The following is a 70,888-nucleotide window of genomic DNA, read 5'->3' as shown; positions in this document are numbered from 1 at the left end:
ATGGTGGGTTGGGAAGGTGCTGGTGGATCTGGTGGGTTGGGAAGGTGATGGTAGAGATGGTGGGTCGGGAAGGTGCTGGTGGGGATGGTGGTTTGGGAAGGTGCTGGTGGGGATTGTGGGTTGAAAAGGTGCTGGTGGAGATGGTGGATTGGGAATGTGCTGGTAGAAGTGGTGGGTTGGGAAGGTGCTGCTGGAGATGGTGGTTGGGATGGTGCTGGTAGAGGTGGTATGTCGGGAAGATGTTGGTGGATATGGTGGGTCGGGAAGGTGCTGGTAGAGTCGATCTGTTGGGAAGGTGATGGTAGAGGTGGTGGGTCGGGAAGGTGCTGGTGGAGATAGTGGGTCGGGAGGTGCTCGTGGAGTTGTTGGGTTGGGAAAGTGCTTGTAGAGATGGTGGGTTGGGAAGGTGCTGGTAGAAATGGTGGGTTGAGAAGCTGCTGTTGGAGGTGGTGGGTTGGAAGGTGCTGGTGGAGTTGTTGGGTGGGGAAGATGTTGGTAGAGATGGTGGGTTGTGAAGGTGCTGGTGGAAGTGGTGGGTCGTGAAGGTGCTGGTGGAGGTGGTGGGTCGGGAAGGTGCTGGTAGAGATCGTGGATTGGGAAGTTGCAGGCGGAGATGTTGGGTTGGGAAGGTGCTGGTGGGGATTGCGGGTTGAAAATGTGCTGGTGGAGATGGTGGATTGGGAATGTGCTGGTAGAAGTGGTGGGTTGGGAAGGTGCTGCTGGAGATGGTGGTTGGGATGGTGCTGGTAGAGGTGATGTGTCGGGAAGGTGTTGGTGGATATGGTGGGTCGGGAAGGTGCTGGTAGAGTTGATCTGTTGGGAAGGTGCTGGTACAGGTGGTGGGTCGGGAAGGTGCTCGTGGAGATAGTGGGTCCGGGGGTGCTTGTAGAGTTGTTGGGTTGGGAAAGTGCTTGTAGAGATGGTGGGTTGGGAATGTGCTGGTAGAAATGGTGGGTTGTGAAGGTGCTGTTGGAGGTGGTGGGTTGGGAAGGTGCTGGTAGAGGCGGCGGGTTGGGAAGATGTTGTTAGAGATGGTGGGTTGGGAAGGTGCTGGTGGAACTATTGGGTGGGGAAGATGCTGGTAGAGATGGTGGGTTGTGAAGGTGCTGGTCGATGTGGTGGGTCGTGAAGATGCTGGTAGAGGTGGTGGGTTGGGAAGGTACTGGTAGGGGTGGTGGGTTGAAAAGGTGCTGGTGGAGATATTGGGTTGGGAAGGTGCTGGTGGAGATGGTGGGTTGGGAAGGTGCTGGTGGGGATGGTGGTTTGGGAAGGTGCTGGTGGGGATTGTGGGTTGAAAAGGTGCTGGTGGAGATGGTGGATTGGGAATGTGCTGGTAGAAGTGGTGGGTTGGGAAGGTGCTGCTGGAGATGGTGGTTGGGATGGTGCTGGTAGAGGTGGTATGTCGGGAAGATGTTGGTGGATATGGTGGGTCGGGAAGGTGCTGGTAGAGTCGATCTGTTGGGAAGGTGATGGTAGAGGTGGTGGGTCGGGAAGGTGCTGGTAGACATAGTGGGTCAGGAGGTGCTCGTAGAGTTGTTGGGTTGGGAAAGTGCTTGTAGAGATGGTGGGTTGGGAAGGTGCTGGTAGAAATGGTGGGTTGTGAAGCTGCTGTTGGAGGTGGTGGGTTGGAAGGTGCTGGTGGAGGCGGCGGGTTGGGAAGATGTTGGTAGAGATGGTGGGTTGGGAAGGTGCTGGTGGAGTTGTTGGGTGGGGAAGATGCTGGTAGAGATGGTGGGTTGTGAAGGTGCTGGTGGAAGTGGTGGGTCGTGAAGGTGCTGGTGGAGGTGGTGGGTCGGGAAGGTGCTGGTAGAGATCGTGGGTTGGGAAGTTGCAGGCGGAGATGTTGGGTTGGGAAGGTGCTGGTGGGGATTGCGGGTTGAAAATGTGCTGGTGGAGATGGTGGATTGGGAATGTGCTGGTAGTAGTGGTGGGTTGGGAAGGTGCTGCTGGAGATGGTGGTTGGGATGGTGCTGGTAGAGGTGATGTGTCGGGAAGGTGTTGGTGGATATGGTGGGTCGGGAAGGTGCTGGTAGAGTTGATCTGTTGGGAAGGTGCTGGTACAGGTGGTGGGTCGGGAAGGTGCTCGTGGAGATAGTGGGTCCGGGGGTGCTTGTAGAGTTGTTGGGTTGGGAAAGTGCTTGTAGAGATGGTGGGTTGGGAATGTGCTGGTAGAAATGGTGGGTTGTGAAGGTGCTGTTGGAGGTGGTGGGTTGGGAATGTGCTGGTAGAGGCGGCGGGTTGGGAAGATGTTGGTAGAGATGGTGGGTTGGGAAGGTGCTGGTGGAACTATTGGGTGGGGAAGATGCTGGTAGAGATGGTGGGTTGTGAAGGTGCTGGTCGATGTGGTGGGTCGTGAAGGTGCTGGTAGAGGTGGTGGGTTGGGAAGGTACTGGTAGGGGTGGTGGGTTGAAAAGGTGCTGGTGGAGATATTGGGTTGGGAAGGTGCTGGTGGAGATGGTGGGTTGGGAAGGTGCTGGTGGGGATGGTGGTTTGGGAAGCTGCTGTTGGAGGTGGTGGGTTGGAAGGTGCTGGTGGAGGTGGCGGGTAGGGAAGGAGCTGGTAGGGATCGGGGGTTGGGAAGGTGCTGGTAGAGGTGGTGGTTCGGGAAGGTGCTGGTAGAGGTGGTGGGTCGGGAAGGTGCTGGTAGAGGTGCTGGGTTGGGAAGGTGCTGGTGGAGATGGTGGGTTGTGAAGGTGCTGTTGGAGAGGGTTTGTCGGGAAAGTGCTTGTGGAAATGGTGGGTCGGGAAGGTGCTGGTAGAGGTTGTAGGTTGGGAATTTGCTGGTGGAGATGGTGGGTTGGGAAGGTGCTGGTCGAGATGGTGTGTTGGGAAGGTGCTGGTGGGGATGGTAGGTCGGGAAGGTGCTGGTGGGGATGGTGGGTCGGGAAGGTGATGGTGGGGATGGTGGGTTGGGAAGGTGCTGCTAGAGATGGTGGGTTGGGTAGGTGCTGGTAGAGATGGTGGGTTGTGAAGGTGCTGGTAGAGGCGGAGGGTTGGAAAGCTGCTGGTACAGATGGTGGGTGAGGAAGGTGTTGGTAGAGGTGGTGGGTTGGGAAGGTGCTGCTGGAGATGGTGGGTCGGGATCGTGCTGGTGGGGATTGTAGGTTGGGAAGTTGCTGGTAGAGATGGTCGGTCGTGAAGGTTCTGGTGAGGATGGTGTGTTGGGAAGATGCTGGTGGAGATGGTGGGTTGGGAAGGTGCTGGTACGGATAGTGGTTTGGGAAGGTGCTGGTGGAAGTTGTGTGTTGGGAAGGTGCTGGTAGATATAATGGGTTGGGATGGTGCTGGTGGAGATGGTGGTTTAGGAAGGTACTGGTAGGGATAGTGGGTTGGGAAGGTGGTGGTGGAGGTGGTGGTTTGGGAAGGTGCTGGTAGAGTTGGTGGGGTTGGAAGGTGCTGTTAGAGATGGTGGGTTGTGAAGGTGCTGGTAGAGGCGTTGGGTTGGGAAGATGCTGGTACAGATGTTGGGTTGGGAATGTGCTGGTACAGATGTTGGGTTGGGAATGTGCTGGTAGGGATTGTGGGTTGGGAAGGTGCCGGTAGAGATGGTGGGTCGGGAAGGTGCTGGTGGGGATGGTGGGTCGGGAAGGTGCTGGTGGGGATGGTGGGTTGGGAAGGTGCTGCTAGAGATGGGGGGTTGGGTAGGTGCTGGTAGAGATGGTGGGTCGTGAAGGTGCTGGTGGAGGTGGTGGGTCGGGAAGGTGCTGGTAGAGATCGTGGGTTGGGAAGCTGCTGGTAGAAGTGGTGGGTTGGCAAGGTGTTGGTAGAGGCGGTGGGTTGGGAAGGTGCTGGTGGAGGTGTTGGGAGGGGAAGGTGCTGGTAGAGGTGGTAGGTTGGGAAGGTGCTGGTGGATGTGGTGGGTCGTGAAGGTGCTGGTGGAGGTGGTGGGTCGTGAAGGTGCTGGTGGAGGTGGTGGGTCGGGAAGGTGCTGGTAGAGATCGTGGGTTGGGAAGCTGCTGGTAGAAGTGGTGGGTTGGCAAGGTGTTGGTAGAGGCGGTGGGTTGGGAAAGTGCTGGTGGAGGTGTTGGGAGGGGAAGGTGCTGGTAGAGGTGGTGGGTTGGGAAGGTGCTGGTAGATATGGTGGGTCGGGAATGTGCTGGTGGGGATGGTGGGTTGGGAAGGTGCTGGTGGATCTGGTGGGTTGCGAAGGTGCTGGTAGAGATGATGCGTTGGGAAGTTGCTGGTGGATCTGGTGGGTTGGGAAGGTGCTGGTAGGGATTGTGAGTTGAGAAAGTGCCGGTGGATCTGGTGGGTTGGGAAGGTGCTGGTAGGTATTGTGGGTTGAAAAGGTGCTGATGGAGATGGTGGATTGGGAATGTGCTGGCAGAAGTGGTGGGTTGGGAAGGTGCTGCTGGAGATGGTGGTTGGGATGGTGCTGATAGAGGTGGTGTGTCGGGAAGGTGTTGGTGGATATGATGGGTCGGGAAGGTGCTGGTAGAGTTGATCTGTTGGGAAGGTGTTGGTAGAGGCGGTGGGTCGGGAAGGTGCTCGTGGCGATAATGGGTCGGGAAGGTGTTTGTAGAGTTGTTGGGTTGGGAAAGTGCTTGTAGAGATGGTGGGTTGGGAAGGTGGTGGTAGAAATGGTGGGTTGTGAAGGTGCTGGTGGAGGTGGTGGGTTGGGAAGGTGCTGGTAGAGATGGTGGGTTGGGAAGCTGCTGGTGGAGCTGTTGGGTGGGGAAGATGCTGGTAGAGATGGTGGGTTGGGAAAATGCTGGTAGAGGTGGTGGGTTGGGAAGGTACTGGTAGGGGTGATGGGTTGGGAAGGTGCTGGTGGAGATATTGGGTTGGGAAGGTGCTGGTAGGGATGGTGGGTTGGTAAGGTGCTGGTAGAGGTGGTGGTTCGGGAAGGTGCTGGTAGAGGTGGTGGGTCGGGAAGGTGCTGGTAGAGGTGCTGGGTTGGGAAGGTGCTGGTGGAGATGGTGGGTTGGGAAGGTGCTGTTAGAGAGGGTTTGTCGGGAAAGTGCTGGTGGAGATGGTGGGTCGGGAAGGTGCTGGTAGAGGTTGTTGGTTGGGAATTTGCTGGTGGAGATGGTGCGTTGGGAAGGTGCTGGTCGAGATGGTGTGTCGGGAAGGTGCTGGTAGAGATGGTGGGTCGGGAAGGTGGTGGTGGAGGTGCAGGGTTGGGAAGGTGAAGGTAGAGATGCTGGGCCGGGAAGGTGCTGGTGGGGATGGTGGGTTGGGAAGGTGCTGGTAGAGATGATGGGTTGGGATGGTGCTGGTGGAGATGGTGGGTTGGGAAGGTACTGGTAGGGATAGTGGGTTGCGAAGGTGCTGGTGGAGGTTCTGGGGTTGGAGGGTGCTGGTGGAGGTTGTGTGTTGGGAAGGTGCTGGTAGAGTTGGTGCGTTGTGAAGGTGCTGGTGGAGGTGGTGAGTCGTGAAGGTGCTGTTGAAGAGGGTTTGTTGGGAACGTGCTGGTGGAGATGGTGTGTCGGGAAGGTGCTGGTAGAGGCTGTGGGTTGGGAATTTGCTGGTGGAGATGTGGTTTGGGAAGGTGTTGGTGAGATGGTGTGTCGGGAAGGTGCTGGTGGGGATGGTGGGTCGAGAAGGTGCTGGTAGAGGTTGTTGGTTGGGAATTTGCTGGTGGAGATGGTGCGTTGGGAAGGTGCTGGTCGAGATGGTGCGTTGGGAAGGTGCTGGTCGAGATGGTGGGTCGGGAAGGTGGTGGTGGAGGTGCAGGGTTGGGAAGGTGAAGGTAGAGATGCTGGGCCGGGAAGGTGCTGGTGGGGATAGTGGTTTGGGAAGGTGTTGGTGAGATGGTGTGTCGGGAAGGTGCTGGTGGGGATGGTGGGTCGGGAAGGTGGTGGTGGAGGTAGTGGTTTGGGAAGGTGCTGGTAGAGTTGGTGGGTCAGGAAGGTGCTGGTGGGAATGGTGGGTTGGGAAGGTGTTGGTAGGGATGGTGGGTTGGGAAGGTGCTGGAGGAGGTGGTGGGTTGGGAATGTACTGGTAGGGGTGGTGGGTCGGAAAAGTGCTGGTGGATATATTGGGTTGGGAAGGTGCTGGTGGAGATGGTGGGTTGGGAAGGTGCTGGTAGGGATGGTGGGTTGGGAAGGTGCTGGTAGAGGTGGTGGTTCGGGAAGGTGCTGGTAGAGGTGCTGGGGTGGGAAGGTGCTGGTGGAGATGGTGGGTTGGGAAGGTGCTGTTGGAGAGGTTTTGCCGGGAAAGTGCTGGTGGAGATGGTGGGTTGGAAAGGTGCTGGTAGAGGTTGTGGGTTGGGAATTTGCTGGTGGAGATGGTGGGTTGGGAAGGTGCTGGTCGAGATGGTGTGTCGGGAAGGTGCTTGTGGGGATGGTGGGTTGTGAAGGTGCTGGTAGAGGCGGAGGGTTGGGAAGATGCTGGTAGAGATGGTGGGTTGGGAAGGTGCTGGTGGAGGTGCTGAGTGGGGAAGGTGCTGGTAGAAGATGTGGGTTGGGAATGTGCTGGTGGATATCGTGGGTCGGGAATGTGCTGGTGGGGATGGTGGGTTGGGAAGGTGCTGGTGGATCTGGTGGGTTGCGAAGATGCTGGTAGAGATAATGCGTTGGGAAGTTGCTGGTGGATCTGGTGGGTTGGGAAGATGCTGGTAGGGATTTAGGGTTGGAAAGGTGCTGGTGGATCTGGTGGGTTGGGAAGGTGCTGGTAGGGATTGTGGGTTGAAAAGTTGCTGGTGGAGATGGTGGATTGGGAATAGGCTGGTAGAAGTGGTGGGTTGGGCACGTGCTGCTGGAGATGGTGGTTGGGATGGTGCTGGTAGAGGTGGTGTGTCGGGAAGGTGTTGGTGGATATGATGTTTCGGGAAGGTGCTGGTAAAGTTGATGGGTTGGGAAGGTGCTGGTAGAGATGGTGGGTCGGGAAGGTTCTGGTGAGGATGGTGGGTTGGAAAGATGCTGGTGGAGATGGTGGGTTGGGAAGGTGCTGGTGGGGATGGTGGGTTGGGAAGGTGCTGCTAGAGATGGTGGTTTGGGTAGGTGCTGGTAGAGGTGGTGGGTTGGTAAGATGCTGGTAGAGATGGTGGGTTGGGAAGGTGCTGGTGGAGGTGCTGGGTGGGGAAGGTGCTGGTAGAGGTGGTGGGTTGGGAAGGTGCTGGTAGATATGGTGGGTCGGGAATATGCTGGTAGGGATAGTGGGTTGGGAAGGTGCTAGTGGATCTGGTGGGTTGCGAAGGGGCTGGTAGAGATAATGCGTTGGGAAGTTGCTGGTGGATCTGGTGGGTTGGGAAGGTGCTGGTAGGGATTGCGGGTTGGGAAGGTGCTGGTAGATCTGGTGGGTTGGGAAGGTGCTGGTAGGGATTGTGGGTTGAAAAGGTGCTGGTGGAGATGGTGGATTGGGAATGTGCTTGTAGAAGTGGTGGTTTGGGAAGGTGCTGCTGGAGATGGTGGTTGGGATGGTGCTGGTCGAGAAGGTGTGTCGGGAAGGTGTTGGTGGATATGATGGGTCGGGTAGGTGCTGGTAGAGTTGATCTTTTGGGAAGGTGCTGGTAGAGGTGGTGGGTCGGGAAGGTGCTCGTGGAGATAATGGGTCGGGAAGGTGCTTGCAGAGTTGTTGGGTTGGGAAAGTGCTTGTAGAGATGGTGGGTTGGGAAGGTGCTGGTAGAAATGGTGGGTTGTGAAGGTGCTGGTGCAGGTGGTGGGTTGGGAAGGTGCTGGTAGAGGCGGCGTGTTGGGAAGATGCTGGTAGAGATGGTGGGTTGGGAAGGTGCTGGTGGAGCTGTTGGGTGGGTAAGATGCTGGTAGAGGTGGTGGGTTGGGAAAATGCTGGTAGAGGTGGTGGGTTGGGAAGGTGTTGGTCGAGATGGAGTGTCGGGAAGGTGCTGGTGGGGATGGTGGGTCGGGAAGGTGCTGGTGGGGATGGTGGGTTGGGAAGGTGCTGGTAGAGATGATGGGTTGTAAAGGTGCTGGTAGAGGTGGTGGGTTGGGAAGGTGCTGGTGGAGATGGTGGGTTGTGAAGGTGCTGGTAGAGGCGGAGGGTTGGGAAGATGCTGGTAGAGATGGTGGGCTGGGAAGGTGCTGGTGGAGGTGCTGGGTGAGGAAGGTTCTGGTAGAGGTGGTGGGTGGGAAGGTGCTGCTGGAGATGGCGGGTCGGGATGGTGCTGGTGGAGATGGTGGGTTGGGAAGGTGCTGGTGGGGATGGTCGGTCGGGAATGTGCTGCTGGAAGTGCTGGGTTGGGAAGGTGCTGGTAGAGATGGTGGGTCGGGAAGTTTCTGGTGAGGATGGTGGGTTGGGAAAGTGCTGGTGGAGATGGTGGGTTGTGAAGGTGCTGGTAGGGATTGTGGGTTAGGAAGGTGCTGGTAGAGATCGTGGGTCGGGAACGTGCTGGTGAGGATGGTCGGTCGGGAAGGTGCTGCTTGTGGTACTGGGTTGGGAAGGTGCTGGTAGAGATGGTGGGTCGGGAAGGTTCTGGTGAGGATGGTGGGTTGGGAAGATGCTGGTGGAGATGGTGGGTTGGGAAGGTGATGGTGGGGATGGTCGGTCGGTAAAGTGTTGCTGGAAGTGCTGGGTTGGGAAGGTGCTGGTAGAGATGGTGGGTCGGGAAGTTTCTGGTGAGGATGGTGGGTTGGGATGGTGCTGGTGGGGATGGAGGGTTGGGAAGGCGCTGGTAGATATGGAGGGGCGGGAGGGTGCTGGTGGGGATGGTGGGTTGGGAAGGTGCTGGTAGAGATGGTGGTTTGGGTAGGTACTGGTAGGGTTGGTGGGTTGGGAACGTGCTGGTGGAGGTGATGGGGTGGGAATGTGCTGGTAGAGGTGGTGGGTTGGGAAGCTGCTGGTGGAGATGGTGGATCGGGAAGGTGCTGGTAGAGATGGTGGGTCCGGATGGTGCTGATAGAGATGGTGGGTCGGGAATGTGCTGGTGGGGATGGTGGGTTGGGAAGGTGCTGGTGGATCTGGTGGGTTGGGAAGGTGATGGTAGAGATGGTGGGTCGGGAAGGTGCTGGTGGGGATGGTGGTTTGGGAAGGTGCTGGTGGGGATTGTGGGTTGAAAAGGTGCTGGTGGAGATGGTGGATTGGGAATGTGCTGGTAGAAGTGGTGGGTTGGGAAGGTGCTGCTGGAGATGGTGGTTGGGATGGTGCTGGTAGAGGTGGTATGTCGGGAAGATGTTGGTGGATATGGTGGGTCGGGAAGGTGCTGGTAGAGTCGATCTGTTGGGAAGGTGATGGTAGAGGTGGTGGGTCGGGAAGGTGCTGGTGGAGATAGTGGGTCGGGAGGTGCTCGTGGAGTTGTTGGGTTGGGAAAGTGCTTGTAGAGATGGTGGGTTGGGAAGGTGCTGGTAGAAATGGTGGGTTGAGAAGCTGCTGTTGGAGGTGGTGGGTTGGAAGGTGCTGGTGGAGTTGTTGGGTGGGGAAGATGTTGGTAGAGATGGTGGGTTGTGAAGGTGCTGGTGGAAGTGGTGGGTCGTGAAGGTGCTGGTGGAGGTGGTGGGTCGGGAAGGTGCTGGTAGAGATCGTGGATTGGGAAGTTGCAGGCGGAGATGTTGGGTTGGGAAGGTGCTGGTGGGGATTGCGGGTTGAAAATGTGCTGGTGGAGATGGTGGATTGGGAATGTGCTGGTAGAAGTGGTGGGTTGGGAAGGTGCTGGTGGGGATGGTGGTTTGGGAAGGTGCTGGTGGGGATTGTGGGTTGAAAAGGTGCTGGTGGAGATGGTGGATTGGGAATGTGCTGGTAGAAGTGGTGGGTTGGGAAGGTGCTGCTGGAGATGGTGGTTGGGATGGTGCTGGTAGAGGTGGTATGTCGGGAAGATGTTGGTGGATATGGTGGGTCGGGAAGGTGCTGGTAGAGTCGATCTGTTGGGAAGGTGATGGTAGAGGTGGTGGGTCGGGAAGGTGCTGGTAGACATAGTGGGTCGGGAGGTGCTCGTAGAGTTGTTGGGTTGGGAAAGTGCTTGTAGAGATGGTGGGTTGGGAAGGTGCTGGTAGAAATGGTGGGTTGTGAAGCTGCTGTTGGAGGTGGTGGGTTGGAAGGTGCTGGTGGAGGCGGCGGGTTGGGAAGATGTTGGTAGAGATGGTGGGTTGGGAAGGTGCTGGTGGAGTTGTTGGGTGGGGAAGATGCTGGTAGAGATGGTGGGTTGTGAAGGTGCTGGTGGAAGTGGTGGGTCGTGAAGGTGCTGGTGGAGTTGGTGGGTCGGGAAGGTGCTGGTAGAGATCGTGGGTTGGGAAGTTGCAGGCGGAGATGTTGGGTTGGGAAGGTGCTGGTGGGGATTGCGGGTTGAAAATGTGCTGGTGGAGATGGTGGATTGGGAATGTGCTGGTAGTAGTGGTGGGTTGGGAAGGTGCTGCTGGAGATGGTGGTTGGGATGGTGCTGGTAGAGGTGATGTGTCGGGAAGGTGTTGGTGGATATGGTGGGTCGGGAAGGTGCTGGTAGAGTTGATCTGTTGGGAAGGTGCTGGTACAGGTGGTGGGTCGGGAAGGTGCTCGTGGAGATAGTGGGTCCGGGGGTGCTTGTAGAGTTGTTGGGTTGGGAAAGTGCTTGTAGAGATGGTGGGTTGGGAATGTGCTGGTAGAAATGGTGGGTTGTGAAGGTGCTGTTGGAGGTGGTGGGTTGGGAATGTGCTGGTAGAGGCGGCGGGTTGGGAAGATGTTGGTAGAGATGGTGGGTTGGGAAGGTGCTGGTGGAACTATTGGGTGGGGAAGATGCTGGTAGAGATGGTGGGTTGTGAAGGTGCTGGTCGATGTGGTGGGTCGTGAAGGTGCTGGTAGAGGTGGTGGGTTGGGAAGGTACTGGTAGGGGTGGTGGGTTGAAAAGGTGCTGGTGGAGATATTGGGTTGGGAAGGTGCTGGTGGAGATGGTGGGTTGGGAAGGTGCTGGTGGGGATGGTGGTTTGGGAAGCTGCTGTTGGAGGTGGTGGGTTGGAAGGTGCTGGTGGAGGTGGCGGGTTGGGAAGATGTTGGTAGAGATGGTGGGTTGGGAAGGTGCTGGTGGAGTTGTTGGGTGGGGAAAATGCTGGTAGAGATGGTGGGTTGTGAAGGTGCTGGTGGAAGTGGTGGGTCGTGAAGGTGCTGGTGGAGGTGGTGGGTCGGGAAGGTGCTGGTAGAGATCGTGGGTTGGGAAGTTGCAGGCGGAGATGTTGGGTTGGGAAGGTGCTGGTGGGGATTGCGGGTTGAAAATGTGCTGGTGGAGATGGTGGATTGGGAATGTGCTGGTAGAAGTGGTGGGTTGGGAAGGTGCTGCTGGAGATGGTGGTTGGGATGGTGCTGGTAGAGGTGATGTGTCGGGAAGGTGTTGGTGGATATGGTGGGTCGGGAAGGTGCTGGTAGAGTTGATCTGTTGGGAAGGTGCTGGTACAGGTGGTGGGTCGGGAAGGTGCTCGTGGAGATAGTGGGTCCGGGGGTGCTTGTAGAGTTGTTGGGTTGGGAAAGTGCTTGTAGAGATGGTGGGTTGGGAATGTGCTGGTAGAAATGGTGGGTTGTGAAGGTGCTGTTGGAGGTGGTGGGTTGGGAAGGTGCTGGTAGAGGCGGCGGGTTGGGAAGATGTTGGTAGAGATGGTGGGTTGGGAAGGTGCTGGTAGAGGCGGCGGGTTGGGAAGATGCTGGTAGAGATGGTGGGTTGGGAAGGTGCTGGTGGAGCTGTTGCGTGGGTAAGATGCTGGTAGAGATGGTGGGTTGGGAAAATGCTGGTAGAGGTGGTGGGTTGGGAAGGTACTGGTAGGGGTGGTGGGTTGAAAAGGTGCTGGTGGAGATATTGGGTTGGGAAGGTGCTGGTGGAGATGGTGGGTTGGGAAGGTGCTGGTAGGGATGGTGGGTTGGGAAGGTGCTGGTAGAGGTGGTGGGTTGGGAAGGTGCTGGTGGAGCTGTTGGGTGGGGAAGATGCTGGTAGAGATGGTGGGTTGTGAAGGTGCTGGTGGAAGTGGTGGGTCATGAAGGTGCTGGTGGAGGTGGTGGGTCGGGAAGTTGCTGGTAGAGATCGTGGGTTGGGAAGTTGCAGGCGGAGATGTTGGGTTGGGAAGGTGCTGGTGGGGATTGTGGGTTGAAAAGGTGCTGGTGGAGATGGTGGATTGGGAATGTGCTGGTAGAAGTGGTGGGTTGGGAAGGTGCTGCTGGAGATGGTGGTTGGGATGGTGCTGGTAGAGGTTGTGTGTCGGGAAGGTGTTGGTGGATATGGTGGGTAGGGAAGGTGCTGGTAGAGTTGATCTGTTGGGAAGGTGCTGGTACAGGTGGTGGGTCGGGAAGGTGCTCGTGGAGATAGTGGGTCCGGAGGTGCTTGTAGAGTTGTTGGGTTGGGAAAGTGCTTGTAGAGATGGTGGGTTGGGAATGTGCTGGTAGAAATGGTGGGTTGTGAAGGTGATGTTGGAGGTGGTGGGTTGGGAAGGTGCTGGTAGAGGCGGCGGGTTGGGAAGATGTTGGTAGAGATGGTGGGTTGGGAAGGTGCTGGTGGAACTATTGGGTGGGGAAGATGCTGGTAGAGATGGTCGGTTGTGAAGGTGCTGGTCGATGTTGTGGGTCGTGAAGGTGCTGGTGGAGGTGGTGGGTCGGGAAGGTGCTGGTACAGATCGTGGGTTAGGAAGATGCCGGTAGAGATGGTGGGTTGGGAAGGTGTTGGTGGAGTTGCTGGGTGGGGAAGTTGCTGGTAGAAGTGGTGGGTTGGGAAGGTGCTGGTGGAGATGGTGGTTTGGGAAGGTGCTGGTAGAGGTGGTGGGTCGGGAAGATGTTGGTGGAGATGGTGGATCGGGAAGGTGCTGATAGAGGTTGTGTGTTGGGAAGGTGCTGGTGGATGTGGTGGGTCGGGAAGGTGCTGGTGGAGGTGGTGGGTTGTGAAGGTGCTGGTAGAGGTCGTGGGTCGGGAAGGTGCTGGTGGAGATGGTGGGTCGGGAAGGTGCTGGTGGAGATTCGTTGGGAAGGTGTTGTTGGAGATGTTTTGTCAGAAAGGTGCTGGTGGAGATCGTGGGTTGGGAAGGTGCTGGTGGAGATGATGGGTTTGGAAGGGGCTGGTGGATATGGTGGGTGGGGTAGGTTCTGCTGGAGCTGATTGGAAAGGTGCTGGTGGAGATGGTGGGTCGGGTAGGTGCTGGTGGAGATGGTTGGTCGGGAAGGTGCTGGTGGAGTTGGTGGGTCAGGAAGGTGCTGGTAGAGGTGGTGGGTCGGGAAGGTGCTGGTAGAGATGGTGGGTTGGGAAGGTGCTGGTAGAGATGGTGGGTTGGGAAGGTGCTGGTGGAGGTGGTGGGTTGGGAAGGTGCTGGTAGAGGTGGTGTCTTTGGATGATGCTGGTGGAGATGGTGGGTTGGGAAGTTGCTGGTAGAGGTGGTGGTTTGGGAAGGTGCTGGTAGAGGTGAAGGGTTGTGAAGGTGCTGGTGGAGTTAGTGGGTCGGGAAGCTGCTGGTAGAGATGGTGGGTCGCGAAGGTGCTGGTGGGGATGGTGGGTTGGGAATGTGCTGGTAGAGATAATGGGTTGGGAAGATGCTGGTGGATGTGACGGGTTGGGAAGGTGCTGGTGGAGCTGGTGGGTTGGGAAGTTGTTGGTGGAGATGGTGGGTTGGGAAGGTGCTGGTAGAGATGGTGGTTTGGAGGGTGCTAGTGGAGGTGGTGGGTTGGGAAGGTGCTGTCTGAGGAGTCTTGGTTACTGCGGCTTGTCCTCTGGATGGTACAAACTGCTGTGACTGTGTGTCATCGTAAAGTGTGTGAATGGTTGCAATGAGGTGTCTACCAGGTGGGCTGCTATGTCTTTCAAGCTTAAGTGTTAGAGTCATACAGCTCTACAGCACAGAAACTGGCCCTTCAGCCCACCTAGTCCTTGCCAAACTGTTGTTCTGCCTAATCCTATTGATCTGCACTTGGACCATATGCATCCATGTACTTATCCAAATTCGTCTTAAATACCGAAATCAGCCCCATATCCACCATTTCTGCTGGCAGTTCGCTCCACACTCTCACCACCCTCTGAGTGAAAAAATTCTCCCTCTTGTTCCTCTAAACTTTCCACCTTTCACTCTTAACGTATGACCTCATCCTAGTCTCACTCAACCCCAGTGGAAAATGCCTGCTTGCATTTACCCCATCTATACCCCTCATAATTTTGTATACCCCTATCAAATCTGCCCTCATTCTCCTATGCTCTAAAGAATAAAGTCCAAACCAATTCAACCTTTCCTTATATCTCAGGTCCTCGAATTCCAGCAACATCCTTGTAAACTTTCTCTGTACCCTTTCAACCTTGTTTACGTCTTTCCTGTTGGTAGGTGACCAAAACTGCACAAAATACTCTAAATAAAGCTTCACCAGTGTCTGATACGACTTCAACATAACTTCGCACCTCCTGCACGTAATACTTCGATTTATATAGACAGGTGGAGAATGTTCCAAAGCACTCCGGAACTTTTCCAATGATTGCAAAACATTTGCTTTGTGTGAACAAGGGTGAAGTCCACTTTCCCTAAGGATTGCTCCCCACCCCCCCACACCCCCGTGATTCCTTTGTTCATTCCTCCCTTCTGGCACTTAACCCGGCAAGTGGAAGAACTGCTACACCCAGCCATTCACCCCACCCCTCATCTGCATCCAGGGCCTTCCAGGTGAGGCAACACTTTGCCCGTGAATCTGCTGGGGTCATCTACTGTATCCGGTGCTCCTGATGCGGCCTCCTCTACGTTGGTGAGGCCTGATGTAGATTGGGGGACCGCTTTGTCGAGCACCTTTACTCCATCTGCGACAAGCGGGATTTCCTGGTGGCCAACCATTTTAATTCCAATCCCCAAATCCCATTTTGAGATGCCAGCCATGGCCTCCTCCTGCCGCAGTGAGGCCACTTACAGTCTGGTGGGGCTACACAACATATTCTGCCTCAAACCTGATGGCATCAACATTGATTTCTTTTAACTTCTGGTAATTTTCCCTCTCCTCCCCCCCCCCTCCCCTGCTTCTTATGTTCCCCACTCTGGTTCGCCTCTTAACTCTTCTCACTTACCTATCACCTCCCCTGGTTCTCCCCCCCCCCCACTTCCCTTTCTCACACAGTCCACTCTCCTCTAAGTTTCCTCCTCCTCCAGCCCTTTACCTTTTCCACTGAACACCTCCCAACTTAATTCCCCCTTCCCCACCCACCATCTCCCTCATCTGATCTCACCGATTCACCCGCCAATTTGTACTCCTCCTCTTTCCCAGTCTTCTTATTCTGGCATCTCCCTCCTTCCATTCCAACCCTGATGATGAGTCTTGACCTAAAACATCGACTTTATTCATTTCCATAGATTCTGCCCAATCTATATATATTATCTACACATATATATTATGTATCTATCTATAGTGGCTCAAGCTGTTACAAGATTCATATATATTTAAATAAAATTAAATTAAATGAATATAATTCCTATCAAAGCTTGAGCCAGTCTGGCTATTCTCCTCAGACCTCTCATTAACAAGGCATTTTTGTGTACAGAACTGCCATTAACTGGATTTTTTTTTTAAAAAATTGTTTCTCGCACCATTCTTTATAAACTCTAGAGATTGTTGGGCATGAAAATCCTTGGAGGTCACCAGTTTCTGAGATACACCTGGCACCAACAATCATTCCATGATCAAAGTCACTTAGATCACATTTCTTCCCCATTCTGATGTTTGAACTGAACCTCTTGACCACGTCTGCATGCTTTTACTGTATGCATGGAGGTGCTGCCACATGATTGGCTGATCAGATAATTGTATTAACGATCAGGTGTACTGAGTACGTGTGCCAGTGATGTTAAAGCTGATTCTGATAGCATTGGAAACCAAGCCCCCTGTCCCTGTGTGTGTGTGTGTGTGTGTGTGTGTGTGTGTGTGTGTGTGTGTGAGAGGTGATGTACAGGGTGCCCCTTTTCAACAGCAAGGGAGCAAACTGATTCATAACTCATTGGACTTTCACACAAATAATCTTCCAGAAATAGTAGGGGACAGAGGGTCCAGTGAGATGGAGGAACTGAGCGAAATACATGTTAGTAGGGAAGTGGTGTTAGGTAAATTGAAGGGATTAAAGGCAGATAAATCCCCAGGGTCAGATGGTCTGCATCCTAGAGTGCTTAAGGAAGTAGCCCAAGAAATAGTGGATGCATTAGTGATAATTTTTCAAAACTCATTAGATTCTGGACTAGTTCCTGAGGATTGGAGGGTGGCTAATGTAACTCCACTTTTTAAAAAAGGAGGGAGAGAGAAACCGGGGAATTATAGACCGGTTAGCCTAACGTCGGTGGTGGGGAAACTGCTGGAGTCAGTTATCAAGGATGTGATAACAGCGCATTTGGAAAGCGGTGAAATGATCGGACAAAGTCAGCATGGATTTGTGAAAGGAAAATCATGTCTGACGAATCTCATAGAATTTTTTGAGGATGTAACTAGTAGGGTGGATAGGGGAGAACCAGTGGATGTGGTATATTTGGATGTTCAAAAGGCTTTTGACAAGGTCCCACACAGGAGATTAGTGTGCAAACTTAAAGCACACGGTATTGGGGGTAAGGTATTGGTGTGGGTGGAGAATTAGTTAGCAGACAGGAAGCAAAGAGTGGGAATAAACGGGACCTTTTCAGAATGGCAGGCAGTGACTAGTGGGGTACCGCAAGGCTCAGTGCTGGGACCCCAGTTGTTTACAATATATATTAACGACTTGGATGAGGGAATTAAATGCAGCATCTCCAAGTTTGCGGATGACACGAAGCTAGGTGGCAGCGTTAGCTGTGAGGAGGATGCTAAGAGGATGCAGAGTGACTTGGATAGGTTGGGTGAGTGGGCAAATTCATGGCAGAAGCAATTTAATGTGGATAAATGTGAAGTTATCCACTTTGGTGGCAAAAATAGGAAAACAGATTATTATCTGAATGGTGGCCGATTAGGAAAAGGGGAGGTGCAACGTGACCTGGGTGTCATTATACACCAGTCATTGAAAGTGGGCATGCAGGTACAGCAGGCGGTGAAAAAGGCGAATGGTATGCTGGCACTTATAGCGAGAGGATTCGAGTACAGGAGCAGGGAGGTACTACTGCAGTTGTACAAGGCCTTGGTGAGACCACACTTGGAGTATTGTGTGCAGTTTTGGTCCCCTAATCTGAGGAAAGACATCCTTGCCATAGAGGGAGTACAAAGAAGGTTTACCAGATTGATTCCTGGGATGGCAGGACTTTCATATGAAGAAAGACTGGATAAACTGGGCTTGTACTCGTTGGAATTTAGAAGATTGAGGGGGGATCTGATTGAAACGTATAAGATCCTAAAGGGATTGGACAGGCTAGATGCAGGAAGATTGTTCCCGATGTTGGGGAAGTCCAGAACGAGGGGTCACAGTTTGAGGATAGAGGGGAAGCCTTTTAGGACCGAGATAAGGAAAAACTTCTTCACACAGAGAGTGGTGAATCTGTGGAATTCTCTGCCACAGGAAACAGTTGAGGCCAGTTCATTGGCTATATTTAAGAGGGAGTTAGATATGGCCCTTGTGGCTACAGGGGTCAGGGGGTATGGAGGGAAGGCTGGGGCGGGGTCTGAGTTGGAGGATCAGACATGATCATAATAAATGGTGGTGCAGGCTCGAAGGGCCGAATAGCCTACTCCTGCACCTATTTTCTATGTTTCTATGTTTCTATAAATCCTGTGCTAATAGTACACCGGTGATGGTAAGTGAGGGGTGACACTGGGTTAAAAACCTTCTGGTAGAGCAGAGACTGACCACTATCTCTGACAATGCAGACCAATGCATTGACTTTGAAAAATTACTGAGAAACAAATTAGCGATTGTGGACTCGAGGTGCCCCTTCTAGGACAAGAGGGAGGTCCTATCAAGGGATTTTACATTGATCTTGGAGTAATTTAAAAGGGGTGCAACATCGAGGGCTGAAGGGCCTGTATTCTATGTATTCCTTTGAGTTCAGAAGGAGGAGGGTGAAGCTGCACCCTCTCTAACATGCTGGTAGAGAGAGTTTTATTTGGCTTTTCTTTAGCGCTGGAAATGGTTACATCTGGACACGCGGGACAGAAGCAAGGTCGCATTGTGTATTCCACGGACCAGCAAATACCGGTCGGCTTAGCGAGCAGACCGGCGGACACCCCTGCTGAAATCCAGAGGAAAACACGCAGAGGGGGATCACAAAGCCGAGGAAAGAGGACCGGGTCGAGACAACAGAGACTTTTGGAGAAGAGGAGTTCGGTGGGTAATACCGTTCCGGCTGACCAGAAGTGCACTGAGAGCGGTAAGCGTAATGGAGTTGGGTGCTTACTGATCTGGTGAACAACAGATGGTGCAATCCGGGTCATATTATGATCGAGGAACGTGTTTGCAGACTGGATATTGAACTTTTTACTGTTGGACTTCAGCCACATTCCACCGTGATACACTTGGCGGCACGGGAGGTCGTTCCTGCCTGTGGCCATCGAACGTGCAGCTCCTCCTGTGGAGGGTCAGACACCCTGAGCCAATAGACTGGTCCTGGACTTATTTTCGATCTGGCATAGTTTGCATTTTGTTGTTTGATTGTTGGGGTTTTTTGTATTGCTATATTTACGCTCAATTGTTGGTTGGTGCGGCTGTAACAAAACCAAATTTCCCTCGGGATTAATAAAGTATATCTATCTATCTATCTATCTATAAGATGGGGAAGATGCTCATTGGGGAAAGTCAGCAGCAACCAAGATCATGGCGCCGTCAAAGGCTCTGCTGCTCAGGAGAGAAGGAGAAAGAGTGGCGGATTTATTGTGGTAGAGAATCCCATGGTAAGGGGAATAGACAGGAGCTTCTGTGGACGCAGACGAGACCCCCTGCTGGTCTGTTGTCTCCCAGATGCAAGAGTCAGGAATGTCTCAGAGCGGCTGCAGGCCATTCTGAAAGGGGAGGGTAAACTGCCAGTTGTCTTGGTGCATGTAGATTCCAAAGAAAAGGAGGAAAAAGTGGGAAGATGTCCTCCAACACCGGGAGCTCAGAGATAAAATAAATAGGAGCTCAAAGGTAAAATCTCAATAACCCGTACCCAAGCCACATGCTGGTCAAAGTAGGAACAGCAGCGTAGTGCGGTCACACAAGAGGAATGCTGCAGATGCTGGAAATTCAAGCAACGCACATCAAAGTTGCTGGTGAACGCAGCAGGCCAGGCAGCATCTCTAGGAAGAGGTACAGTCGACGTTTCAGGCCGAGACCCTTCGTCAGGACTAACTGAAGGAAGAGTGAGTAAGAGATTTGAAAGTGGGAGGGGGAGGGGGAGATCCAAAATGATAGGAGAAGACAGGAGGGGGAGGGATGGAGCCAAGAGCTGGACAGGTGATTGGCAAAAGGGATATGAGAGGATCATGGGACAGGAGGCCTGGGGAGAAAGAAAAGGCGGGGGGGACCCAGAGGATGGGCAAGAGGTATAGTCAGAGGGACAGAGGGAGTAAAAGGAGAGAGAGAGAAAGAATGTGTGTATATAAATAAATAACGGATGGGGTACGAGGGGGAGGTGGGGCATTAGCGGAAGTTAGAGAAGTCAATGTTCATGCCATCAGGTTGGAGGCTACCCAGACGGAATATAAGGTGTTGTTCCTCCAACCTGAGTGTGGCTTCATCTTTACAGTAGAGGAGGCCGTGGATAGACATGTCAGAATGGGAATGGGATGTGGAATTAAAATGTGTGGCCACTAGGAGATCCTACTTTCTCTGGCAGACAGAGTGTAGGTGTTCAGCGAAACGGTCTCCCAGTCTGCATCGGGTCTCGCCAATATATAGAAGGCCACATCAGGAGCACCGGACGCAGTATATCACCCCAGCCGATTCACAGGTGAAGTGTCGCCTCACCTGGAAGGACTGTCTGGGGCCCTGAATGGTGGTAAGGGAGGAAATGTAAGGGCATGTGCAGCACTTGTTCCGCTTACACGGATAAGTGCCAGGAGGGAGATCAGTGGGGAGGGATGGGGGGGACGAATGGTCAAGGGAGTCGCGTAGGAAGCGATCCCTGCGGAATGCAGAGAGAGGGGAGGAAGGAAAGATGCGCTTAGTGGTGGGATCCCGTTGGAGGTGGCGGAAGTTACGGAGAATAATATGTTGGACATGGTGCATAGAGCAGTATTGACCCTTTGTGCCAAACTTTTAACCTCCTCTAACATCAATAACACTTCAATCACACAGACAGCTCTCCATTGTTTTGGATGAATGTGAGGCTTCAGCAGTGGGGCGGACAGGAGGGGTTTCAGATTTCTGGAGGATTGGAACTGGTTGTGGGGGAGATGGGACCAGTACAAGCTGGACAGTCTACACCTGGACAGGATGGCGATCAGTGTCGGGCTGGGGGGTGTTTGTGAGTGCTGTCAGGGATGGTTTACACTAATATGGCGGGGTGGGACTCCAGGCAGAAACCGAAGCCCAAGTCAGGAAAGGTCAGAGAGGAATACAGTAAAGTCTCATGTACAGGTTACTAAGTTCTAAAAGGACACCGAGTGTTAGGGCGCTTATCTGAGTGTCTGTAGTACTGTATTCGAAACAAGCTGAGTACTATTCCGTGGTTATTACAGAAACGTGGCCACAGGGTGGAGATGGCTGACAATTAAATATCAGGTTACAGAGGAGGGAGGAGCTGAGGTAGCACTTTTAATTCAGGGCGGCAGTGAGAGGTGATGCAAGATCTAAAGAACAGAACGCTGAGTCTACCTGTGTGGAGATTAGGAACAGTAAAGGGGGAAGTCACCGCTGGGATTAGTACAGGCCACCAAATAATAAATTGGCAGTGACATGGGCAATAAACCAAGAAATATCTGATGCATGTGCGAATAGATTGGCATTTGTCAAGGGAAATTTAAGACCAGAAGAGACAGGTAGTGAATCAGGCCATCTGGCCCATCAAGTCTGCTCCACCATTCCATCAAGGCTGATTTATCATTCCTTTCAACGCTATTTCCTGCCTTCTCTCCATAACTTTTGATGCCTTGACTAATCAAGAACCTGTCAGCCTCGGCTTTAAATATACCCAATGACTTGGCCTCCCTCTGCAGCCGCCCGTGGAGATGAATTCCACAGATTCACCATCTGGCTAAATAAATTATGAACTCATCTCTGTTCAAATTGGATGCCCCTCAATTCTGAGGCTGTGCCCTCTGGTCCTAGACTCACCCACTCTATCTAGGCGTTTCAATATTTGATAGGTTTCAATGAGATCCTCCCTTCCACGCGCCTCTTCTGAACTCCAGTGAGTCCAGGACCAGAGCCATCAAACGCGCCGCATACGTTAACCCTTTCATTGCTGGGATAATTCTCGCGCACCTCCTCTGCACAAAGCACAACTTGCACATAGATTTGTTGAATCAAGTTGGTCGAGACAGTCTTTGGGAGGACTTTTTGGAATGTATCTACAATAGCTTCCTTGAATAGTTCGTGAGCCTACGAGGGAAAATGGCACCTTCGAGCTGGGGTCCTGTGCAGTGAGACAGGTTAACGATCAGGATACTCTTGGAAAGACTGGTCACAGTATGGTTGAATTTCACGTCTATCTATCCAAATATTCCCTCTTTATTTTCACAGCTGCGCAGAACAACCATTGTTCCGAGCAGGAAATTTTACGCAGCCCATAAAATGTGCGGCTCTTTTTTTTTGTAATATGCATACTATGAGTATTTAGAATGGATTAAAATTGGAAAAAAAAACATAATTTTGATTTTATTTATTAATTGAAGGATATAACTAGATACAGTACAACAAAGAAAATATTTCACGTTGTGAACATTTTCTAGCTGTGTCCAATGCCAGCTGCGCGGTAACAAAGGCTATGTGTGTGGGAGTATTTCAGTTGGTGTGCGGCCGCACAGCCACGCAGTTGACCGGGAATGGAGTGAATGGAGGGTGCAGCAGTTCAATCATGCTGCAACTGTACAGGCACCGACGACGCCGCACCTGGAGTACAGTAGTATGTGCAGTTCCCGTCTCCTTACTCGAGGAAAGGTATACTGGCTTCGGAGGGGGTTCATTAGGTTGATTCCGAATATGAGGGGGTTAATTTATGACTAAAATTCATTAGAATAATACAATATCCTGTGGAAACATAAAGGTATCATATATATATATATATTAGTGTGGGTCTACGTACAAGAGCCCGGATAGCTCAGTCGGTAGAGCATCAGACTTTTAATCTGAGGGTCCAGGGTTCAAGTCCCTGTTCGGGCGCTGCATTTTTGGGCGCAGTAAATGCACAGTACTTTAGTAGTTTAATTGCAGCTCGGTGGGGTGAGCTTGGAGTTCAATCCGCTGCATTCCCGTCCTGTCCTCCACGTAGAATGAGTGAGGTTTCCCCGGGAGTTTAAAGCAGCAGACGAATTAGCCGTTGTAAATGTTCATGTGATTAGATTCGGAGTTTCTGGGGCGGTATCGCTAAACAAACATGTTTATTTATCTCATTGATTAAAATTAAGAAAGGAGTAGATAAGATAGAGGCAGGAAAACTGTTTCTTCTTTCCGGCGAAAGCTGCGACTAGAACGAGAGGACAGAGCCTCAAGATTCAGGGAGTAGATTTAGGATGGAGATGAGGGGAAAGTGCTTTCCCCAGTGAGTGGCGAATCTGTGGAATTCTCTGCCCAGGGAAGGAGTAGAGGGTGCCTCATTAAATATATTTAAGATGTTTTTGTATAGCAGGGGAAATAAGGTGTTACGGGGGGAAACGCGGGGCCAGATCAGCCGTGATCTTATCGAACGGCGGAACCGGCTCATCGGGCTGATTGGCCGGCCCCGTTTCTATTCCGTATGGCCTTTTTCTGACCTAGCAGACTTGACTGGGTAGTTGTAGAGATGTTTCCACCCGCGGGAGAGTCGCGGACTAGGAGCAAAGTAAAGAGCGCTTCATCCGAAACTGGCGTGTGTAGAAATGTCTCTGTATGTGCTGAATCTCTTTTCCCCAGTGTGGGGGCGTGGGGGGAGAGAGGCCGGGTTATTAGAGATATTTAAGGTGGAGACAGACAAAAATATTTGAAAGATCGAGTGATCCGAGGGGTGAGGGGAAAGTGGCGAAGAAGCGGAGGTGAGGCTACCGCAGACCCGTCCCGATTGTATTGAATGGCGGGGCAGGCTCGATGGGCCAACTGGCTTTCTGCCGCTGCTGCTGGGTTCTGTTTCGGATTGCTGTTCGACGTAGCTGGTCTAATTCGGTAGGATGTTAGATTTCTGTTACTTAATGGTAACGAGACAGACAAAACCGAGCGGTGGAACATTGGACAAAGTGGTGGTGGGGGGTAGGGGGTCGCGGAATAGGCTTCCTTACGCAGCCCCGTCCACAGAATGGCAGAGCACAGGATCAGCTTGACCTTCTGCCCGACCGAGGAAACCCGGAATTCATTGTTCGGGCGGACTGGGCTGGTGAGGTCTACAGGGAGATGCCACTGCCAAGAAGGGTTTCTGCAACGCTCCGTGAACAGTGAAGGGCAGGACCACGCACAGAGGAAGAGTCGCGGTCACCCACTGTAATCAAGGAAGTCCCCAGTCTGTGGCGACTACTTGTACCACTGGACCCGGACTTCCGAGGCCGAGAGAGTGGAACCGCCCCCGTATAATAGTCCACTTGGGGGAAAAACACTCTCCTGCACAGGATTCTTGGTGCAGTTTCCATAATCTCCCGGACGGTTTCTATATTTTATTGTGGACGTTCATGTCGCTCTCAATTCGGACTCAATAGCCACCTTCGAAAGCACCACAGCAGACCATAAGGTACAGGAGCAAATCGTGCCATTCGGCCCATCGAGTCTGCTCCGCCATTCCATCATGGCTGATTTAATATCCCTCTCAAACCCACTCTCCTGCCTTTTCCCTGTAACCTTGGCAGCACTTACTTATCAACCTTCGCTTTAAATACACCGAATGACTTTGTCTCCACAGCCATCTGTGGGCCTGTTCCTGTGCTGTGGTGGATCAGACGGGACGTTCTCCTGGGTGGCCGAGGCAGCTCTCCGCTCCCCGTGATTCTGAGCTGTTTCCAGAGGCCGTGAGCACACAGGGGAACTTGCTTCCGTATCTAAGCCCATCTCACGGGCCGCCGACCGCAGCTCGCCAGAGTCCTCTGCCCCGGGTTAGTTTACATATCACACAGGAGCAGAATTAGGCCATTCAGCCCATCGAGTCCGCTCTGCCATTCCGCAATGGCTGATTTACTATCCCCTCAACCTCATTCTGCTGTCTTCTCCCTGTAATCTTTAACGCCCTGACCACGAATCTATCAACCTCTTTTAAATATACTCAATGACTTGCTCCTGTACCTTACAGTCTGCAATAAATTCCACAGATTCACCACCCTCCGGATGAAAAAAATCCTCACCTGCGTTCTGTGGAGACCCTCTATTCTGAGGCTGTGCCCTCTGGTCCTAGACTCTCCCACTATAGGAATCATCCTCTCCACATCCACTATCGAGGCCTTTCGATATCCGATAGGTTTCAATAAGATCTCCCCATCGCTCTTCTAAACTCCAGCGAGTTCGGGCCCAGAGCCTTCAAAGGAGTCTCATGTGTTAACCTTTTCATTCCCGGGTTCATTCTCGTGAACGTCTGGACCCTCTCCAATGCTCCCATATCTTTTCTTAGATAAGGAGCCGAAAACTGCTTTCAATGCTCCAAGTGCGGCCTGACCTTTGGAGCTCCAGCCTGTAGCTCTGGGTTTTTATGGGATGGGATTGCTAGCCCCATGCCGTTCCCTCCTCCTTTCTCAGCCAGGCTTGGGCACGGAGTGAAAAAGGGAGGGTGAGGGTGTGGGTGTGGGTCAGTATGGACAAATTGGACCAAAGGGCTTCCTTCCCTTCCCAGGGAGTCGGCTGTTGGAATTTGTCTCAAAAGCTCCCAGAGTTTGGTGGAGAAGAGGGTGGAATCTGAGTGCCAGACAAAACAAATCCACTCCCAACTCTTCCTTCCTTCGCTAAACCAACTACAGTACATCAGTGCTGAGTGTGGAGGAAGGGTCTTGAGCCATAACATCGAACGACCACCCTCCAGACCCCCTCCCGACACACACACACACACACAAACACTAACAGTGTTCCTCCCAGCGTCCTGTGTGGCTGGAAACAGGAACGCCGTGTATTTTCCAGTTGGGAGAATCAGGGATTGTCATTACTCGAAGGTTTAAAAACATAATAACGTGCTGGAGGAACTCAGCGAGTCAGGCGGTATACATTGATACAGCGTACAATCAGGCCATTCGGCCCAACTCTCCCCCGCTAATCAAAATGAACCTTCTATGCCAGTCCCACTTGCCTGGACTCGGCCCATATCCCTGCACGGTGGGGCAGTCCGGTGGTGTGGCGGTTCGTGCAACCGCCTTGCAACACGGACTCGATACCCGCTCCTGTCTGTACGGAGTTTGTCCGTTCTCCACGCGGTTTTCTCCGGGTGCTCCAGTTTCTTCCCACGTCCCAAAGACGTACAGGTTAGTGTTAGTAAGTTGTAAGCACAGGAAGCGTGGTGATACTTGTGGGCTTCCCAGCACAACCCTCGCTGATTACACTTGACATAAATGGCACGTTTCATTGTAAACACAACAAATGAAGTGAATCTTCTAGAATCTCTTGAGTATCTCCTAAATGGTGTTATTGTTCCTGTCTCTGTGGAGGCTGGAAATCTCTCGCCTTCTTGTGTTGGGGCACAGGTAAAGATGAAAGGTTATCTGTCATACGTACATCGGAACATACAGTTGGCACAACAACCATCACAGTCCGAGGATGTGCTGGGGGCAGCCCGCAAGTGTCACCATACCTCCAGCACCAATATAACATACCCACAACCTACTGACCCTAACCCGTACCCCAGAGGAAACCCACACAGTCACCGGGAGAGCGTACAAACTCTGTACAGACCGCGGTGGGGCCTCAGCAGCAACGTCTGCCACCCAGAGGACGGTGGGTTTACGGAACGAGCTGCCAGTGGAAGTGGGTAGGGTTACAACGTTTAAGAGTCACTTGGACACCTACCTTCAAATTAATTTGCTTGGTCTCCACGGGCTGTAAGGTCACCAGATAAAGTTCACATCCGCCTGAGTCGCCATCGAGTGCCGACTCTGCGAACGCGGAGCTGTGGACTTGAGCGGTGTGCTCTGAAGGCATAGAAAACCACAGCGCAGAACAGGCCCTTCAGCCCGTCTAGGCTATGCCAAACTATGAACCGGCAACTGGATCATAACCCTCCGTATCTCTCCCACCCATGTACCCATCCAGGACAGCCGGTTGCTACTGAGACGAGGAGAACGGTCGAGGACCTGCAGAGATTTCCACTAATGGTTCAGCCATTGCGTTCATTTAGAGAGATGGACAGATTTCTGAATGTTCAGGGGAAAAGGATGCAGGGGATCGGGGAAACTGAGCTGAGGTAAAAGAAACTTACTGAATGGGCAAGGCATCCTCGAGGGGCTGAATAGAATCATAGAGTGTAGCAGTACAGGCCCTTCAGCCCGTCTAGTCCATGCCCATCCAAATTTCTCTTAAATGCGTTCTTTGAACCCACATCCACCATTTCTACTGGCAGCTTGTTCCACTCTCTCCCTCCGATTGAAGAAGCTGTTCCTCAGGTTTCCCTTAAACCTTTCACCCTTAACCCCATGACCTCTAGCTCTAGTCTCACCCAACTTGTGTGGAAAAAGCTTGCTTGCATTTACCCTATTGATGCCCCTCATGATTTTTTATCCCTCTGTCAAATCCCCCCTCACTCTCCTACACTCCAGGGAATAAAGTCCTCACCTATTCAACCTTTCCCTGTTGGTGTGGCGCAGACAAGTCTATTTTCATGAACTTTGCAACATTTAACTGTTGAGATGGTCCAGCACATGGGAAAAGCTCCGTGGATGAGGGGGAGGGGGTGGCGATTGATGAACCAACAGCAGTGGGAAGGGTGGAGTTTTCTGCTCATGAGTCTGAGTTCATCTGCCACCCCAGTGACGTGATCCCAAGATCCAGCTGACCAGCAGCCGCTCAGGTTAATTAATTACCTGAGAACCCACCCGGAGTTGCAAGGGCATCTTCCCTCACAGAGTTTTACAACACAGGAACAGGCTTTTCAGCCCAGTAATCTATGCTAGCCCTTTTCCCAAGCGTCGAGACCAATATTTATACCCCTCTTCTTCCTGTGGTATGACTGCTCTTCCAACTGGGCTGTCTTTGGGGCATTTCAAAGCCATGGAAAGCACTCCACAAATACAAGAGTGCCCTAACCATAACCCTAACCCATATGTCTTTGGAATAGGAGAGGAAACCCACGTGGTCACGGGGAGAACGTACAAACTCCTTATAGACAGCGGCAGGAATTGAACGCAGGTCACTGTAATAACATTACCCTAACCGGTACAGTGCCTCGCCATCATTCTCTGTTCTATATTCCCATACGACCTACAGTGGTCAGACTAAATTTGATGTTGCTCTTTGTGTTCCCCCTGGAGATAACTCTCTGTTTTAAAGGACTTCCAGTAACAGAAGACACTATTTCTCCTTAACGGTCTCAAATTAAATCACACAGCCCTCGCCACGCACCACCGCACCCATCTCCTTTATCTCTCTCCCTGCTCTTCGCTGGATTTAATCTTTAATGTGTAGAACAAGTGAAAGGACACCGCTTGCTTCATTGGGTAAACAGGTCTGTAGCTCAGTGGGTCGTAAATGCTACCCAGAGTGCTCAGTTTGCCCTTGATATATTGACTGTACGTTGAACTTGTGTTCCATCGTTCCCTCCCAGTCACAGGGAGAATGACAGGCAGCGGTGGGAATCAAACCCTGCTTTACCACCATGGAAGTTCACAGGGTTCTCTTTGGCCCATCCGGTGTCCTCGCAAAGTTGCAGGGCAGACTGGGAGAACTTCCAAATTTAAACATTGCAAGGCAGGTCCACCACTAGAGAATCATAAAACTGGGGAGCAGAATTAGGCCATTTGGCCCATCAACTGTTCTCACCCCATTCCAATATGGCTGATTTATTATCGTGCTTTCTTGTCGTAACCTCCGAATCCCCGACTGATCAAGAACCCACCAGCCTCCGCTTTAAACACACCCAATGACTTGGCCTCCACAGCCGTCTGTGGCAATGAATCCACAGTTTCACCACCCACTGGCTAAATAAATTCCTCCTCATCTCTGTTCTATATGGACGTCCCTCTATTCTGAGATTGTGCCCTCTGGTTCTCGACTCAGCCAATGTAGGAAACACTTCCACTCTATCTGGGCCTTTCAATATTCAACAGGTTCCAATGAGATCCCCCATGGCCCAGTCTACTAACTCCACTGACAAAGGCCCAACGCTCCCCAGGACAGCTGGGCAGATTAGTGCTCAAGTTTACAAGAATGAGAGAGAACTCAATAGTAGAACATGATTCTTGCAGGTCTCAGTTCTTGTGGATTAGATACCAGGAGATTGTTTAATCTGTTTAAGATTAAGATTAGCTTTGACACACGTACAGTACACTGAAACAGACAGTGAAATACAACCATTGTGTCAACGACCCACACATCCACGGATTGTGCTGGGGCAGCACGTGTCACCACGCTTCTGGCACCCACAGCTCACTGACCATAACCCCCTAACCCGTACATCGTTGGGCTGTGGGAGGAAACCGGAGCACCTGGAGGAAACCCACACGGTCATGGGGAGAACGTACAGGTCGGTGACTGCATGGTGCTAACCGCTACGATACCCTACTGCCCGTTTTCTCTGGCTGAGGAATCTAGGATCAGTGCTTGCTGTCTCAGACAGCCGGTGACTACTGAGACGAGGAGAACAGTTGTGGACCTGCGGAGATTTCCACTAACAGTTCCGTCACTGCGTTCATTCAGAAAGGAGACGGACAATGTTCAGGGAAGAAGGATGGAGGGGATTGGGGTAAGTGAGCTGAGGTAAAAGATCCTTATTAAAGTGGCAAGGCATCCTCGAGGGGCTGTACAGGTACAGGTCCTTGAGCCCATCTAGTCTGTGCCGATCTGTTATTCTGCCTCACCCCACTTACCCACACCTGGACCGTAGCCCTCCACTCCCCTCCCATCCATGTGCCTATCCAAATTTCTCTTAAATGTTACAATCGAACCTGCAACCACCACCTGTTGGCAGTTTGTTCCACACTCTCACATTCCCTCTCAGGTTCCCCTTAAACATTTCACCCTTCACCCTTAAGAAGGGAGCTAGGGCTTTACTCTTTGGAGAGAAGGAGGATGAGAGGAGACATGATAGAGGTATGCAAGATAATAAGAGGAATAGATAGAGTGGATAGCCAGCGCCTCTTCCCCAGGGCACCACTGCTCAATACAAGAGGACATGGCTTTAAGGTAAGGGGTGGGAAGTTCGAGGGGGATATTAGAGGAAGGTTTTTTACTCAGAGAGTGGTTGGTGCGTGGAATGCACTACCTGAGTCAGTGGTGGAGGCAGATACACTAGTGAAGTTTAAGAGACTACTAGACAGGTATATGGAGGAATTTAAGGTGGGGGCTTATATGGGAGGCAGGGTTTGAGGGTCAGCACAACATTGTGGGCCGAAGGGCCTGTACTGTGCTGTACTATTCTATGTATGTTTAACCCATGACCTCTAGCAGTAGCTCACCTCAGTAGAAAAATCCTGCTTGCACTTACCCTGTCAATACCCCTCATAATTCTGTATACCTCTCTCAAATCTCCCCTCAACCTACAATCCAGGGAGTAATCCTAATCTATTCAACCTTTTCAATAACTCAGGTCCTCCAGTCCTGGCAACATATTTGTAAATTTTCTCTGCAGTCTTTCAAACTTTTTGGTATCTTTCCTATGCTAGATGATCAGAACTGAACAGTTTATTGTGTACAGTTCTGGTCACTGAATTATAGGAAAGGTGTCAATAAAATTGAGAGTACAGAGGAGGTTTACTAAAATGTTGCCTGGGTTTCATCTCCTAAGTTAAAGAAGAAGGTTGAACAAGTTGGGTCTTTATTCTTTGGAGTGTAGAAGGTTGAGGGGAGACTTGATAGAGGTGTTTAAAATTATGAGAGGGATTGATAGAGTTGACGTGGATAGGCTTTTTCCATTGAGAATGGGGGAGATTCAAACAAGAGGGCATGAGTTGAGAGTTAAAGGGCAAAAGTTTAGGGGTAACATGAGGGGGAACTTCTTTACTCAGAGTGGTAGCTGTGTGGAACGAGCTTCCAGCAGAACCTGGTTGAGGCAGGTTCGATGTTGTCACTTGAAGTTAAATTGGATAGATATATGGACAGGAAAGGAATGGAGGGTTACGGGCTGAGTGCAGGTCGGTGGGACTAGGTGAGAGTAAGAGTTCGGCACGGACTAGAAGGGCCGAGATGGCCTGTTTCCGTGCTGTAATTGTTATATGGTTATATGAACACAATACTCCAAATTAGACTCCACCAACATCATATACAACTTCATCACACCATCCCAACTCTTGTACTCAGTACATTGATTTATGAAGGCCAATGTGCTGAAAGCTTTCTTTATCACCCCATGTGACTTTCAAGGACTTGGAGATCAGTTTTCCCAGAATGGCTACCTCGTCTTCCCAATTCTTTTGTTCTTTGCTACAAGCAAAGAGGGTGGCGTGGTATCACAATCACAGCGATCACTGACCCCGGTTCAACTCCCACCATGGTCTGTAAGGAGTTTGTACGTTCTCCCCGTGACTGCATGGGTTTCCTCCAGGTACTCTGGTTTCCTCCCACAGTCCGAAGGTTTACTGGTTAGTGAGTTGTGGGCCTGCTACGTTGGCACCGGAAGCATGGCGACACTCGCAGGCTGCCCCCAGCTCACCCCTGATGTGAATGGTGCATTTTGTTGTGTGTTTCAATGTACATGTGATAAATAAATCTTTCATCTTTAATCTTTAACCACAAGTTAACGTCGAATCAGGAGAACCGTGGCCACCAGGAACGAGGTGAACTGTGAATATCCTGGATGCAAGTCAGGGCCCCGCATTAATACGTCCCAGACTGACCGTCACCCTAACCAGGCCCCCTGCCTCCAACCTCCCACTCGAACGTCAGCTGTCTGCACCTTTAACCTGGATGATGTCTCAGTTCCAACAGGAGGCAGAGGGATTAGTTTTAATTGGTGCCCTGTAGGAGAAAGGTGCCCCAGGGCCTGAGTCAACATAGTAGCGCAGGAGAGAGTCAGCTCCAGGGTTTTGGCCTGAAGTTGCCGAGGGCACAGTCACTAAACATCAGGGACAGAAGGTATGGTGTAGGGGGGTCACGGCCAGGAAGGGGGTCTAAACTCAAAGTTGAGCACTTAAAATAAAAGTGGGAATGATCAGGTCAGGCATCCTCTGAACGAAACTTCACCAAAACAGGAATTTCAACGTAACGGAGAAAGGGAAAGTGGACAGGGTGGAGAATCAATGAAATACGAGGTGACGGGGGAGGGAGGGTTGCCTGCGGAGAGACGGTGCTGAATGGGCCCCATGGTAACATAACGGTTAGCGTGACGACATTATAGTTTGGGGCGTCGGAGTTCAGAGTCCATCCATAAGCAGTCTGTACGTCCTCGCCATGAATGTGTGGGTTTCCTCTGGGAGCTCTGGTTTCCTCCCACAGTCCAAAGGTGTATGGGTTAGGAAATCGTCCTGCGATTAGGCCAGGGTTGCTGCTGGCACAGCTCAAAGGGCCGAAGGGCCTGTTCGCAGCTCAGCTGGGGTGAGTGGAGGGGAGACACCACTGCTGATACTGACTGGAGATTGGACACGGAAATTATTGGAAAGACTCAGCAGGTTGGGCAGCAACCACGGGGAGAAGGTATTAAGAGTTAAAAAGTTGCCATCAGGACGGACCGGTGTCTGCTACAGTACAGGTGGGGCTGGTTATCCGTCCTGCTGGGCGCAAGGTCCTGAGGGACGTAGGATGCAGGGTCCGCAGCCGAGGTACTGGTCCTTATTCTGTCGGAATCGGGGAGCGGGATCGGAGAACTGGAGCAATGTCTTCAGCAGCGCCTCCAAGGGTGACCACTCATCCGCCATGACTGTCCTCCCGTCCACGGCCAGTGAGTCAGTCACCGGGTCTCCCATCTCCGTGCGTCCGGCACAGACAGAGTGCGGAGAGACAGCACACACTGGGGAGGAGGTGGAGGGGAGAGGGGAGGGGAAAGGAGAGGAGAGGGGAGGGAAGGAAGGAGAAGGACAGGAGGGAGGAGGAAGGAGGGTGGTAGTGGGAGGGGCTGAAGGGAGGGGAGAGGTGAGGAGGGTAGTGAGGAGAGTGTCGGGAGGGAATGGGTAGGGGCTGAGAGGGGAGGTGAGGTAGAAACTCCTGGGGAGTTGGGGCGGTTTTGGGACAGGAGCTTAGAGAGGGGATGGGTGGGAGGGGAAGATGGGTGTCGAGAGGGTGTGAGGAGGAGGTCGGAATGGTGGGTGGGGGTGTGGAGGATGTGGGTCAGGAGTTGCGTGACGGTGTGACGAGTGAGCCGCCAAACGCTGGTCCCCGGGCCGGCCACCCCTACAGGATGGAACAGAACCTGGAGGTCTGCCTTGCTGCTGCGCTGAGTTTTGCCTGTCCCTTCCCCAGCTCCTCGCACTGGGGCGGGACCAGGTCCAGTTCAGGGTCGGGGCCCATGGCTGCTGCCAACTCCAGCCCTTGCCTCCTCTGCACCCGGTGCAAGATGATCCTGTAGGTGCCGGTGAGGGGGCTGCGGGCTCCACGGCCCTGGCTCTCCCTCAGCTGGCTGTCGGTCACTCCGAGGCCGGCCAGCGACTGCTTCACCTCAGTGTGCTCAGGCTCCAGCAGCGGCCTAGGCCCTGGCCCCGTGCCGGCCAGGTGCCCCGGCTCCAGCGGGAAGGGCCTCAGGGGCTGAGGGGTCCGGGTGCCCCTCATCCACTCACCGGCCAGGATCTGTGCCGGAGTCTGCCGCTGGCTGGGCTCGGGCCGCAGGATAGCCCTGATCAGCCGCAAGCAGGCCTCTGAGAGGTAGGCCGGCTCGGCGAAGGCCCCGGCCAGGATGCAGCGTTTCAGCCGCGCCACTGTGTCCGCCCGGAAGGGCAGTGCGCCGGCCACCATGTAGTAGAGGAGCACGCCCAGCGCCCACACGTCCACTGAGGGCCCCGCGTAGCTCTCGTCACGGAAGAGCTCGGGAGCGGCGTAGGGCGGTGAGCCGCAGAAGGTGCGCAGGCTCTGCTCCCGCTGGCAGGCCGTGCTGAAGCCGAAGTCGCCCACCTTCACCCAGCCACTCTCCGCGTAGAAAATGTTCTCGGCCTTCAGGTCCCGGTGGACGGTGCCCTGATCGTGCTGCAGGGTGGGGGAGGGCGAGGGAGAGGGAGGTTGGTGGGTTGGAGGGAGTTGGGGTGTGAGAGGAGAGTGGGAAGGAAGGTGGGAGGGGAGATTGGGTGGTGTGGGGAGAGGCAAAGACAGTCTGTTAGCCCGAGGTCTGAAGCTGACCACCACCACCCCACACGCTACCACTACCTCAATCTACACATTTTTAATTTCTTTATTTAAAGTTACTGAGGGCAACAGGCCCTTCTGGTCCACCGAGCCACGTTTCCCTAGCAACTACCAATTTAACCCTACTGTACTCACGGGACAATTTACAACGACCAATTAACCCACCAACGGATACGCCTTTGGACTGTGGGAGGAAACCAGAGCACACGGAGGAAACCCTCGCATTCTACATTTGCGAGTGCAGAACTTGTATGTTCCTGTCAGGATTAAAGGCAAAGTGAATAGGAATAAGGAACCTTGGTTCTCAAGGGATATTGCAACTCTGATAAAGAAGAAGAGGGAGTTGTATTAAATGTATAGGAAACAGGGAGTAAATCAGGTGCTTGAGGAGTATAAGAAGTGCAAGAAAATACTTAAGAAAGAAATCAGGAGGGCTAAAAGAAGACATGAGGTTGCCTTGGCAGTCAAAGTGAAGGATAATCCAAAGAGCTTTTACTGGTATATTAAGAGCAAAAGGATTGTAAGGGATAAAATTGGTCCTCTTGAAGATCAGAGTGGTCAGCTATGTGCGGAACCAAATGAAATGGGGGAGATCTTAAATAGGTTTTTTGCGTCTGTATTTACTAAGGAAACTGGCATGAAGTCTATGGAATTGAGGGAATCAAGTAGTGAGATCATGGAAACTGTACAGATTGAAAAGGAGGAGGTGCTTGCTGTCTTGAGGAAAATTAAAGTGGATAAATCCCCAGGACCTGACAGGGTGTTCTCTCGGACCTTGAAGGAGACTAGTGTTGAAATTGCGGGGGGCCCTGGCAGAAATATTTAAAATGTCGCTGTCTATGGGTGAGGTGCTGGAGGATTGGAGAGTGGCTCATGTTGTTCTGTTGTTTAAAAAAGGATCGAAAAGTAATCCGGGAAATTATAGGCCGGTAAGTTTAACGTCAGGAGTAGGTAAGTTATTGGAGGGCGTACTAAGAGACAGAATCTACAAGCATTTGGATAGACAGGGACTTATTAGGGAGAGTCAACATGGCTTTGTGCGTGGTAGGTCATGTTTGACCAATCTATTGGAGTTTTTTGAGGAGGTTACCAGGAAAGTGGATGAAGGGAAGGCAGTAGATATTGTCTACATGGATTTCAGTAAGGCCTTTAACAAGGTCCCGCATGGGAGGTTAGTTAGGAAAATTCAGTTGCTAGGTATACATGGAGAGGTGGTAAATTGGATTAGACATTGGCTCGATAGAAGAAGTCAGAGAGTGATGTTAGAGAATTGCTTCTCTGAGTGGAGGCCTGTGACTAGTGGTGTGCCACAGGGATCAGTGCTGGGTCCATTGTTATTTGTCATCTATATCAATGATCTGGATGATAATGTGGTAAATTGGATCAGCAAATTTGCTGATGATACAAAAATTGGAGGTGTAGTAGACAGTGAGGAAGGTTTTCAGAGCCTGCAGAGGGACTTGGTCCAGCTGGAAAAATGGGCTAAAAAATGGCAGATGGAGTTTAATACTGACAAGTGTGAGGTATTGCACGTTGGAAGGACAAACCAAGGTAGAACATACAGGGTTAATGGTAAGGCACTGAGGAGTGCAGTGGAACAGAGCGATCTGGGAATACAGATACAAAATTCCCTAAAAGTGGCGTCACAGGTAGATAGGGTCGTAAAGAGAGCTTTTGGTACATTGGCCTTTATTAGTCAAAGTATTGAGTATAAGAGCTGGAATGTTATGATGAGGTTGTATAAGGCATTGGTGGGGCCGAATCTGGAGTATTGTGTTCAGTTTTGGTCACCAAATTACAGGAAGGATATAAATAAGGTTGAAAGAGTGCAGAGAAGGTTTACAAGGATGTTGCCGGGACTTGAGAAACCCAGTTACAGAGAAAGGTTGAATAGGTTAGGACTTTATTCCCTGGAGCGTAGAAGAATGAGGGGAGATTTGATAGAGGTATATAAAATTATGATGGGTATAGATAGAGTGAATGCAAGCAGGCTTTTTCCACTGAGGCAAGGGGAGAAAAAAACCAGAGGACATGGGTTAAGGGTGAGGGGGGAAAAGTTTAAAGGGAACATTGGGGGGGGCTTCTTCACACAGAGAGTGGTGGGAGTATGGAATGAGCTGCCAGCTGAGGTGGTAAATGCGGGTTCTTTTTTAACATTTAAGAATAAATTGGACAGATACATGGATGGGAGGTGTATGGAGGGATATGGTCCGTGTGCAGGTCAGTGGGACTAGGCAGAAAATGGTTCTGCACAGCCAAGAAGGGCCAAAAGGCCTGTTTCTGTGCTGTGGTTTCTATGGTTTCTAAAAGCTCCTCATACGTTAACCCCTTCATTCCCAGGATCATTCTTGTGAACCTCCTCTGGACCCCCTCCAATGCCAGCACGTCCTTTCTTAGATAAGAGACTCAGAACTGCTCTCCATACTGGAAGTGTGTTCTGAGCAATGATTTACAAAGTCTGAAATGATCCCTTCGGTTGGCAAGCAAAACAAAAGCCGCTCATTGTACTTCAGTACGTGCGGTGACACCAAGCTGGTGACCGAGGAGGAGAGGCTGGCTGACCAGAAGTGGCTCACCATGTGCTTGACGGCCGAGACGATCTGGGCAAAGATGGCCTTGCTGTCAGCCTCTGATAATCTGCCCTCGGTGCTGATCTTGGTGAAAAGCTCGCCACCACCAGCGTATTCCATCACCAGGTGCAGCCTGGACAGAGTCTCAATCACCTCGTACAGTCTGATGATGTTGGGGTGGTGCAGTCGCTCCAGGCTGGCGATCTCCCGCGAGAGCAGCCGCTGCGTCTTCTGGTCCAACTTAGTCTTGTCCAGGATCTTGATGGCAACTTTCTCTGATGGGAAGGACAGGAAGGAAGGGTTAATCCCATGGCACCCATCTCCGAATTCACCAATCAGAACCGCGGGGAGCATTCGACCAGCCGCCCACCCCAGCAATGTTGGCCTCCTGCTGGGAAAAGCCCCATCGTAGAGTCATCATAGGAACAGGCCTCCAGCCCAGCCTGTCCACGCCAACCACAGTGCTGCTATTTGGCCCAAACCTTTCTACACCGTCCTTATCTATGTGTCACGCCTGCAAATACAGGCACCTCACAGTCTCCACCCAGCCAATAGGGTTCACCTGCCGATCACTCCAGACTCATCACCGGCAGCCTATTTAAACCCAGTTCTCATCCACACTCCTTGTTCACTCATCGAACCAGCTGACCTCGAATAGTTATTCCCAGCCTTCACTCTCCCTGTCTAAAGTTTACCTTGTTGCCTGTTTCTGTTTCTCTCTTGTTTCGTGGCCCCTCGTGGCTTTTGCAGTCCAGTGTTAAAGTTACTGTTCACGGCTGAATTGTCTCTGTCGCTCTGCTTTAGGGTCAAGCCTCCTTGACATTCCCCGACACCACATTCCTGTCCAAGTGCCTCCACCACTTTCTCCGGCAGCACATCCCACCCTCTGGGTGAACAACTTCCCTGTTAAAGCTCTCACCTCTCACCTTTGCTCTTTAGGGTGGGGCTCCCTTCACCAGGAACCAGACTCTGCATTCATCCTATTTTACGGATTTTACAACCCCCTGCTCCTACGCTCCAAAGAATAAAACCTCATCAGCCCAGCCTCTCCACGACTCAGGCCACCCGGCAACATTCTGGTAAATCGTCTCCGCGTACTTTCTGGTTTAACCATGTTACACGAGTGACCAAAACTGTGCCCATTATCCAAGTGTGGTCTGACCAACGTCTTGTACAACTGCAACTCCCTCCTACATATCCCTCCATTTTCCTTTCATCCATGTGTCCCTGAAATGTCCCTGATGTACCTGCCCCTGGCAGCAGGTTCCACGCACCCACCGCTCTCTGTATAAAGAACCTAGCTCTAACATTCACCCTGGACCTTTCTCCAAACATCTTAAGTAGATGTCCTCCGCTAGAAGCCATTGTTGCCCCGGGAAACACTCTCTGGCTCTCCACTTGATCCATCTCTCTTACCATCTTGAACTTCTCTATCAAGTCACCTCTCATCCTCCTTCACTCCAAAGAGCTCACTCAACCTTTCCTCATTACACACAGGCTTGAATCCAGGCAGTATCCCGCTAAGTCTCCTCTGCACCCTGTCTAAAGCTTCCACATCCTTCCTATAATGAGGTGACTGGAAATGAATACAATACTCCAAGTATGGTCTTACCAGGGTTTTATAGAACTCTTGCAGTTCTTGAACTCAATCTCTTGACTAATTAAAGCCAACACATCATATGTCTTCTTACCCACGCTATCAACTTGCACAGAAACTTTGAGGGACCCGTGGATTCGGGCCCCTTTGCTCCTCCCCACTGCGAAGAATCGGGCCATTGGTCTATCTGGTTAGTAAGATTCCAGATCACACTGAAAGATGTGTTCTCACCAACAGTGAAGGTAGTTATCGGGATGTAGACAGGGATTTTTGATCAGCTGGGTAAGTGCTCCAAGGAATGGCATATCAAGTTTAGTCTGGATAAATGTGAGATCTTGTACTTTGGAAAGACAAATCAGGATAAGACGGCAGTGTATTCGGACATAGCAGCTTCTATGGGGTCAACCAAAGATATTATTGTCATTTTTAAACATACGATCGCAACACCCTGCTGGACATTAAGAACTTAATGTATTGCACGTCCACCCCATCAGCGAGCTGCTTGTTGGCGGAGGAACGTAAGGAGCTGGATTTGGTGTGGACCGTGATCCTGCCTGCATCGGAGAGACGTTGGAGTGGATGTGCGAGGCGTGCAGTCCATCAGCGAGTGTTGGTCTTAGTCGCGCTCCCTGTGATCGCAAGACCCTGTTGGACGTTGTTAATGTGCGATGCTGCAAGTCCGATTCACTAGTTTTTTGGTGAACAGCAAAGGAGCTGGGCGGTTTCAGTTGCGGCGAGGACTAGACCTCAGGCCGCAGTGCCGCTGGTTTGTGGATGCCCAGGGGTAAGGCGCTAGAGTCGGTTCGCCCCACTGGAGTGCTGGACGCAGTGAGACAGGTGCACATGTTAGTCAGTGCTGCCCCTCCAGTGTTTGCTCAGCTGACTGCCACAACAGTCAGGGACCCAGGGACTTGGGTTGTTTTTGTCTGACCGTATTTTACTAATACGTATCTTATATGTGCCTTGTGAGAGTGTTGGTTCTGTGTTTTGAACCTTGGTCCTTGGTCCTATGTAACACTGTTCTGTTTGGCTGTAATCATGGGTATTCATGTATGGTTGAATGACAATTAAACTTGAACTTGACAGGGACTTCACTAAGGCCCTGGTGAGTGTTGTAGATCGGGGGTTCGAGGAGTACAGGTGCATTGCACATGGTTCCCCAAAAGTGGAGCCCCAGGCAGACAGGTGGTGAAGAAGACTTTTGATGCACTGGCCTTCATATAAAATATATAGAATAGTACAGCGCATTACAGGCCATTCGGCCCACAATGTTGTGCCGACCCTCAAACCCTGCCTCCCATATAACCCCCCACCTTAAATTCCTCCATATACCTGTCTAGTAGTCTCTTAAACTTCACGAGTGTATCTGCCTCCACCACTGACTCAGGCAGTGTATTCCACGCACCAACCACTCTCTGAGTAAAAAACCTTCCTCTAATATCCCCCTTGAACTTCCCACCCATTACCTTAAAGCCATGTCCTCTTGTATTGAGCAGTGGTGCCCTGGGGAAGAGGCGCTGGCTATCCACTCTATCTATTCCTCTTATTATCTTGTACACCTCTATCATGTCTCCTCTCATCCTCCTTCTCTCCAAAGAGTAAAGCCCTAGCTCCCTTAATCTCTGATCATAATGCATACTCTCTAAACCAGGCAGCATCCTGGTAAATCTCCTCTGTACTCTTTCCAATGCTTCCACATCCTTCCTATAGTGAGGCGACCAGAACTGGACACAGTACTCCAAGTGTGGCCTAACCAGAGTTTTATGGCGCTGCATCATTACATCGCGACTCTTAAACTCTATCCCTCGACTTATGAAAGCTAACACCCCATAAGCTTTCTTAACTCCCTATCCACCTGTGAGGCAACTTTCAGGGATCTGTGGACATGTACCCCCAGATCCCTCTGCTCCTCCATACTACCAAGTATCCTGCCATTAATCAGGACATCCTCAGAGGCTGGGATATGTTGCAGTTGTACAAGATATTAGCGAGGCCACATTTGGAATACTGTCTTCAGTTTTGGTCACACTGCTGTAGGAAAGTTGCCATCAAGTTGGAGACAGTGCAGGGCAGATTTATGACCACGGTACTGAACACGAGGGACTGGCTGAGTTATAGAGTGGTTGAACAGCTTGGGACTTCCCCCATTGACGTGTAGGAGAATGAGGGTGATCTTACAGAGGTATATAAAATCATGAGGGGCAGGGATAGGGTGAAAGTGCACAGTCTTTTTTCAAATTGCAGAGGAAGTTGTTTGGGGGGGAACAATGATCTCATTTAAGAAACGGGTTCATGGAGAGGGATATGGACTGTAATTGAGACTAGCTGGCTGGTCAGCATGGTCAGATGGACGGAAGGGCCTGTAAGTGAGCTTATTGTTCTATGCTTCCAACAGCAGGTCAACACGATTCCTATTGGCCAAGTACAGTTACAGGTACTTGGATGGTCACGTGGATGGGGAGGGAATGAGAGCCGAATGTGGGCAAACAGGAGCAGCGCAGATGGCTGGCATGGACTAGACAGGCCAAATGGCCTGTTCCACTGCTGAGTGGCCCCACAGCCGGATCTGCTGGTGACACAATGGCAGGCAGGTGCGCACGGGAAGAATAAGGGGAGGCTATGTAAGCAGCACATACAGAATGCTGGAGGAACTCAGCAGGTCAGGCAGCATCTACAGAGGGGAATGAACAGACAACATTTTGGGCCGAGACCCTTCATCAGGACTGGAATGGAAAGGGGAATAAGAAGGTGAGGGGAGGGAAGGAGTACAAGCTGGCAGGAGATAGGTGAGGGTGGAGTGAAGGTGGGTGGGATGAAGTGAGAGATGGGAGGTGATAGGTGAGACCAGGTGAGGGTGAGGGTGAAGGTGGGTGGGGAAGGGAGGGATGAAGTGAGAGGCTGGGACATGGTAGGTGAAGGGATGAAACAGTAATCTGATAAGAGAGGAGAGTGGACCATGGGGGAAGGGGGAGGAGGAGGGGACCCAGAGGGAGCTGAGGAGAAGAAATGGGGTCACAGCCTGAGTAAATATCTGAAGGTCAGAGGTAATTTTTTTTTTAAAAGCAGAGTGGGGAGTGTGTGGAACACCCTACGGGGTGGTTATAGAGGCAGATACATTAGGGATATTTAAAAGACTCTTCGACAGGTATATGGATGATAGAGGAATGCAGGTCTATGTGGGAGGGAGGAGCACGTTGATCTTGGAGAAGGTTAGAAGGTTGGCACAACATCATGGGTTCAAAGGCCTGTACTGCGGTGTAGTGTTCTATGTCCCACGGTGAGGGTGTAGCAGGGCAGAGTGAGGAGACAAGTCAGGACTACCTCTGGTCAGCGAGTGGACAGCCAGCTTGACCCGGGAGAAGTTGCCGGCGCCGATCTGTCCGCGTAGCCGGTAGAAGCCGATCCTCTTGCCCAGGGTCACCTCTCTGACGGTCTGCTCGTCGTGGGCCAGCTGGTGGGAGAGCATCTCCAGCGGGGTCAGCCTCCGCGGCTCGCCGTCCCCTTTCTCCTCGGGCCAGCCGGCGTACCGGTGATTGACCATGGTCGTGCCGATGGCGAAGACCGCTGTCATGGCCCGGGGAACCAGCTCCGTCTTCCCACCTTACATCGCACCGGGAAGGGGGCTTCAATCTCACACAGGGGTCACGTTGGGGGTGGTCTAGATTGTGTCCTGGCGCGGGTGGGTTCAACCACAGAGGTCTGGGGTGCGCGTCCGACTGCCGATGGTGTCAATGTTCACCCGGCCATTTATCACACTGTCTTCAGTGGGATCTTACTGCACCTTCCTGTGGCCCCTGGGAGTGTTGGGACGTACGACACTGATTTTACATCACGTGGAAAATCTCGAGGATACCGTTTCTTACTCCAGTGAGATGCTGTCTACGAGACTCCCTGGGAAGTTGGCAGGCTGTGGGGGTAGGGTGCTACACAATGCCGCTCCCTTTGCAGGCCTGGCCTGGCGCGAGCTCCGGGAACCTCAGACCCCACCTCCACACGGATTTCTGCTGTCCCCCGGGACAGCGATCCCTTCCGGCCTTGGCCCTCAGCTAGTCGAGGATGGAGACCCGTGGCGAGCCGCCAGCGAAGGGCTGACTTCACCCTCCCACTGGTCTTTTCCGCTGGCTTCTCCTCCTCCTGGCATTTCCTCAGCTTGGGAACAGGTGGGAAGCTGACCAACGGGAACCACGCCAGCCGGACTCGGCCGACTGGTCCAGCCGTGAGGCGGTTTAAAGCCCTCCCGGATGTCAAATCGGGTAGTCCGGCTGGGAGAGGCCTCTCATGGTAGTCCTGGCCTCCTCCTCTCCCCAAACCCTCGCCTCACTCCTTTTCCAGCTTTTCTGGCGACCTCGTCCTAAATCCAGCCATCACCCTGCGGGTCTGAGAGTGAACCAATACCAGTTTTGAGGACCCTCAAGGGAGGAATTTGGGTTGTGGATGAGGTTTGGCCTGTAGAGTTAGGATGGGGAGAGGTTTCTCTCACACTGATTCCGCAACCCTTCATGAGCCAGCATGGTTCGATGGGCCAAAGGGTCTTGTCTCCCTGCAGATCTCTGTGGCCGAAGATGGGTGGATGAACCAGCTCCCTCCTCCCGCACTCTCCTCTGATGGTCTGTCTGTACTGCCAATCTCAGGCCAAGCAGACACAAGGACGTTTCCCCCTGGGGAAAGAAAAAAGCAGATGAAATTCAGTAAATCTGTACTGATAAGAATCAACTTCAGAACAAACAAGGTTTCTTGGGATTTACACGAGGGCCACAAATGGCAATGCCCGCTGGAGACTGGCTTGTGTATGTGAGAAGGGGTGGCTGAATTAATTCTGACCATTAGGGGGCCCCGCAGTAGTGTAGCCGCGGTTAGCACTAAGCTGTACAGCACAGTCACCAGGGTTCGATTCCCGCCGTTGTGCCAAGGAGTTTGTACCGTTCTGTGCAAAACTCCTTGGCACATATACAGTATATAGCTGGGTGCCTAACACTCTTGCACAGTACTGTATTAATTTTATGTATTACACTGAACTGCTGCGGCAAAGAAAAAACAAATTTCATGACATTCTGTATGTGAGCGATGATAAACCTGATTCTGATACGGGTCTCTATTGTAGACTGAGGGTGGGGAGGGGACAGGGAGAGGGGAGTCATGGTTGGGAAAAGGGGAAGGGAGAGAGGAGGGAGTGGGAAGCACCAGAGAGACATTCTGTATTGATCAATAAACCAATTGTTTGGAATCAAATGACCTTGCCTGGTGTCTCAGGGCCTGGGTGTGTCTGCACCCACGTCACTATCCCCACCCCCGGCACTCCTTCTCTGCCACCTGTCCCACACCCCTCCCGCGGCACTCCACCCTCACCATTCCCAACATCCTCTGCTCCTGCCAGATTTACAGACTTGCTCTCCACTCCACATTGACAAATACAGTTCTGTGCAGAGGTCTCAGGCACCCTAACTATATGTATGTGCCCTGGACTTTTTCAGGGTGCTGTACGGGCCAGATGGCCTAATTCTGCTCCTAAGTCTATGGTGTTACGTACTCCCTGTGACCTCATGGGAGTTTCATTCGTCACCTGCGCTGCACTTTCTCAGTAACTGCCACACTTCATTCTGCAGTCTGCTGCTGTTTCCCCGGCTCTACCTCACTGCACTCTGTAACGGTCTGATCTCTATGGAAAACAAAGATTTTCACCGTACCAATTGATAAACACAAGAGATTCTGCAAGTGCTGGAAATCTCAAGCAACACACACACACACACACAAAGTGCTGGAGGAACTCAGCATGACATCTAAAACTTTGACAAACTTCAGATGTGTGGGGAAGAGTATATTGACTGGCCGCGTCACAGCCTGGCGCGGAAACATCAATGCCCTTGAATGGAAAACCCTACACAAAGTAGTAGATCAGCCCAGTCCATCACGGGTAAAGCCCTCCCCATCATTAGGCACATCTACACAATACGATGTTGCAGCTTCCTATCATCAATGACACCCTCCCCACCTCCCCACCACCCAGTCCCATTCTCTCTGTCATCAGGAAGATGGCGGCGCGCCTGCGTGTGTGCAGCCCTCTGGTGAAAAATGATATCGTATCTGTTAAATAGGGGTCGTGGACAATTCTGATTTGATGGAGACAGACCTGAAAGCACAGAGGAACATCTGGAGAAATTTCTGAAATGCCCGTTCGCTGCTGTCATTACTGTGTGGTCGGAGACATTTCGGAGGGTAGGCCTCAAAATCCCCGGCCTTGCCTGCTTTTGGCGACCGAGAAGGAGGTCGAATCGTTCGGACAGAGATGGCGCTCAGTACTCGGTGTCGGAGAGCTGATCAGAGCTCGAAGTTTTTGGATGACTTAGAGTCGGACTGTGGTGGGCATGGCAGGGAGAGTTTTTCCTCCCTTTCCCGTCTGCATGAGATGTGGGACATTTGAGAAACTTTGAACTTTACTGTGCTCATGGACTTCATCAAGTTATGATGTTGTTGCACTGTTGTAACTATATGTTATAATTATGTGGTTTTGTCAGTTTTTTCAGTCCTAGTCTGTCCTGTGTTTTGTGATATCACACCGGAGAAAATAATGTATCATTTCTTAATGCATGCATTACTAAATGACAATAAAAGAGGACTGCGTGTCTTCACAATCTAAGGTACGGGAGCTCAGGACCCACACCGCCACGTTCAGGAGCAGTTATTACCCCCTCAATCATCAGGCTCCTGAACCAAAGAGAATGAGTTCACTTGGCCCATCCCACAACCTATGGACTCAATTTCAAGGACTCTTCATCTCATGTTCTCATTATTTATTATTATTATTATTTCTTTCTTTTTGTATTTGCACAGGTTGTGGTCTTTAGCACAGTGGCTGAACAACCAGTTGGTGCAGTCTTTCACTGACTGTGTTATGATTATAATTCTACGGATTTACTGAGTTTACCCACAAGAAAATGAATCTCAGGGTTGTATATGGTGAAATAAATGTACTGTGATAATAAATTGACTTTGAACTTTAAGTTACAAACTCAGCAAGTCAGGCAGCATCTAAGGAGGGGAATAAACCGTTGGTGTTTCGGGTCGGGGCCCTTTATCGGGACTGGAGGGAGGGAGGGATGGGAGAGAGCCAGTGTAAATAGGTGGGGGGGGGAGTGGGAGCTGGTGAGTGGGTCCAGGGGTCTCTAAGTGAGTGGGGGGAGAGTGGGACAGTTGCTGTAATCTGGGAGGTGTTGGGTGGAGGTAACAGAGGGCTGAAGGTGGGATCCGTTCACACTCTCCGCCCCACCATCTGCCAGCGTCCACTGTCGAGGCCACGCTCTCTTCTCTCTACGACCATCAGGCAGGAGGTACAGGAGCCTCAGGCCCCACACCACCAGGTTCAGGAACAGCAATTACCCCTGAACTGGCGTCTCCTCCGGAAATAACGATGAACACCCTTGCTGCGCAAATTAAATCTTGTTGCTTCCAGTTGATTTGATGGTGATTAATGTTGCCCCTGGATCAGGTGGAACAATCTCTTCCCGCACTGTGAAGTCTGACACTACATAATTACTTGTTTCATCAGCCTCTTCCCCTCACTTGCTGCACTGTTCATGCTCCGGGTTAATTTGCTGTTTGATTAGAGCGTCACATTTACACAGATGGGACAAGGCCGTTTCAACGCTGATAGAACTTGGAAAAGTCCAGCACATTACAGGCCCTTCGGCCCAATGTCTGTCCCACCTACCTCCACATCCTCCCTGATAGAACATAGAAATCTACAGCACATTACAGGCCCTTCGGCCCACAATGTCTGTCCCAGTCATAACCATTCCCACCTACCTGCGCAAGGTCCATACCCCTCCCTGTTAGAACATACCCAGAACATAGAAATCTACAGCACATTACAGGCCCTTCGGCCCACAATATTGTGCCGACCATGTAACCTACTCTAGAAACTGCCTACAATTTCCCTAGTCCATAGTCCTTTCCGAGCTCCATGTACCTATCTAAGAGGCTCTTAAAAGACCCTGTTGGCCTGTCTGAATGTGCCTTACACGTCAATGTTTCCACCATTTACCGTGGTAGCGTGTACTCCTTCCCTCCCCCACCTTCTTATTCTGGCTTCTTCCCCCTTCCTTTCCAGTCCTGATGAAGGATCTCAGCTCGAAACATTGACTGTTTATTCCTCTCCACAGACAACGCCCGACCTGCTGGGTTACTCCAGCATTTCATGAGTGTTGCTCTGGATTTCCGGCATCTGCAGAATCTCCTGTGGTTATGATCCCCATTAAACCGCTCCATCCACCTTAAACACAGCATCTGACATTTCTACCAAGGAAAAAGACCATCTACCCTCTCTACACTCTCCTAATTTTATAACCTATCAGGTACCCTCAGCCTCTGAAGCTCCAGGGGAAACAACCCAGGTTTGTCCAGCCCCATGAGCCACCATGTCCAACACATTATTCTCCACAACTTCCGCCATCTCTAGAGGGATCCTCCCAATAAACACATCTTTACCTGCCCAGTTCCTCCAGCATTCTCTGTGTGTTCCTTCGTACAGCCTCTACTCATAAGCCAATCCTCTGCAATCCAGGCAGCATCCTGGCAAACAAGAGGAAATCTGCAGATGCTGGAAATCCAGAGCAACACACACAAAATGCTGGAGGAACTCAGCAGGCCAGGCAGCATCTACAGAAAAGAGTACACTGACATCTCAGGTCAAGACCCTTCAACAGGACTCATGAAGGGTCTCGTCTCAAAACCACAAGACCCTAAGACACAGGAGCAGAACTGGGCCATCCAGCCCATCGAATGAGCTCTGCCATTTCATCATGGCTGATTCCAGATCCCATTCAACCTCATACACCTGCCCTCTCACCAGATCCTTTGCTGCCCTGACCGATCAGGAAACCATCACCTTCGGCTTTGAAGACGTGGCCTCCACCGCAGTCTGTGGCAGAGCATTCCACAGATTCACCTCTCACTGGCTAAAAATTCTCCTTACCTCCATTCTAAAAGGTCACCTCTCAATTTCAAGGCTATGCCTTCTCATTCTAGATACCCCCCGCCCCCCATAGGAAACATCCTCTCCACATCCACCCTATCTAGTCCTTTCAACTTCGGTAGGTTTCAATGAGATCCCTACAGATTATTCTAAATTCCAGTGAGTACAGGCCCAAAGCTGCCAAACGCTCCTCGTATGTTAACCCCTTCATTCCCACAATCATCCTCATGAACCTCCTCTGGACTCTCTCCAATGACAACATATCCTTTTTGAGATATGGGGCACAAAACTACTGACAATACTCCAAGTGCAGCCTGACTAGTGACTTATAAAGGCTCAGCATTTTCTCCTTGTTTTTATATTCTATTCTCCTAGAAATAAATGACAACATTGCATTTGCCTTCTTTACCACAGACTCAACCTATAAATTAACCTTCTGGGAGTCTTGCACGAGGATTCCTAGGTCCCTTTGTACCTTTGATGTTTGAATTTTCTCCACATTGAGATAATATTCTGCACTATTGTTCCTTTTACCAAATTTACTTACATACATTTATCACTGTATTCTATCTGTCACTTTTTTGTCCATTCTTCCAGTTTGTCTAAGTCCTGCGGCAATTGCATTGGTTCCTCAGCACTACCTACCCCTCCACCCATGTTTGTATCATCCACAAACTTTGCCACAAAGCCATCAATTCCATTATCTAAATCACTGATAAACAATATGAAAAGCAGTGGTCCCAATACTGACCTCTGAGGAACACCACTAGTCACTGGCAGCCAACCAGAAAAGATCCCCTTTATTCCCACTCGCTGCCTCCTGCCTGTCAGCCATTCTGCTAACTATGCCAGTATCTCTCACGTAACGCCATAGAAGTTTATCTTGTTAAGTCTCTCATGTGACGCACCTTATCAAATGCCTTCTGAAAACCTAAGAAAATTACACCTACTGCCTCTTCTTTGTCCACCCTGCTTCTTACTTCCTCAAACAATTCTAGCAGATTTGTCAGGCAAGATTTCCCTTGACTGAAACCATGCTGACTTTGACTTATTTTATCGTTAATCTCCAAGTACCCGAAACATCATCCAACACATTTGCAACCAGTGAGGTTAGGCTAATTGTCCTATAATTTCCTTTCTTTTGTCTTCCTCCCTTCTTAAAGAGTGGAGTGAGATTTGAAATCTTCCAGTCCTTCAGGACCATGCCAGAATCAAGTGATTGTTGAAAGATCATGACCAATACATCCGTTATCTCTTCAGCAACCTCTCTCAGGACTCTGGGGTGTAGTCCATCTGGTCCAGGTGACTTATCCACCTTCATACCTTTCAGTTTGTATGGCACTTTTTCCTTTGTAACAGCAATGGCACTCACTCCTGCTCCCCGACACTCAGATATCTTTCACACTGTTAGTGTCTTCCACAGTAAAGTCTGAAGCAAAGTACTTATTAAGTTCATCTGCCATTTCTTTGTCCCCCATTACTACCTCAGCAGCATCATTTTCCAGTGGTCCAATAGGAACTCTCACCTTCCTTTTATTCTTTATATAATTGAAAAAACTTCTAGTATCCTGCTTTGTATTAACAGCTAGTTTGCCCTCATATTTCATCTTTTCCCTTCTTACAGCTTTTTAGTTGCCTTCTGTTGGATTTCAAAAGCTTCCCAATCATCCAGCTTCCCACTCACCTTTGCTACCTTACATGTCTTTCTCTTGGTTTTTATATAACCATATAACCATCACAGCACAGAAACAGGCCATCTCGGGCCTTCTAGTCCGTGCCGAACTCTTACTCTCACCTAGTCCCACCGACCTGTCCCACCGACCTGCACTCAGCCCATAACGCTCCATTCCTTTTCTGTCCATATATCTATCCAATTTAACTTTAAACGACAACATCGAACCTGCCTCAACCACTTCTGCTGGAAGCTCGTTCCACACAGCTACCACTCTCTGAGTAAAGAAGTTCCCCCTCATGTTACCCCTAAACTTTTGCTCTTTAACTCTCAACTCATGTCCTCTTGTTTGAATCTCCCCCACTCTCAATGGAAAAAGCCTATCCACCTCAACTCTATCTATCCCCCTCATAATTTTAAATACCTCTACCAAGTCACCCCTCAACCTTCTACACTCCAAAGAATAAAGACCTAATTTGTTCAACCTTTCTCTGTAACTTAGGAGATGAAACCCAGGCAACATTCTAGTAAACCTCCTCTGTACTTGTTCAATTTTATTGACATGTTTCCTATAATTCAGTGACCAGAACTGTACACAATACTCCAAATCTGGCCTTACCAATGCCTTGTACAATTTCAACATTACATCCCAACTCCTATACTCAATGCTCTGATTAATAAAGGCTAGCATACCAAAAGCTTTCTTCATATGCAGGCCTTAGCTTCCCTTGTCAGCCATGGTTGCCTAGCCCTGACATTTGAGATCTTTTTCTTCTGTGGGACATTTCTATCCTGCATCTTGTGAACTATTCCCAGAAACTTCAGCCATCTCTGCTCTGCCATCATCCCCACCAGTATCCTCCTCCAATCCACCTGGAAAGCTCCTCCCTCACGCCTCTGTAATTCCCTTTATTCCACTGCGATACTGATACACATCACTTATGCTTCTCCCTCTCAAACGGCGGTACGAATTCAATCATATTATGATCACTGTCTCCTAAGGGTTCCTTTACATTAAGCTCCCTAATAAGATCTGGGTTATTACACAACACCCAATCTAAGATAGCCTTTCCCCCAAGTAAACTCAAGCACAAGCTGCTCTAAAAAGCCATCTCGTGGGCATTCAACAAATTCTCTGTTTTGTGATCTGACACGAACCTGATTTTCCAAATCCCCTTGCATATTGAAGCCCCATTACAATTGTGTCATTACCTTTATTACATGCCTTTTCCAGCTCCCTTTGCAATCTCAACCTCACATCTTGACTACTATTTGGAGGCCTTTATATGATTCCCATAATATTTTTTTTACCCTTGCAGTTTCTTAACTCCACCCACAAAGATTCAACATTCTCTGACCCTATGTCGCCTCTTTCTAAAGATGTAATTCCACCTCTTATCAACAGACCACTCCACCACCTATGCTTTCGATACACAGTATATCCTTTGATATTAAGCTCCCAACTCTGGCCTTCTTTCAGCCACGACTCAGTGATGCCCACAACGTCATACCCACCAATTTGTAATTGCACCATGAGTTTATCCACCTTATTCCGAATGCTACGTGCATTTAAATACAGCACCTTCAGCCCTATATTCTTCACTCATTTGAATTTTGCCTCTGTGGTACAATCTTTTTGCTCTGTCTGCATTTGTACCCAGTCATTGGCTTGTCCTTCCTTATATTCATGTTACACCCAGCATCTACTCTGTGATGACGTTGTACTCCCCTTGGTTAGTGAAGATCCAACACTAAGGACTCCCCTGTTGTTATCCATGCCTCGTACTAATGACTCACTCTCAATAACAATTGTCTGTTAATGGGCCACTGTTTAAATAACAGCCAGCACCAATCACCCTCCTGTATTAATAACAGCCCTTCATTAATAAACAAGGGAAAATCCGATGATGCTGGAAATCCAGAGCAACACACATAAAATGCTGGAGGAACTCAGCAGGTCAGGCAGAATCTATGGAAAAGATTAACCAGTCAACGTTTCAGGCCAAGACCCTTCGGCAGAACCTGTGCTTTTTCCCCACAGATGCATTTTGTGTGTGTTTCAGCCCTTTGACGGCTACATCTAAATTGTTAACTTTATCACTAATGAGCGGAGAGCGTTCTAACTGGCTGCATCACCATCTGGTCTGGAGGGGCCACTGCTCAGGGTCAGATAAAGCTGCAGAAAGTTGCAAACTCAGTCAGCTCCATCATCAGAATCAGAGTCAGCTCTATTATCAACGGTGTGTGTCGAGAAATTTGTTAACTATCGGCACTAGGCTCCCCAGTATCCAGGACACCTTCATAGAGCAATGGTGCCTGAAAAAGGCAGCATCCATCATTACAGACCCCCATCACCCAGGACCTGCCCTCTTCTCATCGCTACCATCAGGGAGGAGGTACAGGAGCCCGAAGGCACACACTCAATGTTTCAGGAACAGCTTCTTCCCCTCTGCCATCAGATTTCTGAATGGATATTGAACCCATGAACACTACCTCACTAATTTGTCCTCTCTTTTGGCATTATTTTTTTTAAGTTACACATGTTATACTTTACAGCTTTTATTATTATGTATTGCAATGTAGTGATGCTGTGAAACGGCAGATTTCACAACCTGTGCCGGTGACATTAAACCTGATTCAGAACCGGAGTGCTCTGTGATTATTGTTAACTGTCAACACACACAAAATGCTGGTGAATGCAGCAGGCCAGGCAGCATCTATAGAAAGAGGTACAGTTGACGTTCCGGGTCGAGACCCTTCGTCAGGACTGATAACTGTCGCCTGTCAATATCGTATTGATTTAGAGATATGGTGTGGAACAAACCAGCCCAACAAACCCAGCCGCACTGCCCAGAAACCCACCTGTTTAACCCCAGCCTGGTCACAGGACGATTCACAATGCCACCCCTACTAACCCGTACAGTACATCAGTTTGGTCTGTGGGCGGAAACCCATGCACTCACAGGAGGGACGTACAAACTTCTTATGGATATGGACAGCGCTGGAATTAAACTCCAAATTCCAGCGCTGTAACAGGCCGGGTTACTCACTGTGCTTCTGAGGCTAATGGGTCATTTATTAGTGTGCACAATCCTGATTTGATGGAGACAGACGTGAGAGCACAGCGGAACATCTGGAAAACTTCTGAAATGCCCGCTTCGCTGCCGCTGCTACTGTGTGGTAACCGGAATCTCCGGAGCGGAAGGCCCCGAAATCCTTGGCTTTGCGTGTTTCAGTGGCGGGGGAGAGGTCGAAGGCGCTCGGCAGAGGATGGCGCTCGGGAGGCTGTATCAGAGAGGCTGGTCGGAAGCTCGAAGTTTTGGGACGGATGGACTCGGGGTCGACCGTGGTCGGCTGCTTCCAGGGTATCGGCAAATTGACGGTGCCTGGAGGTTTATGGCAGGGAGTTTCTCCCTTTTGCCACCTGCAATCGGGGACTCGGGAGTCAATCGACTCAGGGACTTTTGAGACTTTATTTACCGTGCCCATGGTGTGTTCTTCATCAAATTATGGTATTGTTTTGCACTGCTGTAACTATATGTTATAATTATGTGGTTCTGTCAGTGTTAGTCTTTGGTCTGTACTGTTTTCCGTGATATCACTCTGGAGAAACATTGTATCGTTTCTTAATGCATGTATGCATTTCTAAATGACAATAAAAGAGGACTGAGTGTTCTCATAATCTAAAACAAAACAGTCCTGTTCCCCATTCCCATTGTACAACAGCAGTGACTCTCCAACGTGAATGATTCCCATATCAGTGATAACCTCATATCAATGACGGTCCGGTATTGATGATATCCCACATTAATAAAGCCTCCTGTTAATAACTACTTTACAAATGGGACGGCACAGCAGGGTCGCGGCTAACACACCAGCAACCCATTCAGTTTCCACCCCTACCTGTAAGGAGTTCGACGTTCTCCCCGTGACCGTGTGGGTTTCCTCCGGGTGCCCTGGTTTCCTCCCACGTCCCACAGACACACAGGTTGGGGTCACTATGTTGCAGGCAAGGGCCGCACGGAGATGCTCGCGGGCTGCCACCCCATACCCTTGGTCCTTGATGCAAACGGCACGTTTCACTGTATGTGCCAATGTTTCGATGTACGTGCGACAAATAAAAACCTTGGGGGGTGGTTCTGTGAGAGAGACCAGATGCTTCCCTCTGCTGTCTGTTAATCCACTGGCCACACAGGGCCATGAGGAGTTGCTGGTTAACCCTCTCCTGTTTGCTTGCGCGAGCAAGAAGCTCCGACTGTTCTCTCCCCTGACCCACATGAGGCCGAGGACAGAGGCATGTCATGGGTCACCACACAGTGACCTCTGACCCCTGACCCCTGCTTGTTCCTTGGCAGGGCAGGGGGATTCGAGGGGATGAGGATCTGCCGAAGGTTCACATTCAGCTGTGTTAGACAATCCCTCATCGACCTGCTGCGAGCACAGGTTAATCTCCAGTGGATAAGAGCAGTAAGTGAGGTGACAGAGGAATCACCGTTGGCAAGGGAACGGTCAGTAAATAATGCAATAATCCCAACGACCGCACTGTTCCAGAGTACAGGATATGGCACAGACAGGGGGGAGAAGGGCCAGAGGAGTGAGACAGGGAGACAGAGAGAGACGTGCAGAGAATGCAAGAGAGGGACTGAGGGAGAGAGACAGAGAAACAGGGAGGGGCGGGGGAAGAGAGAGACAGATCGAGGGTGAGAGAGAGAGACACACACACACACACAAAGACTGAGGGATGGGGAGAGAGAGAGGAAGACTGAGGGAAGGAGAGACTGAGGGAAGAGGAGAGGGTGAGAGAGAGGGGGATGTGGAGAGTTCAGATGTGTCATTCTGCCCTTTGAACCTATCCCAGTAAGGACATTGAATAATGTCATGGCTGATGTCCCTGGCCACTGTACCCCCAGTCCCCTCGACAGCCTCCCCCAGTAGAGAGGAGCATGGCAAACTGAATCCTGCCCTTATTCGTCCCTTTTCCTGAGCCGCCATTCACCAGGACCAAGAGAAACCTCCCCAGAGTCAGAGTCAGAGCCAGGTTTATCATCACTGACATAAGCCGTGAAAGAAAGAGAAAGATTTAAAGATTAAATCTTTCCTTTTATTTAGAGGAGCTTTAGTTGTCACATGTACATCGAAACAGACAGTGAAATACAGTGAGTTTTGGACGGACACAGAGTTGGACTGTGGTCGGGTGCTTCCAGGGTGCTGCATCGGCAAGTTTGTGGCGCTGGTAGCTCATGGAAGGGAGAGTTTCTCCCTTCAACCGTCTGCGTGAGATCTTGGGGCTCTCGGGACTTTGAGACTTTTTTTTAAACCGTGCCCATGGTCTGCTCTTTATCAAATTATGGTATTGCTTTGCACTGTTGTAACTATATGTTATAATTATGTGGCTTTTGTCAGTTTTAGTCTTGGTCTGTCTTGTGTTTCTGTGATATCATACCGGAGGAACGCTGTATCATTTTTTAATGCATGCGTTTCTAAATGACAATAAATGAGGACTGAGTGTCCTCATAATCTAATCTAATGTGTTTTTTCCATCGAATAAGAAGCTGTTGCTTTGGAACATCAGCACGGTGCAAAGCATCAAAGAGACTGCCGTTTACAAAAATCGATAACCAGAGCAAAGGACGAATGCGAAGGGACCTTTCAGAACTCCACATTGACCAAAGTTCTACAGATGTACAGGGCATCACTGCTGGTACGGAAACTGCACCACAGCGGACAAGGGGGCTTTACGACGGGTAGTCACAACTGCCCAACGCATCACCGGCACCGCTCTACCCCCAGCAAGGACATTGACACAGAGAGGTTCCGGAAAAGGGCCAGTAACATCATGAAGGGTCTCACCCATCCTGCTCATGGACTATTTGTCCCACTCCCAACAGGGAGGAGGCTACATAGAATCGACACCAGGACCACCAGACACATAAGCAGTCACTTTCCCCAAGCAGCAAGTCTGCTCAACACCACCATCCATTAACTTCACCATGACTTTATTATCTGCCAACCTATGTACGTGTACAACCCATGAATATAATCAATGTAAACTATTTTATGTATTTATATTTATTGTTTTTTTTATTATTGTGTTAATTATCTTATTGTGTGTTTTTGTGTTGCATCGTATCTGGAATAACAATTATTTTGTTCTCCTTTATACTCTTACACAGGAAATGATATTAAACTATCTTGAATCTTGAAAATTCCTATCTAAGCTGGTCCCATTGACCGTGTTTGGCCCATCGTCCTTCAAACCTTTCCAACGCATGTACCTGTTAAATCCTGTTAATGTACCTGCCTCAACTCCCACAGGTTGAGTCAGTGGTGAGGACGGAAAATGCAACGTTAGCATCATTTCAATCAAGAGGACTAGAATAAAAGAACAAGGATGTAATGCTGAGGCTTTATAAAGAATTGGTCAGACTGCACAGAGTATTGTGAACAGTTTTGGACCCTTTATTTAAGAAAAGATGCACTGGCATTGGAGAGGGTCCAGAGGAGATTCACAAGAATAATCCCCAGAATGAAAGAGTTAATGCACGAGGAGCATTTGATGGTTCTGGGCCTGTAAAGTAAAGTAAAGGCATCTGTTAGTCTTGCAAGACCATGCATCTGTGCCTGGAAAGTCTTCACTCTCCAGGGCGCAGGCCTGGGCAAGGTTGTATGGAAGACCAGCAGTTGCCCATGCTGCAAGTCTGCCCTCTCCACGATACCAATGTGCCCAAGGGAAGGACATTAGGACCCATACAGCTTGGCACGGGTGTCATCGCAGAGCAATGTGTGGTTAAGTGCCTTGCTCAAAGACACAACACGTTGCCTTGGCTGGGGCTCGAACTCACGACTTTCAGGTCGCTAGTCTAATGCCTTAACCACTTGGCCATGTGCCTACAGGCTCTGGGCCTGTACTCGCTGGATTTTAGAAGAATGAGGAGATCTCATTGAAACCTATCAGATATTGAAAAGCCTAGACAGAGTGGATGTGGAGAGGATGCTTCCTATCGTGGGGGAGCGTAGGTCCAGAGGGCACAGCCTCTGACTAGAGAGACGTACCTTTAGAACAGAGATGTGAGGAACTTCTTTCACCATGGGTTGGTGAATCTGTGCAATTCATTGCCACAGACGGCTGTGGAGGCCGAGTTATGGGGCTTATTTAAGGCAGAGGTTGATAGTTTCTTGATTAATCAAAGATTTCAGGGAACAGGCAGGAGAATGGAGTTGAGAGGGAAAATGAATCAGCCATAATCGAATCGGAAGGATCAGCGCATCGAAGCGATTGAACCCAGTGTTTGGAGATCGATTCAGGCCCCAGGTCAGATTGAAAAGGTCAGGGTCAGATTGAAAGGGTCAGGGTCAGATTGAAAGGGTCAGGGTCAGATTGAAAGGGTCAGGGTATCAGGGCCCGAGACGAGGGCAGGCCAGTTCAGATCACTACTTCATGAGGTTTACTCAGCTCTGCGCTGATCTCTGCTGAACTTTGTGACTCTTGAGGACTTCAGTTCAGAACACTATTTGCTTGTGGTTTTTTTCCCCTCTACACGTTGGGTGTTTGACGGTCTACTTTTTTTAGGGTTCTTTTACTTTTTATGGGCACAATGTCTTTTTTCTCTGTGTACACTAGGTGTTTGACAGTCTTTTTTAAAATAAGGGTCCTTCTGGGTCTCTTTGTTTTGTGGCTGCTAGTTAGGAGATGAACCTGAAGGTTGTATAATTGATACAGACTTTGACAATAAATGTACTTTGGACTCTGAACGGCGAAGCAGGCGTGATGGGCAAATGGCTGAATTCTGCTGAGTCTCACGGTCTACCTCCATATACCGGGTAAAAATGTTGGTCCTCAAGTGCTTTGTAAATGCCTCCTGTCTGTTTAAACCCACGGCCTTGAGCTTTAGACCCCCCTACCTCGAGGGAAAGATCGGGAACAACTACCTTGTCTGAGCTCCCCAGGATTTCAGATTCAGATTCATACATCGCATGGACACAAGGAATACATCGTTTGAATTAATAACCAATAAAACCAACAGTGTGCTGGGGGCAGCCTGCAAAAGTCGTCACACATATCTGTGCCAACTTAGAAAACGCACGGTGCTGGACCGCACAACATAGAACACAACAAAACAAAAACGAAACAATAGCCGAAGAGCAAAACAAACCCCTTTCCCCCCACCCCCTTTCCACACACACCCACACACCTTCAACTCCAGGACAGGCATCCATGCCACCGGTCTCCAGTCTCCAGCTATTGTACTTCAGTCTCCTGACCTTCGCACTCTGTCCTTTGTGTCGTCCCCCAGACGAGCCGAAGGTGGGACCCTTGAACTCACTGACTCACCGACCTGGGACAGCCCAACAACTTTGTGATTTTACTAACTGCAACAAGGTCGCCCTTGACCAACCCCACGGCAGGTGGTGACCTCACAAGAGATTCTGCAGGAGCTGCAAGCCCAGAGCAACACACACAAGATGTTGCAGGAACTCAGCAGGCCAGGCAGGAGGGGAATGAACAGTCGACGTTTCAGACCGAGGTCCTTCTGCAGGACTGGAAAGGAAGGAGGAAGACACCGGAATAAAAAGGAAGCAGGGGGGCAGGGAGCGGAAGGTGATAGATAAAGCCAGCTGGGTCAGTAAGGGTAATGGGCCTGGAGGAAGGAATCTGATAGGGCCATAGGGGAAAGGAAAGGAGGAGGGAATCCAGGGGAAGATGATAGGCGGGTGAGAAGAGGTAAGAGGCCAGAGTGGGGAATAGAAGATGAGGAGGAGGGGGTAGGGAAAATTATTTTTACCAGAAGGAGAAATCGATTTGGATAGTTATAGGGACAGGAAAGGAATGGAGGGTTATGGGCTGAGTGCAGGTCAGTGGGACTAGGTGAGAGTAGCGTTCGGCACGGACTAGAAGGGCCAAGATTGCCTGTTTCCGTGCTGTAATTGTTATATGGTTATATGATGTTCATGCCATCAGGTTGCAGGCTACCCACGCAGAATACAAGGTGTTGCTCCTCCACCCTGAGTGTGGCCTCATCGTGGCAGTAGAGGAGGCCATGGACTGACATGTTGGGATGGAAATGGGAATGGGAATTGGAATTAAATTGTTTGGCTCCATTTGGCAGATGGAGTGGAGGTGCTCAAAGGAGCAGTCCCACAATTTCTGGCCGGTCTTACCAGTGTAGAGGAGGCCGCATCGGGAGCACTGGATATAATAACGGACCCCAGCAGATTCACGGGGAAAGTGTTGCCTCTCTGTTTGGGGCCCTGAATGGAGGTGAGGGAGGAGGTGAATGGGTAGGTGTAGCATTTCCATCCCCTGATTCCAATAAAACACCAAACATCCCGAGTTTGCACATTCGCGTAGCTGATGGACACTCCATGAAGACATTCATATGTAAATGAGCCAATTAATGAGCAGTGTGGAGCTGGGGACCGATGGGAGCTTTCGTAACCAGCTGGTTACAGCATCACATCTGCGAGTCAATGCAGCCAGTTGCCGAAGGCTTCCTTTAAAGCTGCCTTACTTTGTTATTCAGGATGTGGTACATGAATTTCTTTGAAGGGAAACACTTGAAAGCTACTGAAGATTAAATTAAAATAAACCAGCAAAATTTAACTAACGTCAGCAACCAGAGATGCAACCAAGGAGATATTTCCTGAAAACAAGATTCTGCACAAAATTTTGACTGTTTATTCCCCTCTGTAGTAGATGCTGCCTGACCTGCTGAGTTCCACCAGCATTCTGTGTTAGTTTTAATTTGGCTTTTTTGACACTGATCAACAAAAAATGACTCTTGTGTGAAAGTGAAAACAGATCTCCACAAAGTGATCTAAATTAATTACAAATAATATTGTCATGTATGACGCCAAGCAGAGCTACCGGACGGATGATGCTAATGAGAAAGATAACGGAAGACAATGGAGAAATATTCAAAATGCTAATAAGAGAGAAGAGAGAGATTAACGAGAAAGAAACACAATTCTGACGTTGGCATCTGCGACAGGCCGTTTGCTTTGAACCTGAACTGTTTGAAGTTTGATGGACAGGTGATACCCCAGCAGGGGGATAAAAATAGCAGGTTTGCTAAGGCACGGGACACACATGCCACGAGACCCTGGAAAGAGCAGTGTGCCCCACAAGGTGGTGGGAGTTTGGAGGACCGGTTTGTGGGAATCGGTCAGAGGCTCACAGGGTGTAAAGGTACAATCGGTGGGAACCTGGTGTGTGTCCGCCCTTGCCTGGGTGCCGGGTTCACCACGGAAGAACGATCGCATCCGGGACGGAGGGGTCACAGTCGGTGACCACAGCTGGATCAGAAGGCATCGAAAGGTTTGCCTGAAACCAACTGCATCTCTCTCTCTCTCTCCAACGGTACGACAACAGCGATTACTCCGAACTGCGTTAGACTGAACTGAACTCTGCTTCACTTAAGACTGATCATTTTACCCCTAGACTGCAATAGAGCTTGGTTGATTCCTATTACCCTATTTCTGTGTATATGTGTATACTATCATTGCTAACCTGTTAGATTTATATCCTTGCGATTAGTGTACTGTATTACTTATTTCTTTAATAAAACTTTATTAGTTCCTAGTAATCACAAACTCCAACAAGTGTTCTATTTCTGCTGGTTTGGCAACCCAGTTATGGGGTACGTAACAAGATAAAACAAAATAATTGATTGCATAAGTATTCACACCCTTTAATATGACACACCAAATCATCACAGATGGTAGATAATTCATTTTAGAAGTCACATAATTAGATAAATGGAGATCACAGTGTGCAGTCAAGGTGTTTCATTTGATTGTAGTAAAAGTACACTTGTATCTGGAAGGTCCAACTGCTGGTGAGTCAGTATCCTGGCAAAAACTGCACCATGAAGACAAAAGAACACTCCAAGTAACTCCATGAAAAGGTTATTGAAAAGCACAAGCCAGGAGATGGATACAAGAAAATTTCCAAGCCACTGAATATCTTTTGGACTACAGTTAAACCAATCATCAAGAAATGGAAAGAATATGGCGCAGCTGTAAATCTGCCTAGAGCAGGCCGTCCTCGAAAACTGAGTGACCGTGCAAGAAGGGGACTAGTGAAGGAGGCCACCAAGAGGCCCATGGCAACTCTGGAGGAGTTACAAGGTTCAGTGGCTGAGATGGGAGAGACTGTGCATATAACAACCGTTCCCCAGGGGCTTCACCAGTCACAGCTTTATGGGAGAGTGGCAAAGAGAAAGCCACTGTTGAAAAAAAAACCCATATGAAAGTTTGGCTTTGAGTTTGCCAGAAGGCACGTGGGAGACTGAAGTCTGCTGGAAGAAGGTTCTATGGTCTGATGAAACCAAAATCAAGCTTTTGGGCCATCAGTCCAAACACTGCACATTATCAAAAACACACCATCCCTACCATGAAGCATAGTGGTGGCTGGATCATGCTATGGGGATGTTTCACTGCAGCAGGCCCTGGAAAGCTAGTGAGGGTTGAGGGTAAAATGAATGCAGCAGAATACAGGGGAATCCTGGAGGAAAATCTGATGAGAATTGCCACTTGGGAGAAGATTTGTTTCCCAGCAAGACAATGACTCCAAGCATAAAGCCACAGCTACACAGGAATGGCTTAAGAACAACAAAGTTAATGTCCTGGAGTAGCCAAGTCAGAGTCCAAACCTCAGTCCAATTGAGAATTTGTGGCTGGACTTGAAAAGGGTTGTTCACTCACGATCACCGAGCAATCTGACAGAGCTTGAGCAGTTTTGTAAAGAAGAATGGGGAAAAATTGCAATATCCAAGTGTGCAAAGCTGATAGAGACCTATCCACACAGACTCAAGGCTGTAATTGCTGCCAAAGTTGCATCTACTAAACACTGGCTTGAAATGGGTGAATACTTATACAATCAATTATTTTGTTCTATATTTGTAATTAATTTAGATCACCTTATAGAGATCTGTTTTCACTTTGACATGAAAGAATCTTTTTCAGTTGATCAGTGTCAAAAAAGCCAAATTAAATCCACTGTGATTCAATGTTGTAAAACAATAAAACATCAAAACTTTTGGGGGAGGGGGAGAAATACGTTTTATAGGCACTGTATGGGTTAATCTTACAGTGGTGCTAGAAAGTTTGTGAACCTTGTACAATTTTCTCTATGTCTGCATAAATGACCTAAAATGTGATCAGATCTTCATGGAAGTCCTAAAACTAGATAAAGAGAACCCAATTAAATAAATAACACAAAAAACATTATATTTGTTCTTTTAATTATTGAGAAAAATTATCCAATATTACATGTTTTTATTGGAAAATGTATGTGACCCTCTGGGGTAATGCCTTCTACAAACGCTATTTGGAGTCAGGTGTTCCAATCAATAAGATGAGATTGGAGGTGTGGATTGCAGAGTTGCCCTGCCATATAAAAACGACACACAAAGTCAGGTTACTGACAGAGCCTGCTCTCAAGAAAGATCTGTTTATGTGCACCATGCCTCGATCAAAACAACTTTCAGAGGACCTTAGAAGACGAATTGTAGAGATGCACGAAGCTGAAAAAGGCTACAAAAGCATTTCTAAAGACATGACTGTTCATCAGTACACAATAAGAGAAGTTGTCTACAAATGGAGGAGACTCAGTATGATTGCTACTCTCCCTAGGAGTGGGCATCCTGCAAAGATCACATCCTGCATCCTGCAATGCTGAAGGAGATGAAAAAGAACCCAAGGGTAACAGCAAAAGACCTGTAGAAATCTCTAGAACTTGCTAAAGTCTCTGTTCATGTATAAACATTGAACAAGAATTGTGTTCACGGAAGGACACCATGGAAGAAACCACTGCTCTCTTTAAACAAATTTGCTGCATGTCTCAAGTTTGCAAAAGACCACCTGGATGTTCTACAATGCTTCTGGGGCAATGTTCTGTGGACAGATGAGACAAAAGTTGAAATTTTGGCAGAAGTACACACTGCTATGTTTGGAGGAAAGAGGGCACTGCACACCAACACCAAAATCTCATCTCAAATGTGAAGCATGGTGGAAGGAGCATCATGGTTTTGGGCAGCTTTGCTTGCAATTATTGAGGAAACAATGAATTCAAAACTGTAACAAGACATTTCACAGGAGAATATCAGGGCAGCAGTCCGTCACATGAAGCTTAATAGAAATTGGACAATGCAACAAGACAATGAGCTGAAAGACAAGAGTAAATGAACAACAATAGTTTAAAAAGAAAAAAATTTGTTCTTTGGAATGGCGGAGTCAAAGTCCTGGCCTTAGTCCTATAGAATTGTTGTGGAAGGACCTGAAGGAAACAGTTCATGCAAGGAAGCCCACCAACATCCCAGAGTTGGAGCAGTTTTGTAAGGAGGAATGGCCCAAAATTTCTCGAAGCTGATGTGCAGGAGTGATCAACAGTGGAAATGTTTGGCTGAAATTATTGTTGTACGGGTGGCGGGGCGGGGGGGGGGGGTCACAGCCAGCTACTGACAGCAAAGGTTCACATACTTTTTCCAACAAATACATGTAATATGGGATCATTTTCCTCACCACTGAGAGTATATACAATCAAAGTCAAAGAGTTACTTGGACATTGTGCTTGAGAGGATTGCTTTAATATTTATTGCATTTTTCTCTGTTTCTCTATTGTGTTCTTTATGCTTTTTGTGTGTTTTTGAGCTGCTTCGGATCCAGAGTAACAATGATTTCATTCTCCGTTACACTGGCGTACTGGCAAATGACAGTAAACAACCTTGAATCTTGAGGATTCTGCAGAATCTGGAAATCTTGAGCAAACACACACAAAATGCCGAAGGAAACTCATTCTTTGCGAAATAGGGATTTTCACTTTGGAGCGAAGGACATGAGATGACTTGATGGAGGTGTGCAAGATATTGAGGCAGAGGTGAAATGGACAGCCAGAGAGACTTTCCCAGGGCGTAATGGACATTTTAAAGTGATTGGAGGAAAGTCAGAGGTAGGTTTTTATTTACAGAGAGAGAGAGAGAGAGAGAGAGGTGGGAGTGTGGAGTGCCTTGCCAGAGTGGTGGTAGATTCAGTTACATTAGGGACATTTAAGGACGATAGAAAAACGGCAGGCTACGTGGGGCGGGGGGTGGGGGAAGGGTTAGATTAATCTTAGACTAGGTTAAAAAAAGTCAGAAGAACATTAAGGGTCAAAGGGCTTGTACTGTTCTATGAATTTGACCCCGGGAGTGTGTGATGGGACAGTGTAGAGGGAGCTTCACTCTGTGTCTGACCCCGGGAGTGTGTGATGGGACAGTGTAGAGGGAGCTTCACTCTGTGTCTGACCCCGGGAGTGTGTGATGGGACAGTGTAGAGGGAGCTTCACTCTGTGTCTGACACCGGGAGTGTGTGATGCAACGGTGTAGAGGGAGCTTCACTCTGTCTGACCCTGGGAGTGTGTGATGGGACAGTGTAGAGGGAGCTTCACTCTGTGTCTGACCCCGGGAGTGTGTGATGGGACAGTGTAGAGGGAGCCAAGTCCACACCGTACGATTCTTTAATCCTGAGTTCTCACTATCCACTGACCTACATGGAGGAACACGTATCCATCAGCTGAGGGAGGAATACGAAGCAGTAGTTTGGGGAGGAACTTTCCTTACCAAAGTTTTCCTGAAGCTTCCAGACATTCTGAGGACCCCAGGGCTACCCCCTCACACCTGTATCCCTCTATGCCGCCCCCCCCCCCCAGTACAAGGTGTGAAGCTGTGAATGTATCAGGCTGTGGCTTGTCTTGTCTCAGGGACACTCTGCTGATGCAGGGCCTTGTGCCCAGCTGTTTGCGAGGTGTGCTTGGCAGGTCACTGGGCAGGGAGGGAGTCCGCCATGTCGGAACACAGCCTTCAAGTTCATGGACAGATTGACAAACATTAACTTGTTACAAGGTGCACACTCCAACACGGAGAGGGAGAGGGGCAAATCTCAAATGAGAATGAGTCAGAGTGCAGGAAGGGGATGGAGAGCATCGAGGCATGTTGTCATGACAACAACACTTCCCTCGGTGTGAACAAGACGGAAGAGCTGGCCACTGGTTTTGGAAAGGGGCCAGTGCATCTGCTCCCGCCTGGTCAATGGAGCTGAGGGTCCTGGAGGTGAGTGTCACTAATAGTCTATCCCGAGTCCAACAGCATAGAGGTCATGGCCAAGATAGCTCACCAACACCCCTTTCCTCAGGAGGCTAAAGGAATTCAGCATGTCCCCAATGACCCTTACCAGTTGTTACTGACGCACTGTAGAAAGCATTCCATCTGGTTGCAGCACTGCCTGGTACAGGAACTCTGCTCGTGACCACAGGAACTTGCAGAGTCACGGACACAGCTCAGCACCTCACAGAACCCAGCCTCCCCTCCTTTGACCCTACACTTCTCGCTGCCTTGGTACACCAGCAGGGCCAGTCAATGAGCCCTGAATATTCTCGCCTCTCCCTCCTCCCGTTGCACATAAGATAAAAAAAATAAAAAATAAAGGCATCCGTCAGTCTTGCGAGACCATGGATCTGTGCCTGGAAAGTCTTCACTCTCCAGGGCGCAGGCCTGGGCAAGGTTGTATGGAAGACCAGCAGCTGCCCATGCTGCAAGTCTCCCCTCTCCACAACACTGATGTTGTCCAAGGGAAGGGCATTAGGACCCATACAGCTTGGCACCGGTGTCGGCGCAGAGCAATGTGTGATTAAGTGCCTTGCTCAAGGACACAACACGTTGCCTCGGCTGGGGCTCGAACTCACGACCTTCAGGTCACTAGTCCAATGCCTTAACCACTTGGCCACGTGCCCACGGGCACAGAAGATACAAGAGAACAAAAGCATGTACCACCAGGCTCAAGGACAACTTCTACCCCACTCTTATTGCTACTGAATGGATGTCTTGTCTGATAAAACTGGACTTTTGACCTCATGATGACCCTTGCACCTTATTGTTTGCCTGCTCTGCACTTTCTCTGCAACTGTTACACTCTATTCTGCATTGTTATGGTTTTATGATCTGACCTGTATGAACAAGACAAGTTTTTCACTGACAACAATAAACCAATACAACTGAGGGCCTCACTTGTTTATTTCACACTCACACAACTAATCTGGCCGAGGGCACCAGATCCCTTCCCTGAGGATATGAGACAACTAGTTAGTCTTATCGTCCAAGAGGACTACAACCTCGCTGGATTTGGAGGCCTGTGTGCTTCAATGACCCGGAGAGCTACGTTGGCTGGAGTCAGGGCTTTGTGCTTTGGCTCTTGGTAGGGTCACCCATGACAAACAGGTCAAAGGGTAGAGGCCAGAGTAAGAATGGTCCACCGATCCTCCAGATTTGGCAGTTTGGCTCAGGGCTAACAACTCTCGCTAGTCAAAAAAAAAAGTTGTTACAGAAACAGCAAAGAGACTTCATTGTTGCTCTAAACGGCAGCAGTGTAATGGGGACCAAGTAGGTCACTCTCATCACAATCTGGTCATTTTCATGCCGATCGTTACCAATACTAATCCAAACAGCCACTAAAATCCACCTTTTTTATTGCATCAATGATGAACACACTCCAGGTATGTGCTGGGGGCAGCCCGCAACAGTCACCACACATCTGGTGCCAACATACCCCACCACAACTCACTAACCCTAACCGTACGTCTTTGGAATGTGGGAGGAAACCAGAGCACCCGGAGGAAACCCACGCAGTCACGGGGGAGAACATGGAAACACAGAAAATCGACAGCACAATACAGGCCCTTTGACCCACAAAGCTCTGCCGAACATGTACGTACTATAGAAATTACCTAGGGTTGCCCATAGCCCTCTATTTTTCTAAGCTCCACGTACCTGTCCAGGAGTCTGTTAAAAGACCCCATCGTATCCGCCTCCACCACCATCACCAGCAGCCCATTCCACACACTCACCACCCTCTGTGTAAAAAACTTACTCCTGACATTTCCTCTGTACCTACTTCCAAGCACCTTAAACCTGTGTCCTCTTGTGCTAGCCTAAACCTACAGACTGCAGCAAGAATTGACCCCTGCTCAGTGCTGTTATAAAGCGTTACGCTAACCATTACCCTGGTGTGTGCCAGCATAGGTTACTAGTCCGGTAAATTCATCACCGAGTGAGACTGCACCATCATATCCCTCACACTGAGTGATTTAACCCATCCGTGAATATAACATCACGCACTGAGACTCTGCAATAAGTGCATTTGAGCCCAGGGATGACATGGTCGTGTAGCAGTTAGTACAACACTTTATAGGGCCAGCAATCTGGGTTCAATTCCTGCTGTTGTCTGTAAGGAGTTTGTACGTTCTCTCCGTGACCGCGTGAGTTTCCCCCAAGTGCTCCAGGTCCCTCCCACATCCCAAAGGCGTACAAGTTAGGGTTAGGAAGTTCTGGGCATGCTGTGTTGGTATGAGAAGCACAATGCATGCAGCACATCCTCAGACAGTAAATGATGCATTTCATTGTACGCGTGGACAAATAAAGCTAATCATTAATCTTTAGCATGATAACACTCCTGAGTATTCATCTGCTGAGATTCTACCAGCAGGTGTCCTGAATACCATGCATTAACCAGTGATCACCTTCGATCAATCATCTTCAACCTGTTCGGTCTATTAACTATCGAGTCCAGTCAATACAGAGCACTCTCAGTCTATACTTGAACATCTTCAGTAGATTGAATCTTACACACATCATTAGCCTCCTGAATTTTCTCTGATACAGGTTGTTAACCCCTGAATCTCCTCTATTGATACAGACTATTCACCCCTGAATCTCCTCTATTGTTACAGGTTATTAACCCCTGAATCTCCTTTATTGATACAGATTATTAACCCCTGAATCTCCTCTATTGAAACAGGTTATTTACCCCTGAATCTCCTCTATTGAAACAGGTTATTAATCCTTGAATCTCGTCAACAGATTCCACCCTGTGCATACTGTCAATTAACCCCTGATCCCCTCAAAGAATTCTATCGAATACATATATCCTATTAACCCTTGATCCACTTCAATAGACTGATCCAGTAATATTATAACCCTGTAAATCTACTCAAAAGATTTGTACAAAGTCCATTAACTCCTTGCACTCAATAGACCACACTCTGTAGAACCAACTAACCCCTTGCCATCAAGAGGTCATACCCTGTATACAGTTTATTAACCCCTTTCACCCCATAAACCTCACTGTTTATAGTCTATTAACACCTTGCTCCTCATAAACCACACACTGAACATAATCTATTAACCCCTTGCCCTCCATAAAGCACATCCTGAAGTCTATTAACTTTTCACCTCCATATACCACATTGCGTAGTCTATTAACCCCTTACTTCCCATAAACCACATTCTGTACACAGTGTATTAACTCCGCGCCCCCATAGTTCACAGCCTTGTCCTTACAGACAACACCCTGAAAGTCTCTTAGCCCCTTCCCCCCGTAATTCACACCCTATAAGGCCATTAACTCCTTTCTCCCTCCTATTGTTCACACCCTGTGTCAATTAACCCCTTTCCCCCATAAACCAAACCATGCACGGTGCATTAACCCTTTGCTCTCTATACACCACACCCTGAACATAGTCTATTAACCCTCTACCTGTGAACCGACCGATGATGTTCGCTAGCTCTGCCTCACCTGTTGGATGTCCCTATACGCTGCAGCTGCCCGGCTCCGGTCCCTGCCGGTTCTGCACCGCAGCCGCCAAACCGAACCTGCCCCGCCGGCCGCCGCTCCGTTCTGACTGACAGCGGCCTTCCCGCCAATGGCAGGCGGAGGCCGGCGTATAGGCGGGACTCCAACCTGCATCGCCACCAATCAACGCGTCTCTTGGCTCGTGATTGATGGCCGACCCCGGGAAACAGTGTGTTTGCCGGTTGCTGCGCAACCGCTGCAGTGATTGACAAGTTTCCCAGGAGGCTGCATTTCTATGGCACCTGCCTCATCCCTGGCAGGGCCGAGCCCGATCGCGCTGCAGACAGCGTTACAGTAGTGGAAATACTGCGATGCGCAGAGGTACCTCTAACTGAGATGCAACCGTGACCATTTAACCACAGGGTACGGGTAACCGACTTCCCGATACCACAGTTATTGCAGACATTTTAACTCAGTTCATTCATTTGTTTTGCGCCATGTCGTATGATCGTCTTTCCGTGCCCATGATTTTTCTTGGCAGATTTTTCTACAGGAGTGGTTTCAAATTGCCTTCTTCTGGGCAGTGTTTTTACAAGATGGGTGACCTCAGCCATTATCAATACTCTTCAGACATTGTCTGCCTGGCGACGGTGGTCGCATCGCCAGGACTTGTGATCTGCACCGGCTGCTCATGCGACAATGGGGTGGGGAGGGGGCTGCTGGCAGGTGTTTCACCTTGACCAAGGGTGACCTGCAGGCTAAAGGAGGGAAGGAGAGCCTTTCCCCTCCTTTGGTAGAGACGTATCTCCAACCGGCCACCCACTCAGTGGCCACTTTATTAGGTACACCTCTACCCCTGCTCATCAATGCAAACATCTTATCAGCCAATCATGTGGCAGCAATTCAATGCATAAAAGCATGCAGACATGGTCAAGAGGTTCAGTTGTTAAGACCAAACATCAGAATGGGGAAGAAACGTGATCTAAGTGACTTTGACCGTGGAATGATTGTTGGTGCCAGACGGGGTGGTTCAAGTATCTCAGAAACTGCTGATCACCTGGGACTTTCACACACTACAGTCTCTAGAGTTTACACAAAACATCCAGTGAGCGGCAGTTCTGTGGGTGAAAACACCTTGTTAATGAGAGAGGGAAGAGGAGAGTGGCCAGACTGGTTCAAGATGATAGGAGGGAGACAGTAACTCAAATAACCATACATTACAACAGTGATGGGGTGAATGAGGTGTCAAGGGAGAGGTAGCACCACTGGGGGAAGGGCTTGTCATGTCCATTCTGGGCCAGCTCACTCACCTTTCCTCCCCGCCAGACACTGATATCTCACCTGTGGCTCGCTCACCTTTCCTCCCCACCAGGTGCTGAGATCTCACCTGTGGCTCACTCACCTTTCCTCCCCACCAGACACTGAGATCTCACCTGTGGCTAACTCACCTTTCCTCCCCGCCAGACACTGAGATCTCACCTGTGGCTCGCTCACCTTTCCTCCCCGCCAGACACTGAGATCTCACCTGTGGCTCCAGGTGGCTGCATGTGACAGGTGCACACCACTTCGACTGGTGGGCTAAAGCAGGTGAGGGTAGCTGACGGTCTCATACCCTGGTGACACGAGGACATGCCTGTCTGAGCATCCACAGTCAGCTCTGGTTGGTGGTCTGGGTGGATGAGATCTAGAGGGAGATCCAACGACCAGGAAGATGGTTCTACAACACTCTGGGGAGAGCGAAGGGCAGGACAAGGCACAGAAGATGTCATGGTCATCCACTGCAACCAAGGAAGACCCCAGTTTGTGACTCTTGTTTGTACTATTGGAGCTGAACTTCTGAGGTCGGGAGAGTGGAACTGCCCCAAGGTGGCGGCTTCTCCACTTTACACGGTCTCCCGCACGGGTTCCTGTCACCGTCAGACAGGATGAACAACCACATCAGTAGTGTGCAGAACATCGCTGAACGTACAACACGTTGAATCCTGAAGTGGACAGGCTACAGCAGCAGATAACCACACCAGCTGCCGCTCCTGTACCTAAGAACGTGGCCACTAAGTGCAGTCCTCGATCTACTTGCCCTTGATTTAGAGGGCCTGAGGTCACCTGCAGGCTGGACGAGGTGGGATCAGAATTCAGCAGCACGGACGGCAGATGCTGGAGGAACTCAGCAGCTCAGGCAGCATCAGCTGAGAGGAATAGACCGTCGATGTTTCGGGCTGAGACCCTTCATCAGGACTGGAAAGGAAGGGGGAGGAAGCCAGAACGAGGGGGGAGGGAGGGAATACAAGCTGCCAGGTGATTGGTGAGTGGGCAAGGGGGATAAAGTAAGAAGCTGGGAGATGATAGGTGGAAAAGGCAAATGGTTGAAGGAGGTAAAGGGCTGAAGGAATCTGATCGGAGAGGAGAGTGGACCATGGGAGAAAGGGAAGGAGCAGGAACCAGAGGGAGGTGATGGGGAAGAGATGAGTGTGGAGGTGAGAAGGTAACAAGAATGAGGAATGGTAAAAGACAGAAGAGGAAGTGGGAGAAATTACCAGATATTAGAGAAATCGATGTTCATGCTATCAGAGTGGAGGCTACCCTGACGAAATATGAGGTGTTGCTCCTCCAACCTGAGAGTGACCTCATTCTAGCAGTAGAAGGTGTCATGGATAGACAAATGTGAATGGGAGGGCAGGCTGAAATGGGTGACCACCAGGAAATTCCACCTTTGTGGCAGATGGAGTGAAGGTGCTTGCTGAACATATGCTCCAGTCTCACCAGTGTAGATGAGGCCACACTGGGAGCCACCAGATACACTAGATGACCCAAACTCACCTGCAAATGAGCTGTCACCTCACCTGGAAGCACTGTTTTGTAACGGCAAATTGGATGGACAGGGATGGTGGTGGTGATAGCTGGTAAAAAGAGGAGAGGAGAATGTGGGTGGGGAGTAAAAACTGGGAGGTGACGGGTGGATCCAGGTGAGGGGGAGTAATGGATAGATGGAGGAGGGGAGAGTGGAACAGTGACAGAGACGGGGAGGTGATGGGTGGATCAGGTGAGGGGGAGTGATGGACAGACGGAGGAGGGGAGAGTGGGAATAGTGACAGAGGCTGGGAGGGGATGGGTGGATCCAGGTGAGGGAGGAGTGATGGACGGAGGAGGGGAGAGTGGGAACAGTGACAGAGGCTGGGAGGTGATGGGTGGATCCAGGTGAGGGGGAGTGATGGACAGACGGAGGAGGGGAGAGTGGGAATAGTGACAGAGGCTGGGAGGTGATGGGTGGATCCAGGTGAGGGGGAGTGATGGACGGAGGAGGGGAGAGTGGGAACAGTGACAGAGGCTGGGAGGTGACGGGTGGATCCAGGTGAGGGGGAGTAATGGATAGATGGAGGAGGGGAGAGTGGAACAGTGACAGAGACGGGGAGGTGATGGGTGGATCAGGTGAGGGGGAGTGATGGACAGACGGAGGAGGGGAGAGTGGGAATAGAGGCTGGGAGGGGATGGGTGGATCCAGGTGAGGGAGGAGTGATGGACGGAGGAGGGGAGAGTGGGAACAGTGACAGAGGCTGGGAGGTGATGGGTGGATCCAGGTGAGGGGGAGTAATGGATAGATGGAGGAGGGGAGAGTGGAACAGTGACAGAGACGGGGAGGTGATGGGTGGATCAGGTGAGGGGGAGTGATGGACAGACGGAGGAGGGGAGAGTGGGAATAGAGGCTGGGAGGGGATGGGTGGATCCAGGTGAGGGAGGAGTGATGGACGGAGGAGGGGAGAGTGGGAACAGTGACAGAGGCTGGGAGGTGATGGGTGGATCCAGGTGAGGGGGAGTGATGGACAGACGGAGGAGGGGAGAGTGGGAACAGTGACAGAGGCTGGGAGGTGATGGGTGGAGATGATAACTGTTTGCAGATTGTGGATCCTGATAGGAGAGGAAGGTGGAGTGTGGAACCAGATAAAAGGAGGTGGGAAACAGTGCCGGGGAGGGGGTGGGGTGGTGGTAACAGGGAGCAAGTGAGTGATGAGCAGATCAGGTTAGATTTATTTATATGTGGAGATATCGCACAATAACAAGCCCTTCTAGACCAACGAGCCCACGCCCCCAGTTACACCCATGTGATCTACTAACCCACATGACCGATTAACCAACTAACCCACATGTTTGGACTGTGGGAGGAAACCAGAGCATCTGGAAGAAACCCACGCGGCCTCGGGAAGAACGTACAAACTCCTTACAGACAGTGGTGGGAATTGAACCCAGGTCTCTGGTACTGTGA

General features: G+C 50.3%; 1 protein-coding gene and 1 non-coding gene across 2 annotated transcripts; one reads left to right on the top strand and one right to left on the bottom strand.

Annotated features, from left to right (window-relative positions):
* Positions 1 to 21,966: 21,966 nt before the first annotated feature.
* Positions 21,967 to 22,039, top strand: trnak-uuu (transfer RNA lysine (anticodon UUU)). The gene has a single exon. It is a non-coding gene; the product is annotated as a tRNA-Lys (tRNA).
* A 7,762-nt stretch (positions 22,040 to 29,801) lies between these two features.
* LOC134346386 (serine/threonine-protein kinase NIM1-like) lies at positions 29,802 to 66,722 on the bottom strand. Its single transcript, XM_063047742.1, has 4 exons — positions 66,634 to 66,722; positions 40,712 to 42,048; positions 35,800 to 36,068; positions 29,802 to 33,067 (listed from the first exon to the last, which is right to left on the bottom strand). Exons 2-4 carry the CDS (start codon positions 40,959 to 40,961, stop codon positions 32,282 to 32,284), a joined length of 1,305 nt encoding a protein of 434 aa, XP_062903812.1. The 5' UTR covers positions 40,962 to 42,048; positions 66,634 to 66,722; the 3' UTR covers positions 29,802 to 32,281.
* Between the last annotated feature and the right edge of the window lie 4,166 nt (positions 66,723 to 70,888).

Source organism: Mobula hypostoma, chromosome 5, assembly GCF_963921235.1.
Source record: "Mobula hypostoma chromosome 5, sMobHyp1.1, whole genome shotgun sequence".
In the NCBI taxonomy this organism is placed as follows: domain Eukaryota; kingdom Metazoa; phylum Chordata; class Chondrichthyes; order Myliobatiformes; family Myliobatidae; genus Mobula; species Mobula hypostoma.
Note: the sequence above shows the minus strand (reverse complement) of the source record. Positions and strands in the feature narration are given on the sequence as shown.

What these genes read in the sequence shown, in the direction of transcription:
- LOC134346386 (XM_063047742.1), bottom strand. Translation starts at nt 40,961, where the DNA reads ATGACAGCGGTCTTCGCCATCGGCACGACCATGGTCAATCACCGGTAC. An exon ending in TGTCCACTCGCTGACCAGAG is followed by an intron (nt 36,069 to 40,711) that starts GTAGTCCTGACT and finishes CCTTCCCATCAG; the next exon opens with AGAAAGTTGCCATCAAGATC. An exon ending in TCTCGGCCGTCAAGCACATG is followed by an intron (nt 33,068 to 35,799) that starts GTGAGCCACTTC and finishes CCCACCCTGCAG; the next exon opens with CACGATCAGGGCACCGTCCA.